Source organism: Thamnophis elegans, chromosome 8, assembly GCF_009769535.1.
Source record: "Thamnophis elegans isolate rThaEle1 chromosome 8, rThaEle1.pri, whole genome shotgun sequence".
Taxonomy (NCBI): Eukaryota; Metazoa; Chordata; class Lepidosauria; order Squamata; family Colubridae; genus Thamnophis; species Thamnophis elegans.
In genome coordinates, this window is record NC_045548.1 from 3,004,113 (window position 1) to 3,076,201 (window position 72,089).

At 40.7% G+C, this 72,089-nt stretch overlaps 2 protein-coding genes and 1 pseudogene across 2 annotated transcripts; 2 read left to right on the forward strand and 1 right to left on the reverse strand.

Moving 5' to 3' along the window:
- Positions 1 to 28,643: 28,643 nt before the first annotated feature.
- On the reverse strand, positions 28,644 to 34,412 carry LOC116512378 (serpin B3-like). The gene is given in 12 exon segments (XM_032222844.1): positions 28,644 to 28,828; positions 28,831 to 28,974; positions 28,977 to 29,071; positions 31,787 to 31,950; positions 32,179 to 32,237; positions 32,240 to 32,278; positions 32,961 to 33,027; positions 33,029 to 33,079; positions 33,547 to 33,604; positions 33,606 to 33,679; positions 34,211 to 34,261; positions 34,398 to 34,412. Coding segments are annotated over 12 exon segments (1,002 nt in total).
- Positions 34,413 to 48,611: 14,199 nt separating this feature from the next.
- On the forward strand, positions 48,612 to 57,227 carry LOC116512103 (leukocyte elastase inhibitor-like). Its single transcript, XM_032222377.1, has 7 exons — positions 48,612 to 48,779; positions 50,432 to 50,545; positions 51,415 to 51,549; positions 51,664 to 51,781; positions 52,726 to 52,868; positions 53,897 to 54,064; positions 56,572 to 57,227. The coding sequence occupies exons 1-7, from the start codon at positions 48,612 to 48,614 to the stop codon at positions 56,974 to 56,976; spliced, it is 1,251 nt and encodes a 416-aa protein (XP_032078268.1). The 3' UTR covers positions 56,977 to 57,227.
- A 5,686-nt stretch (positions 57,228 to 62,913) lies between these two features.
- LOC116512515 overlaps positions 62,914 to 72,089 on the forward strand; it is a 48,594-nt pseudogene continuing 39,418 nt past the window's right edge.

Sequence of the window (72,089 nt, forward strand, 5' to 3'; positions counted from 1 at the left end):
GTGGTAAACCTGGAGGATTTCACGAGTTGTTCAAAAAATACTTCTCATACCTCAACCTGCATTCCAACAATAGTTGGCAGATGATGGCCAGCCGGATATTTGGATCAACTTCTATCAATTTCCTGGAGGTAAGAAAGAACACTTTTTCTCCCTTCCCTTATTAATCCAATATTGATATTCAAGCAATGTGGATGTTCATAATAATCAACAGCTCGTAGCAGCCACATAACTTTCTGACTATGAATTTCAGAGGTAGAATTAATTAGAACTGACTTCAAAGAAAAACAGGAGCAGTAGCTCTAGATGTAACAATTATGATAAACCATGCCTTTGTAAATGTAGAATTGATGATGATCCACTTAGTAAATATGGTGGTTTATGAGAAATTCTACAGGTATCATGTTTTGTGAAGTAGGGATTTAGGTTAGGTCAGGTATAACAGTGGTCTCCAACCTTGGCAACTTTAAGACCTGTGGACTTCAACTCCCAGAGTTCCTCAGTCAGGCTGGCTGAGGAACTCTGGGAGTTGAAGTCCACAGCTCTTAAAGTTGCCAAGGTTGGAGACCACTGAGGTACAAGACTTCTGGCAAACTGCAATATACATGCGGGGAAAAGTTTGGTTTACATATTAGATTTAATGCATGTGGAAATGTTCCTTCACCTAGGGCCGATAACATGCATCACTCCATTATTAGAAGTAATTTCCAAATTTAGGTCCATGTTTGTTTCCCATGAAAATTCCTTTCTGCAAAACAGCAAACAAAAAATGAAACAGTAAAATAGTAGATGATAAACGAGGTAACACCTTGGCAAATGAGGTTTCGTTTTGTTTGAGCTGAGATCAGCTTCTGGCAAGTAAGTGTGTGTGTGTGTGTGTGTGTGTGTGTGTGTGTGTGTGTGTGTGTGTGTGTGTTTTCCAGGCAATGATGCCATGCAAACTCTAGGAATTCAATTCTTCTAGGACAAAGTTTCTTAACCTGAAAAGCAATTTTCAGACATGAGGACTACAACTCCCAGAATTCCCCAGGTCTAGGATTATTTTCAAATTTCTAGTCTAGCCTATTAACTCAGCAACAGCAAACCAGGTGCTGCCATCTAGGTTGCCCAGTAACCAGTCCCAGCTAGATTTATTTGCTTAAGTACATGTGATAATAGGTGAACGAATACATTGATATATCTTCTTTCATTTGGTGCAGGGATTCCAATATTGCATCAACGATCTATGCGGTGCGCAATCTGAAAGGCTTGATTTTAGGAATGCACCTGAGGAAGCTAGACAGAGAATTAATGACTGGGTTTCCAGGGCAACACATGGTAAGATATCATACACTGTTCATTGGATTTCCCACACTGAATATCAAGAAGCAGAACGTTGAGTCATTGTGAACTAATGGGAGAGTACAGGCAATGGGCTTTCTGCTGCAAGAAATATCAGTGATGTGCAGTGGACTTTTAGGCACTGATGTGCTGTGGAGTGAGATGAAGTTGCCTCTCTGAGCATGAGGCCAGATCCTGTATCCTTTAACCTGCTACTCTAAATGCCAAAATGGTCATTTGTGAATTTTAAATTCATGAGTGTACATACAAATGCAAATACAAAAGGATTTGTAGGGTAGGGAAGGGTCAATGAATATGCCCTGCCAAGATGCTGAAGAAGAGAAAATTAACTTATGGTCTGGGGTAGGCCAGGACCTGAAAGTATCATCAATCTGCAATATATCAGAGGCTCATAATTTCAGACCTTCAGTCCAATGAACCTTTGAGACTCTCATCTATGACTTTGGATAATTGTATACTTCCCAGAGTGAGATGATTGGCTCCATAAATGTGATGAGTGAATGAAATCAGGTCATTTCAGGATTACCTTTTCACTCCTTCACTTATTTTGGATTTTGATGTTTTGTGTATTCTTTTCTATTCTCGGACTGAAAAAGTGTTGTGCAGAAAGAAGTGATTCATTGACAGTATGCCACCAATTGCAGATATGTTTATTCAATTTCTTTCCCTAAAGGTCAAATCAAAGAGTTCTTTTCTACTAACGCCCTTGACCCATCAACTCAACTGGTCCTAGTAAATGCTATGGGTTTCAAAGCAACGTGGAAGTCTCCGTTTAATCCAAGAGAAACAGTACAGGGAGTCTTTTGGACTTGCAAGGTACAGTATATAAAATACCAGGGAAAGTCACAATTCTGTCAAACAATTAAAAGTAACAGTGGGAACACAAAAACTATATACAGGGTGGTATCCGGAATTATCAGAGTCTGAGGTGAAAAATTGGTATCGCAGTTGGCCTACTATAGCCAACATTTCATCTTGAAATTCCTGATATTGTTATTGTTTTACTTTTAAGCATTGCTTTCCTTCTTATAGGATCAGAGCATGCCGATGGAAATGATGACTCAAAGGGGCAGATTTGACAGAGCTAGGATCTCGTATCCACCAATGGATGTCTTGGTGGTTCCTTTAAAGGATGAGGCATTTTGCATACACTTTTTTCGGCCAGATAATTGTGCATCTCCACATGAGGTAATTTAAGTTTTGAGTCTGTATTTTTATAATATGCTTGGTAAAATATCTGAGCAGACGTCCCTGACTTTACAGCTACAACTTTTAAAAAATCATAGGATGACAGGAAATGGTGTTTCTAGTCTAAAATAATTCTCAAATCTCAGCTTGGGCATATTGTTTCTCATACTGTTTATCAGCATAATAACTAACTTTAGGATTCTAAATGTGTCAGTATACCGAACATATTCCTCAGTTTGTGGGCAATAATATACCAGCTTTTGTGCAATATTTTTCTTTCTCCAGTAGTGTGTGTGTGTGTGTGTGTGTGTCTGTGTCTGTGTCTGTGTGTGTGTGTCTGTGTGTGTGTGTGTACGTACTATTGAGAGTCAATTTTTATTAGTATGGTTCTCTTACTCCAAAAGCCACCCACTCTTAAGCCATTCCAGTAACAATGGCCACCAAAAATGAAAATATGATACCTGCCAGCATTAGGAGGATCTTGGCTCTAGGCTGAACTTTTGGGAAAAGCTGCATTTTGACAGCTGAACTTCTGCCCTTAATTCCTGTATATTGAATTAATGTGATTTAGGAAAGACATTGCTCTGTTGGGTGACATGAATGGATGAGGGGTAAAAAAATAATAATAACCTAGATATAAAATAAAACCCCTACAGCACATTAATAAATGTATGTATGTCCAACATTTTAATTTCACTATTTGTCTAGGAACAAAAAAAAACAGAATGCACGCAGTAATTTTCTCTCTTTCCTGACAATCTCTGTTAGGTAAACTGGGTTGAGAGAAATCTTGGCAATGCTAGTTTTTGCCCTTTATCTCTACACATCTCTCCCCTTCCCTGGGATTCCTGATTTCAATCCGAGGTTGGTGGGAATTGGGAATTGGTGGAAACCCCAGCCATCACTTCTCTCCAAATTCTGCCTTTTAAAAGGGCTCGCTGTTTCTCCCCTCAGCAAGGAGTTCTGGATTATTTCCCTTTCTTCCCATGTCAGAGAAATCTCCCTTACAGGGAATGCATAAACTGTGCACGCCTGGCAGCCTATGAGCGTGTGAATATCTGGTGCAAGCGTGTGAATATCTGGTGCAACATTCACAAGTCTGGAGCAAGATACATTCTTGCTAGCTGCACTGCCAAGCATCTTGGAAAGAAGTAGCATTTCAGCAGACAAATTTATTAGATTATGTAGAAATGATAATGCGGTTATTTTGAAGATGTTTGGCATTTTGGAAAACCATTTGTCTGTTTTGTTCTCACACCACCACCCCCAATATTTTTTCACTCTTTGATTGGTTTCTATTTTACTTGACAGGCTATATTGAATCTCACTCCGGAACAATGGAAGCACTGTATCAACCTAGAACATAGGACAAGCGTGGACACTACATTTCAGCTTCCAAAGCTTGATATGAAAGATCATAATTCACTGAACAGTGCATTTATGAAAATGGGGATCAAGAGTGTCTTTGATCCAAAAACAGCCGATTTATCTAAGATGATTGGGGGTGAGGGTATTTTTGTAAATAAAATCGATCAATTCACTTCGATGTCTATGAACGAAGAGGGTGCGGAAGGAACTGGAGCCTCTCGTACAGAGATAGCACATGGGACTCGTTCTGATTTTAGATTGAATTGCGCTTTCTGGTTTATTATCCTACATAAAGCATCCAGCTTGATAATGTTTATAGGGGTGGTTTGTAAGCCAAAGTGACTGCCATAATAACCAATGTCTTGCCATGTGTTGTGAACAGTGGAGCCTTCTATATTCTTAATTCTATTTCAACTTGCCTAGTGCCTTGTCTAAATTTATAAGCCCAAAATCAGTTTCCTATTTGCCTAGCTGGATAAAAAAAGCTTTTACTTTGTGAGTTTACCTGCAATTCCTCTCCTGTGCAAAAATGATGTATCCATAGCGAACCATTCTTATGCTGTGCATTAAATGCCTTTTCAACAGAAAAATATGCATATTTGAGATTTCACGCATGGAATAGGGGACAATTGGGGAGAATCAATAGAGCTGCTTTGAATCCTCCTTAGAGAATAAACCTAGAGTAAACCAATGTCCAGTCTGATTTTTTTGCAAAAATGGGGGCATTTTCCCCTTCTCCCAGCCCTGCTGAAGCCTGTAGAGTGTTCCTGGGGGCCAGGAAGGACGATTTCTTTTTATTACTGTGTAGTTTGAAGGCACTTCCTTAGTTCTGGCGAGGCTGGAGGCCCCCACCCCTGTCCACCATTTTGGTTGGCAGGGCTTGGTGAGGGAGTCATGTGACTGAGTTTGTGTGAGTGACATCAAGTTGGCCACGCCCACTCAGTCACATGCCCGACCCCCATTTAGCCACCCCCACTACTGACCCAGTAGTAAAACAAATTTGAAACCTATCCCCGGAGCATACAATCTCCAAATTTTTCTTTCGGCTGAATATTACAGAAGGATGGAATAGGAATACAGAAAGAGGGGGAAATCCCTCTTTTTCTTTTTCTCCTCATTCCTCTCTCCCACCCTCCCCCCTCTCCCTCTTCCTCTCTCTCTCTCTCTCTCTCCATCTAATTTGATTTAGTTTCTAATTGGGTGATGAAGACTTTTGGAAAACTCAACAGCATGCATACCACCTGTGAAAGAAATTGCCCTATTTTTCTGTTGGTATGTCTTTGATCAGATTTTTATCAGATACATCACAATAATGAAACCATGCTAAATCATAAGTCACTTTTGCTTTTAAAAACATCAGTAGTATTTACATTGTACTGAGGAATTATGTCAATCAGATAATTGATCAGAATCTAAGCACTGGATTGATTTAAATCTTGGTTTGGAAGAGGTCTAAAGGCGGGAATTACAAATTGTAACTGATGCAAGCAGAACATACATGATTCTCTAAATTGGTCTGATGATGTTAATGACGTAGCCTAATATGTACTAGGTTTTCTGATCAGCAACCAGATTGATTTATTTTGGTGGAGCTGCAGTTCTTTCAGTTCATTCTGTGTGGTTGGTTCTTCCTTTAATGGACTAGCCACATAGTGAGTGGGTCCAAAGAGATGAAAGCTAAGATTTTGCCAGGAAGTTTCTGAATCAAACTCTGTCTATATATATAAGCCTAATAAAATTCTATCATGCAAGTACTTTTCAGTGTCAGTATGAATTTATGGTTCCCTGAAAAACTAATATCTGTTCACTGTATGGACTAAGCCAGGCCGCTCCAAACTTGGCAACTTCCTTGAATTCTGGTGTTGAAGTCTACAAGTCTTAAAGTTGCCAAATATGGAGACCCCTGGACTAAGCTATCCAACTCACTGCATAAGACAAACAGAGTACAAAATGCTCAGCAGATCCAAACAAGCAAGGTATGAAATGCATACAGTTGTGTTCTGACCCCCCTCGTCCTACACCAAAGCACACCGAGACAAAGATACTTCAAGGATTTATTAACACAGAGACAAGACATTGGCAGCAATCCAGCACAGACCAGTCCTTCGCAGCAATCCAGCACAGACTAACCTTGGCAGCAATCCAGCCTGCCAAGCTAGCCACGAGACTTCTCCAACGTTAGAGAATACGTTGACTCCTACAAAGGGGCATGTGCACAATCATTCCTTTTATAGTCTTGAGAGGAGCCTAATTACCACCAGCTGAGTGCAATTATCTCCTGTAACTGCGTAACTGTTCCTTACGCCTTTTAGCCCTCTGTTGCCGGGCATCCAGGACCAACCCCCTTGTCTCCTCCCCACTGCTCCAATGCATGACATCACGATCACACTCCCTTGTCTCCTCACCACTGGTCCAAGGCTCAGGCGCCTCCTGGTGGCCAACCAGCCTCTCTGTGCCCTGCTTGGAGTCGGAACCCTGTCCAGGGTCCTCCACATCCTCCAGAGCCGACTCATAGGGCCGCTCACTCTCGGAGTCTGGTGGCAGCTTCAACGGCTCCTGCTGGGCCACAACACAGTAGTGTACAGGTTTCCTATCTGCTAGTTTCCTGGTGACAATAGAATACACATTGTCCTTGTGAAAATCTGGCTCTTGTCACGTATTAGAAATAGAAGTTTAATTGGAGTGATATTTAAGGATTTTACGCAGAGCTTCAAAATTAAAGTGCACACACCAGGGGTGGGTTGCTGCTGGCGCTGCTGCTGGTTCACTTCGCATGTGCTCTGCTCAGATCTCAGATACTTTTCTGCCAATCATTAACAATCAAATCTAGATAACAATGTGCATGGGACTTCACAAATGTCTTAGCGTGGTCTACCCAAGGTAAATGGGCATGCATAGACTCCTCCTTATTTTAAATTAGAAAAAAGGTGCTAGGTCAAACTCTTCAGGGGTGGGTTCTAGCAGGCACTACTACTGGTTTGCTCTTGTAAGCACGCTTGCTGCGTGCTGTGCGTGCATGCAATGTACAATTAAAATTGTTCTGCGCATGCTCAGAAGCAAAAAAACACGATGACGGTGCCTATGGTGGCGCAGTGGTTAGGGTGCAGTACTACAGGCCACTTCAGCTGACTGTTATCTGCAGTTCAGCGGTTCTAATCTCACCGGCTCAAGGTTGACTCAGCCTTCCATCCTTCCGAGGTGGGTAAAATGAGGACCCGGATTGTTGTTGGGGGCGATATGCTGACTCTGTAAACCGCTTAGAGAGGGCTGAAAGCCCTAGGAAGCGGTATATAAGTCTAACTGCTATTGCTATTGCTATGGTGCCGCATGGAGAACCGGTAGGGGGCGTGGCAGGCCTGGGTTGCTGCTGGTTCCAGCGGCCCAGGCTGCTAAACCACTACCGGTTCAGCCGAACCTGTCTGAACCAGTAGAAACCCACCACTGAAATTCTTTTTTCAAGTGAAATGTGAGATGGCAAATATCATTCTTCCATTTCAGGATTCCACAATTCTATATATGCAAAGGATATAAGTAAGAGATAAAGGTTAAACCCTACCATTTTAATTAAACAGATGAGCATTGATGTTGCATGTGGTTTCAACAAGCAAGCCTGCATTATTTCTAAGATCATTCCCTGCCTCTAAAAATGAAGTTTTTTGTGCTTCATGTCCAACTCCATCAACTTCATAGCTTAATATGATTGTGATGTTTCTGTACAGCATTTCTTTAAATTATTGGCTACTGCAGTTGAAAGGAATGAAACATAAGAAACAGCTTACTGTGGTTTTTTTGGAGTATAAGACTCACCTTCCCCCCCAAAAGAGAATGAAAATTTGGGTGCGTCTTATACACTGAATGTAGCCCCACCCACCCACTGGCCGCCTCCGCCTCCTAGCAATTTACCTACTTGCAGCAAATGGGGAGAATGGGGCAGATTTTTTTTTGGTGCTAATCAGGCTGTTTGCTGCAAAGAGGTAAGTCAATAAATATAAATGCCTATAGAATGTTCAAATTATTAGACTTATTTTTAAAAAATTGCTTTATTAATGTTCTAGATATCTTAACAGAATGAAGAAGCTTTTTAGAATAAATGCTTGTTCTGAAGAGGCCCAGTGCTATTGTGTCCTCTTTTAAATAGCAGAGAATAACTATACTTCAGAAAGAACATCAATTTTAACAGCATCTGTACAAGTTTAGTCTGAAATGCTACACTACAGTGTATATTGTCCACAGTGTATATTGTTTGCTGCTTGTTGCAAGGAGGCAAATTGCTGGGGGGGGGCAGATATTTTCCCCTTATTTTCCTCCCCAAAACCTAGGTGTGTCTTATACTTCGGAGCATCTTATACTCTGAAAAATACAGTAGGTGGAGCGAGAGGGAGCAGGCAGAACTACTGCTTTTAATAATGAATTGGGGGAAAGGGACGTAATAATGATCACCAGCGGTAACCTAAACAAAATTTAGGGGGGTCGCCAGCCGGGGGAGAGCCTTCTCTGTTGCTGCTCCGGCCCTTTGGAACGATCTCCCCGTTGAGATCCGGACCCTTACTACCCTCCCGGCCTTCCGTAAAGCTACTAAGTCCTGGCTTTCCGGCAGGCTGGGGGTTGTTGAAGTATCCAGCCCCACTTCAATTGTGAATGTTGTTGTATTTTAAATTGTTGTATCGTCTTATTTATCCCCTTTCCCTGTTTTATTGTAAGCCGCCCGGAGTCCTTCGGGAGTGGGCGGCATACAAAACTAATAAAACCAAACCAAAACCAAACCAAACAATCATATTAAGCTATGAAGTTGATTGAGTTGGACATGAAGCACAAAAAACTTCATTTTTAGAGGCAGGGAATGAAGTTAGAAATAATGCAGGCTTGCTTGTTGAAACCACATGCAACATCAATGCTCATCTGTTTAATTAAAATGGTTGGGTTTAACCTTCATCTCTTACTTATATCCTTTGCATACATAGAATTGTGGAATCCTGAAATGGAAGAATGATATTTGCCATCTCAGATTTCACTTGAAAAAAGAATTTCAGTGGTGGGTTTCTACTGGTTCAGACAGGTTCGGCTGAACCGGTAGTGGTTTAGCAGCCTGGGCCGCTGGAACCAGCAGCAACCCAGGCCTGCCACACCCCCTACCGGTTCTCCATGCGGCACCATAGCAATAGCAATAGCAGTTAGACTTATATACCGCTTCCTAGGGCTTTCAGCCCTCTCTAAGCGGTTTACAGAGTCAGCATATCGCCCCCACAATCTGGGTCCTCATTTCACCCACCTCGGAAGGATGGAAGGCTGAGTCAACCTTGAGCCGGTGAGATTAGAACCGCTGAACTGCAGATAACAGTCAGCTGAAGTGGCCTGTAGTACTGCACCCTAACCACTGCGCCACCATAGGCACCGTCATCGTGTTTTTTTGCTTCTGAGCATGCGCAGAACAATTTTAATTGTACATTGCATGCACGCACAGCACACAACAAGCGTGCTTACAAGAGCAAACCAGTAGTAGTGCCTGCTAGAACCCACCCCTGAAGAGTTTGACCTAGCACCTTTTTTCTAATTTAAAATAAGGAGGAGTCTATGCATGCCCATTTACCTTGGGTAGACCACGCTAAGACATTTGTGAAGTCCCATGCACATTGTTATCTAGATTTGATTGTTAATGATTGGCAGAAAAGTATCTGAGATCTGAGCAGAGCACATGCGAAGTGAACCAGCAGCAGCGCCAGCAGCAACCCACCCCTGGTGTGTGCACTTTAATTTTGAAGCTCTGCGTAAAATCCTTAAATATCATTCCGATTAAACTTCTATTTCTAATACGTGACAAGAGCCAGATTTTCACAAGGACAATGTGTATTCTATTGTCACCAGGAAACTAGCAGATAGGAAACCTGTATACTACTGTGTTGTGGCCCAGCAGGAGCCGTTGGAGCTGCCACCAGACTCCGAGAGTGAGCGGCCCTATGAGTCGGCTCTGGAGGATGTGGAGGACCCTGGACAGGGTTCCGACTCCAAGCAGGGCACAGAGAGGCTGGTTGGCCACCAGGAGGCGCCTGAGCCTTGGAGCAGTGGGGAGGAGACAAGGGAGTGTGATTGTGATGTCATGCATTGGAGCAGTGGGGAGGAGACAAGGGAGTTGGTCCTGGATGCCCGGCAACGGAGGGCTAATAGGCATAAAGAACAGTTACGCAGTTACAGGAGATAATTGCACTCAGCTGGTGGTAATTAGGCTCCTCTCAAGACTATAAAAGGAATGATTGTGCACACGCTCATTGCAGGAGTCAACGTCTTCACTAGAGCTGGAGAAGTCTCGTGGCTAGCTTGGCAGGCTGGATTGCTGCCAAGGTTAGTCTGTGCTGGATTGCTGCCAATGTCTTGTCTGTGTGTTAATAAATCCTTGAAGTATCTTTGTCTCGGTGTGCTTTGGTGTAAGACGAGGGGGGGTCAGAACACAACTGTATGCATTTCATACCTTGCTTGTTTGGATCTGCTGAGCATTTTTCATCTGTTTCTCTTATGCAGTGAGTTGGATAGCTTAGTCCAGGGGTCTCCATATTTGGCAACTTTAAGACTTGTGGACTTCAACACCAGAATTCAAGGAAGTTGCCAAGTTTGGAGAGGCCTGGCTTAGTCTATACAGTGAATAGATATTAGTTTTTCAGGGAATCATAAATTCATACTGACACTGAAAAGTACTTGCATGATAGAATTTTATTAGGCTTATATATATAGACAGAGTTTGATTCAGAAACTTCCTGGCAAAATCTTAGCTTTCATCTCTTTGAACCCACTCACTATGTGGCTAGTCCATTCAATCAATCTGCAGGGACTTCGACATTGCTCTTGTTGCTGTTAGATGCCTACCATTTGGGGAAATGAATGGAAATTCCATTCTGACAACGTTTAGAAGCTTTGCAAAACTTTAAAAAAACAAAAACCAAATATTTCAGCAGAGCCCATGGCTTGATTTCAGCAGGAAGCTATTTGTGAAGAGAAAAAATTGTACCTAGCCCTCCTTCTTTCAACTATGCTGAAAGTTCTTCTGCTAACTCACACCTGACACCTGTTCTTTTCTCTGGCCTCCCTTTACACATAAACATTGGGTTGTCCACCTCTGTCTCCAGTCCTAACATATGCAGTGAACATCTGGAGAAATCAGCCCCTTGAGGTAGGCCAGGTCAGGAAATAGCCATCACAAGGACTGCCAAAACTCTATTGTTGCAAATTCTATTGTTGTTTCCCAATTTAGCCCGCCTTATAGGACTGAGAGTCTCAGGGAAATATATAGATATATAGAATATATCGATCACTTAGATTGATTCACTGATTTCCTCTGTCTGTCTAGTTATCATCTCTCTATCTCCATTTATATCTATTATCTGCTGCCAACGATTCCCCTGATTAAAAGTTAAGAGTGGTGCACAGAGATATGCCACCACATTTGAATCTCTCAAGGAGGGGAAAAAGCCCACGAGGCATTTGAAGCTGCTGACAGGCAGGATTTCTTGACCAGCAAGAAGGAGCTCCTTCCTCAGTCCCAGGAGGTCAGCTATTTTAAAGGAAGAACCCACCACACAGAATGAACTGAAAGAACTGCAGCTCCACCAAAATAAATCAATCTGGTTACTGATCAGAAAACCTAGTACATATTAGGCTACGTCATTAACATCATCAGACCAATTTAGAGAATCATGTATGTTCCGCTTGCATCAGTTACAATTTGTAACTCCCACCTTTAGACCTCTTCCAAACCAAGATTTAAATCAATCCAGTGCTTAGATTCTGATCAATTATCTGATTAACATAATTCCTCAGTACAATATAAATACTACTGATGTTTTTAAAAGCAAAAGTGACTTATGATTTAGCATGGTTTTATTATTGTGATGTATCTGATAAAAATCTGATCAAAGACATACCAACAGAAAAATAGGGCAATTTCTTTCAGAGGTGGTATGCATGCTGTTGAGTTTTCCAAAAGTCTTCATCACCCAATTAGAAACTAAATCAAATTAGATGGAGAGAGAGAGAGAGGAAGGGGGAGAGAGAGAGAGAGAGAGAGAGAGAGAGAGAGAGAGAGAGAGAAAGGGAGGAAGAGGGAGAGAGAGAGAGAGAGAGAGAGAGAAAGGGAGGAAGAGGGAGAGAGAGAGAGAGAGAGAGAGAGAGAGAGAGAGGAGAAAGGGAGGAAGAGGGGGGGAGAGAGAGAGAGAGAGAGGGAGGGAGGAATGAGGAGAAAAAGAAAAAGGGGTTTTCCCCTCTTTCTGTATTCCTATTCCATCCTTCTGTAATATTCAGCCGAAAGAAAAATTTGGAGATTGTATGCTCCGGGGATAGGTTTCAAATTTGTTTTACTACTGGGTCAGTAGTGGGGGTGGCTAAATGGGGGTCGGGCATGTGACTGAGTGGGCGTGGCCAACTTGACGTCACTCACACACACTCAGTCACATGACTCCCTCACCAAGCCCTGCCAACCAAAATGGTGGACAGGGGTGGGGGCCTCCAGCCTCGCCAGAACTAAGGAAGTGCCTTCAAACTACCCAGTAATAAAAAGAAATTGTCCTTCCTGGCCCCCAGGAACACTCTACAGGCTTCAGCAGGGCTGGGAGAAGGGGAAAATGCCCCCATTTTTGCAAAAAAATCAGACTGGACATTGGTTTACTCTAGGTTTATTCTCTAAGGAGGATTCAAAGCAGCTCTATTGATTCTCCCCAATTGTCCCCTATTCCATGCGTGAAATCCCAAATATGCATATTTTTCTGTTGAAAAGGCATTTAATGCACAGCATAAGAAAGGTTCGCTATGGATACATCATTTTTGCACAGGAGAGGAATTGCAGGTAAACTCACAAAGTAAAAGCTTTTTTTATCCAGCTAGGCAAATAGGAAACTGATTTTGGGCTTATAAATTTAGACAAGGCACTAGGCAAGTTAAAATAGAATTAAGAATATAGAAGGCTCCACTGTTCACAATACATGGCAAGACATTTGTTATTATGGCAGTCACTTTGGCTTACAAACCACCCCTGTAAAAATTATCAAGCTAGATGCTTTATGTAGGATAATAAACCAGAAAGCACAATTCAATCTAAAATCAGAACGAGTCCCATGTGCTATCTCTGTACGAGAGGCTCCAGTTCCCTCCGCACCCTCTTCGTTCATAGACATCGAAGTGAATTGATCGATTTTAGACACAGACACTTCATTACCCCCAATCATGTCGGATAAATCGGCTTTGCCTAGAATAAAGAGATCCCTGATCCCCATTTGGCTAAATGCATTGTTCAGTGAATTATGATCTTTCATATTGAACTTTGGAAGGTAAAGTGTAGTTTCCACGCTTGCCCTATTTTTTAGACTGATACATTGCTGCCATTGTTCCAGAGTGAGATTCTCTACAATCTGTCAAGCAAAATAGAAACCAATCAAAGAGTGAAAAAAATATTGGGGGGGTTGGGAGAGAACAAAACAGACAAATGGTTTTCCAAAATGCCAAACATCTTCAAAATAACCGCATTATCATTTCTACATAATCTAATAAATTTGTCTGCTGAAATGCTACTACTTTCCAAGATGCTGGGCAGTGCAGCTAGGAAGAATGTATCATGCTGCAGACTTGTGAATGTTGCACCAGATATTCACATGCTTGCACCAGATATTCACACGCTCATAGGCTGCCAGGCGTGCAGAGTTTATGCATTCCCTGTAAGGGAGATTTCTCTGACATGGGAAGAAAGGGAAATAATCCAGAACTACTTGCTGAGGGGAGAAACAGCGAGCCCTTTTAAAAGGCAGAATTTGGAGAGAAGTGATGGCTGGGGTTTCCACCAATTCCCAATTCCCACCAACCTCGGATTGAAATCAGGAATCCCAGGGAAGGGGAGAGATGTGTAGAGATAAAGGGCAAAAACTAGCATTGCCAAGATTTCTCTCAACCCAGTTTACCTAACAGAGATAGTCAGGAAAGAGAGAAAATTACTGCGTGCATACTGTTTTTTTGTTCCTAGACAAATAGTGAAGTAAAAATGTTGGACATACATACATTTATTAATGTGCTTTAGGGGTTTTATTTTATATCTAGGTTTTTATAATTTTTTTACCCCTCATCCACTCATGTCACCCAACAGAGCAATGTCTTTCCTAAATCACATTAATTCAATATACAGGAATTAAGGGCAGAAGTTCAGCTGTCAAAATGCAGCTTTTCCCAAAAGTTCAGCCTAGAGTCAAGACCCTCCTAGTGCTGGCAGGTATCATATTTTCATAAATGGTGGCCATTGTTACTGGAATGGCTTAAGAGTGGGTGGCAGTTGGAGTAAGAGAACCACACTAATAAAAATTGACTCTCAATAGTACACACACAGACACAAACACACACACACACACACACGCTACTGGAGAAAGAAAAATATTGCACAAAAGCATACACAACCGTTTGCTCCCTCTCTTTTGCAAGCTTTGCATAAGTTTGCCTAACAACATTGCCAAATATTTCATATGCTGGTTGTTGTAGGAGAGATAGGAATATCTCTTGTACATAAAGTAGTATTCTCAGTACATCACTGAACGTGAGACCAGACAATGGTCTTGGGGGAGACTGTTCGACACAGAAGATAGATAAGGAGAATATTTGTAGCTCACAGTTGAATGGGAGGGGGGGGGTCCTTGGTGCTCTCTGAGCTAGGCTGTTTTCATAGACGTGTTTCATTATCCAAACTCGGTAATACTGTATTATTAGTCTTAGTACTAGAAGTGATGATATTAACTAGTTCAGGTAATGAACTAGAAAGTAACCAAGCTCAGGGAGCACCAAGGAACGAACACACACACACAAACACACACACACACACACACACACACAAAAGTAGGGGAGGGGTGGGAGAATAGATTTGTTCAAAGGTGTCCAATGCCTCCATGTGGGGATTCGATATATGTGACAAATCACAAATGCCAGTGTATGTAGAGAGAGCCACCCACTGCTAAAGATCAATTGACACCTGCCTTCCCACTTAGGATGAGAGAAGGCAGAAATCTGGGGAACCCTCCAATCAGTGGCTTTAAGGAGAGATTGTCTGAAAAAGTATGTTTGCTGATGCCGGATAATAGGCTGTATTCTAGATAGTGGGATTTTCTCTTCCCCCACCCCATTGAGAATGAGAGATCCTCGAGACAGTAATAGTCAGCAAAGTTTGGCAAGTGTGTCACTAGAATAATTCCTGCTACTGTATGACAGCTAGCAACATTGATCTCTAGATTAATATTGCAAGCTGGTATATTATTGCCCACAAACTGAGGAATATGTTCGGTATACTGATACATTTAGAATCCTAAAGTTAGTTATGTTGCTGATAAACAATGTGAGAAACAGTATGCCCAAGCTGAGATTTGAGAATTATTTAAGACTAGAAACACCATTTCCTGTCATCCTATGATTTTTAAAAAGTTGTAGCTGTAAAGTCAGGGATGTCTGCTCAGATATTTTACCAAGCATATTATAAAAATACAGATTCAAAACTTAAATCACCTCATGTGGAGTTTCATGATTATCTGGCCGAAAAAAGTGTATGCAAAATGTCTCATCCTTTAAAGGAACCACCAACGCATCCATTGGTGGATACGAGATCTTAGCTCTGTCAAATCTGCCCCTTTGAGTCATCATTTCCACAGGCATGCTCTGATCCTATAAGAAGGAAAGCAATGCTTAAAAGTAAAACGATAACAATATCAGGAATTTCAAGATGAAATGTTGACTATAGTAGGCCAACTGCGATACCAATTTTTCACCTCAGACTCTGATAATTCCGGATACCACCTTATATAAAGACTTTGTGTTCCCACTGTTACTTTTAATTCTTTGACAGAATTGTGACTTTCCCTGGTATTTTATATACTGTACCTTGCAAGTCCAAAAGACTCCCTGTACTGTTTCTCTTGGATTAAACGGAGACTTCCATATTCCTCTGAAAGCCATAGTATTTACTAGGATCATGCGAGTTGATGGGTCAATGGATTTATTAGGAAAGAACTCTTTGACTTGACCTTGAGGGAAAGAAATTGAATAAACATATCTGCAATTGGTGGCATACTGTCAATGAATCACTTCTTTCTGCACAACAATTTTTCAGTCCAAGAACAGAAAAGAATACACAAAACATCAAAATCCAAAATAAGTGAAGTAGTGAAAAGGTAATCCTGAAATGACCTGATTTCATTCACTCATCACATTTATGGAGCCAATCATCTCACTCTGGGAAGTATACAATTATCCAAAGTCATAGATGAGAGTCTCAAAGGTTCATTGGACTGAAGGCCTGAAATTATGAGCCTCTGATATATTGCAGATTGATGATACTTTCAGATCCTGGCCTACCCCAGACCATAAGTTAATTTTCTCTTCTTCAGCATCTTGGCAGGGCATATTCATTGACTCTTCCCTGCCCTACAAATCCTTTTGTATTTGCATTTCTATGTACATTCATGAATTTAAAATTCACGAATGACCTTTTTGGCATTTAGAGTAGCAGGTTAAAGGATACAGGATCTGGCCTCATGCTCAGAGAGGCAATTTCATCTCACTCCACAGCACATCAGTGCCTAAAAGTCCACTGCACATCACTGATATTTCTTGCAGCAGAAAGCCCATTGCCTGTCCTCTCCCATTAGTTCACAATGACTCAACGTTCTGCTTCTTGATATTCAGTGTGGGAAATCCAATCAACAGCGTATGATATCTTACCATGTGTTGCCCTGGAAACCCAGTCATTAATTCTCTGTCTAGCTTCCTCAGGTGCATTCCTAAAATCAAGTCCTTCCACGTGCGCATTGCATAGATCTTTGATGCAATATTGGTATCCCTGCACCAAATGAAAGAAGATATATCAATGTATTCGTTCACCTATTATCACATGTACTTAAGCAAATAAATCTAGCTGGGACTGGTTACTGGGCAACCTAGATGGCAGCACCTGGTTTGCTGTGGCTGAGTTAACAGGCTAGACTAGAAATTTGAAAATAATCCTAGACCTGGGGAATTCTGGGAGTTGTAGTCCTCATGTCTGAAAATTGCTTTTCAGGTTAAGAAACTTTGTCCTAGAAGAATTGAATTCCTAGAGTTTGCATGGCATCATTGCCTGGAAAACACACACACACACACACACACACACACACACACACACACACACACACTCTTACTTGCCAGAAGCTGATCTCAGCTCAAACAAAACGAAACCTCATTTGCCAAAGTGTTACCTCGTTTATCATCTACTATTTTACTGTTTCATTTTTTGTTTGCTGTTTTGCAGAAAGGAATTTTCATGGGAAACAAACATGGACTTAAATTTGGAAATTACTTCTAATAATGGAGTGATGCATGTTATCGGCCCTAGGTGAAGGAACATTTCCACATGCATTAAATCTAATATGTAACCCAAACTTTTCCCCGCATGTATATTGCAGTTTGCCAGAAGTCTTATACCTCAGTGGTCTCCAACCTTGGCAACTTTAAGACCTGTGGACTTCAACTCCCAGAGTTCCTCAGCCAGCTCTGGGAGTTGAAGTCCACAGGTCTTAAAGTTGCCAAGGTTGGAGACCACTGTTATACCTGACCTAACCTAAATCCCTACTTCACAAAACATGATACCTGTAGAATTTCTAATAAACCACCATATTTACTAAGTGGATCATCATCAATTCTACATTTACAAAGGCATGGCTTATCATAATTGTTACATCTAGAGCTACTGCTCCTGTTTTTCTTTGAAGTCAGTTCTAATTAATTCTACCTCTGAAATTCATAGTCAGAAAGTTATGTGGCTGCTACGAGCTGTTGATTATTATGAACATCCACATTGCTTGAATATCAATATTGGATTAATAAGGGAAGGGAGAAAAAGTGTTTTTTCTTACCTCCAAGAAATTGACAGAAGTTGATCCAAATATCCGGCTGGCCATTCTCTGCGAATTATTGTTAGAATGCTGGTTGAGGAGTGATATGAATCCCTTTAACTTGTTGTGAAATTCTCCAGGTTTACCACACTGAGTCCCAGAAAGTGTCAAGCACCAAAGGATATCAAATTTACAATCATATAAATATATTTGCCAACATCCTCCAAAATATCCTGCAAAGACTGTATTACTATTATTCCTCATATCCTTACTATTACCTATTTCCTCCTTCTTATGACTATAATACTCTTCCCTCTGTATTCCAATGACTCAAACGATCCATCTGTTAAACTACTGAAGTTTGCAGATGATACAATAGTGATTGGTCCCATTCGAGGCAACAATGAAACCACATACAGATGGGACGTTGAACAACTAGCCTCGTGGTGTGACTGGAACAGTCTGGAACTGAACACACTCAAAACCATAGAAATGGTGGTAGACTTTAGGAGAAACCCTCCCACACTGCCACCTCTTACACTACTACGCAACACAGTATAAATAGTAGAGACCTTCAAATTTCTAGGTTCTATCATATCTCAAGGCATAAAATGGATACCTAACATCAGAAACATCATCAAAAAAGCACAACAAAGAATGTTCTTTCTGCACCAACTCAGGAAGCTCAAACTTTCCAAGGAGCTGCTGATCCAGTTCTACAGAGGAATTGTTGATTCTATCATCTGCACCTCTATAACTGTCTGGTTTGGTTCTGCAACCCAACAAGACAGACACAGACTTCAGAGGACAATCAGAACTGCAGAAAAAACAATTACTGCCAACCTGCCTTCCATTCTGGACACAAATTGTTTCAACTACTACCCTCAAAATAGGGCTATAGACCACTGCACGCCAAGACAACTACACACAAGGACAGTTTTTCCCTGAAGGCCATCCTTCTGCTAAACAAATAATTCCCTCCTCACTATCAAACTACTCACTAAGCCTCTATTACTATTAGTCTTCTCATCGTTCCTATCACCCATGACTGCAGGAATGTAACTTTGTTGCTTGTATCCTTACTATTTATATTGATATTGATTACTTCCTGAATGCTTATTTGTACCCTTTGACTATCATTAAGTGTTGTACCTTATGATTCTTTATGAATGTATCTTGTCTTTTTATGTACACTGAGCATATCCACCAAAGAGAAATTCCTTGTGTGTCCAATCACACTTGGCAATAAAGAATTCTATCGATTCTATAACCATGTTGCTAATTTATATTATTCTGTTTGTTTCCTAGTACGATTTGATTGCTTATTAGTAACCTATGACTATCACTAAGTGTTGTATCTTATAATTCTTGATGAATGTATTTTTCTTTTTTTCCCTTTTATGTACACTGACAGCAAATGCACCAAAGACAAATTCCTTGTGTGTCCAATAAAATTTGGCCAATAAATAATTCTGTTCTACATGGGGCTGCCCCTGAAGAGTTTTCCAAGACTACAGTTGGTCCAGAATGCAGCCGCACGAGCGATATGGGGCGTACCTAGATACACCCATGTTACACCCATCCTCCGCGAGCTGCACTGGCTCCCCATTGGTCTCCGGATGCGCTTCAAGGTGCTAGTCGTTACTTTTAAAGCCCTACATGGTTTAGGACCTGGCTACCTGAGAGACCGCCTCCTGCCACTCACCTCCCAACGACCAACAAAATCGCACAGGTTGGGCCTCCTCCGGGTGCCGTCAGCCGGACAATGCTGGCTGGTGGCCCCCCAGGGGAGGGCCTTCTCTGTTGCTGCGCCGGCCCTGTGGAATGATCTGCCCGTAGAGATCCGGACCCTTCCCACTCTCCCAGCCTTCTGTAAAGCCATCAACACCTGGCTGTTCCGGCAGGCCTGGGGCTGTTGATTGATATCCAGCCCCACTTAGATGGAATGGATGGTGTGGAATTTTAATATTTTTATTTTAAATTTAAATATTTCTTTTGTCTTGCTTGTGAGCCGCCCAGAGTCCCAAGGGAGTGGGCGGCATACAAATTTTATTAAATTCAAACTCAAACTATTCTATTCTAATACTTACATTTAACATAACCCATAACAAAGTAACTCATGGCAATAGCACTTAGACTTTTACAAAGCTTTACAGCCCTGTGTAAGTGGTTTACAGAGTCAGCATATTGCCCCCAACAAGCTGGATCATCATTTTACTGACCTCGGAAGGATGGAAAGCTGAGTCAACTTTGAGCCTGGTGAGATTCTAACTGCAAAACTGCTTTGCCTGCAGTACTGTATTCTAACCATGGCTCCACCATGGCTCATAACAACTCAGATATATTGCAATTCTTAGCTAAACGGTTTCAGGATGTGTGAATATGTGTTTTATTTTTACAGCAGAAGTCCTCTTAGGGGTGATTGTCTGGATCCTTGAGATATTCTCCTTTCAGATGTGAGTCTAGGAAGTCAGTAATTATTCTTACCCATTACTTTGTGGACAAGACAGGTTGGGCCCAATCACTTAAACATCATGACAGATTTGGCTTAGGATATACAATTCCAATCACTGATATTTCATATTTCTTTACTAAGAGAGAAACTATTTCCTATTTTTCAAATGCTTAGAATGCCTTATACCAAATAGTTCATTTAGTAGAATTAGTAAAATGAAATTCAACTGAGAATTCTCTTACAGGCCCATCTGTACTTGTCCCACCGTGTTCATAGTCGTGCCAGTGAAGAGCCTGCAAAACAAAATATATGAGTTGTGTTCCAATTTTCTTTTGTTGGGTATAAGATCAGGCCGAAGCTGACATTCTTCAAGATGAAGCAAGCATGGAAACAGGATGGCCAAGAAAAGCTCCTTTAGGGAAAATAGTTAAGATGGAACAAAGTTGCTAAAGAAACAAAGGGAAAAATGTCACCTGAACCAGACAAAAGAAGTTGAACTTGAGCACATAGGAAACCCCTTCACAAATCCTATGTGCAGCTATCAGACTTCTAAGTCAACAATGCAATGACTTTTGGAGATAGTTGGGTCCCATAGACGGCCTACTCTGGGAGTCATCTTTCAATCTGGACTTAGCGGCTTCCATCTCTCTGACTAGTGTCTGTGAGCCTAGGACATGGGCAAGTGTGGGTGTGGGTGTGGCTGGATGGGTTGGTGTGCCCCATCCCAACAACCTGGCCAATGATGATGGGTGATACAATGGAATTCTCAGAGCTTGGGAAAGTGGATGGATGATTCCAAAATTTTGAAGAGCATGAAGAGATGGGACATTCCTTTCATAGCTATAAACAGATAGGGCCACCTTGCCCACAAAGCTACCAAGATTGTGTAACCTGCCTCTTTTTTTCCCTCGCAATACACCTGATTAATTAACTTGTCACAATCAAGCTTTTTGATCGGGAGCTGCTTCTTGAGGCTTACAAGGGGGAAGAAATGGAAAAAAACAGCAACTAATGAGTGTGTCATTTTTTTAAAGTTATTTAAAACATAGTGGGGTTTGTATTTTTAGTATTATTCTTGCAATATGACAAGCAAAACTGCAGGAAGTGGGGACATGTCCATTTTGGGAACTCTTCCTTCTCTAAGAGAATCCTCTTTGTCTTGGAATATTTGTCAATAAACCATAAATTAATAGATCTTCCTGTCCCAGTAGCTTAATTGAGGTCGAGCATACCAAGGCACAAATGTAGAGCCATATTTGGTTATCACGACTCTTCTTGATTCTGATCATCTTGTCTCCTGAGGTTCTTCCATCACCTTGGCTACTTGTTAGGGTTATGATAATTTTCCAAAAAGAGGTTTGAAAACCATTGCTCTGTGTCATTTTTGCTGAGCTGGAGGGAATAAATATTCTAGCTGCTCATCCTCTCCCCTGCTTTACGTAAACACAGTCACTATACAAAGCTTTATATAATAATAATAACAGTAGACTTATATACCGCTTCATAGGGCTTTCAGCCCTCTCTAAGCGGTTTACAGAGTCAGCATATTGCCCCCAACAACAATCCGGGTCCTCATTTTACCCACCTCGGAAGGATGGAAGGCTGAGTCAACCCTGAGCCGGTGAGATTTGAACCGCTGAACTGCTGATCTAGCAGTCAGCCTGCAGTGCTGCATTTAACCACCGCGCCACCTTGGCTCATATAAAACTCAGGAAGATAGAAAAGACAGGCGTCTTCTATGGAGCATTGAATTATCAAGTCATTGCCGTTACTGGATGCCAAGAGGTTTTGTGTATGTGTGTCTGTTAATTACATATTAATTTTACTAGTTTTGGTGTAAATATTCTAATCCACCAGGAGTTTTGTTGGAATGTGTCTGTCAGTAAGAATGAAGATTAAGTAAGGAGGTACTGTACATAAGTACATGGTGACATGGTTATTGCAAAAATGCATAGCTTTCTTTACATTTGTTATATCCTTTCCTCACTGAAGATCCTTTCTAAAGGTTCCTTTCCAAAGAATTTTGGAAAGTCCAGCTGGGAAGAAAGGCTGCTAATAAGGAGAGATTTCCCCATGGTTCCATGCAGATATTCATGTGACAAGATACCAGGAAGAAACATTTTCTAGCAATAACATAGATGGAATTATATCTGTGACCTATAGTTAATAATTAAATAAAACTTAAAATAACAATTTTTAAGGAACGCAAGTCCTTGAGGACACCTACCGCTTTTATTTCATCAGCAGTTTTTCCTTTACAGCCAAGCAAGAGCAAGACTAATTCTATTTGTGCACCGAGTGTAGATATAAGACAATTTCCCCCAGGTTTCTCGTGAAGTAGCCTTTTGAAAAGTTCCAGACCAAATTTCTGATTAGCGACAACAAACGGTTTCATGGTGGAGCTATTAGTACCTGCAACAATAAAGAAATGAGATCAATAGTTTGACATTTGTTGTTTTTTTCCCTTTGTACAAGAGAGCAATGGAAAAATGAAAAATACATTTTCATAGCTTAGTCCTTCCCCTTTCTTTGTCCATATTCACACCAGTGGTGGGTTTCAAAAATTTCTGGAACCTCTTCTGTAGGTGTGGCCTGCTTTCCGGGTCCACTGGTGGAACCTCTTCTAACCGGTTCGGTAGATTTGACGACCAGGTTCTACTGAATAGGTGCAAGCCAGTAGGAACCCACCTCTGATTCACACTAATGTGAAAGGAGGAGGAGGAGGAGGAACCAAAGAGAGGCTTTTACCGGGCCTGCGCCCAACAGCCAGGACCGTCCTTGCGCCTCAAGCCACGTTTCTTCCTGCAATGTCCTTTGGGCAACTCGAGAGTTCTGCCTGACGCCCAAAGGAAGGCAACCTTTGTAGGAAGAAACGCAGCTTGAGGCTCTCTTCAGTTCCCTCCTCCTTCTCCTCCTTCCACAGCCTGTGCGACGCTGCTGCCGTAGGCCGAGAGCTGCCGCCGATGCTGCTGCACAGCTGAGGGAGGGAGAGTGAAAGCAGAGACAGGGCGCCAAGCTTTAGTTAAGGCAGGCAAGGGAAACTGCGAGCCGAAGGGAAGTCTTGCTGGGAAGACGCGGCAGCAGAGATTTAAAGGGCTCCCCCCTCCCCAGCCAGCCAGCCCAGCCAGCCCATTCCTCCCACCACCACCACTGTGTCCAACAGGCCAAGTTGCTGGGAGGAGAAAGTTTGGGCTGCAGAGCAGAGTTTGAACTGCTGAGTGATGTGCGGTGAGCTTCATGGCTGGTGAGGGTCCCGCTCTATGGCGGACGCGATGCCGGGGCTTCGGAGGGGCTTTTGCGCTTGCCTCACTGGCCATGAAGCTCACCGCACTTCACTGACTAAAACATATGAAGAACGGTTGCAGGAACTGGGTAGGTGTAGTTTAATAGAAAGAAGGACTAGAGGAGACATGATAGCAGGGTTCCAATATCTCAGGGGTTGCCACAAAGAAGAGGGAGTCAAGCTATTCTCCAAGGCACCTGAGAGTAGAACAAGAAGCAGTGGGTGGAAACAAATCAAGGAGAGAAGCAACTTAGAACTGAGGAGAAATTTCCTGACAGTTAGAACAATTAATCAGTGGAACAGAAGTTGCCTCCAGAAGTTGTGAATGCCCCAACACTGGAAGTCTTTAAGAAGATGTTGGATAGCCATTTCTCTGAAACGGTACAGGATTTCCTGCCTAGGCAGGGGGTTGGACTAGAAGACCTCCAAGGTCCCTTCCAACTCTGCTATAATAATAATAATCCTGATCCCCAGTGAAGCAATACAAAGCCCCTCTCTCCATTACTGTTATTCTGGCAAACAACAATTTGTTGACCACAAAAGAAAAGAGGATTTAAAAACACAGGTTCATGAGTCAGGAAAAAGATACCTTGATGTTCCCGCAGAGACCTGTCCTCGCGTCTTACCTCTTTCCTGTATTCAGCCTTGATGCAAAAGGGAAGGTTCCCCAAAGCTTCCTCACTTCAGATGTGATGCCGCGATCTGAGGCTGCCAGTGAGCGAGATGCCTTCAACAGTGAAGTGCAGGTATTTATAATGAACTCCTTCAACGCCCACCTCTGTTTACACAACGTTTGCATTTCTAATCTGCAGCAATTAGACTAAATCAAAATGCATGAGGAAAAGAGCATGCTGTGCAAGCTGGACATTTGTAATTATATAAACTAATTAGCATAGATTCCTACTTACGCTGCATATTTAATATGGGTATTATGAAGTTTACTTACATATTCAGTAGATGCCATGGAGAGCAGAACTTCAAAAGCTGGTACTTTTTTTAATAAAAAAAATTGAAAATGCTTGGGTAATGCCAGGCCCTCCTGAGACGGTAACTATCTTGTTTACTTGTTTGTTTGTTCAATTCCTAAGGCCTCTTATCTCTGTCAGTGATTCTGGGTGGCTTACAATTCAGAAAATATATTATGATTAAAAATTTTATATATATATATATGTATGTATGTATGTATGTATGTATGTATGTATGTATGTATGTATATATATATATAAAATTACAGGCTCAATTCCCAGTAAGGGTATGGCTAGCTGATGAGAGCTAAATAGCTTGAAATAGATCTATACTAGTCTCCCTTTATTTATTTATCAGCACAAATACAACACACACACACACACACACACACACACATATATATATATATTTAGTGTCACAACCCCTGGTAAGCCCCAATTATGGGAGGAAGCTAACTGCTTCCATCATCTGTCAATCGGCTCATCACAAGAGTCCATCATGACAGAAACCCAATATTTTTACTGTTGCCTTTGTTATATATGTGTTTTTTTTAATTTGTGCTGATAAATAAATAAAGGGAGACTAGTATAGATCTATTTCAAGCTATTTAGCTCTCATCAGCTAGCCGTACCCTTACTGGGATTCGAACCTGTGCTGTATTGCATCTTAGGCAAACGTCTTAGCCATTAAGCCACAGGTCTCCTCCTTATCAGCTGAAGCCAGGGAAGAAGGTATATATTTAGTGTCACAACCCCTGCTAGGCCCAATTATGGGAGGAAGCTAACTGCTTCCATCATCTGTCAATCGGCTCGTCACAAGAGTCCATCACGACAGAAACCCAATATTTTTATTGTTGCCTTTGTTATATTTGTGTTTTATTTATGCTGATAAATAAATTTTGTGCCTCCTCCCTTAATTAACCCAACACTGGGTTAAGGTTTCATGGGCCAAGGTTGTATATGGAGGAAAGTATGAGTGAAAGAGGCATTAAGGTTATGGGAGAGTAGTGACTCTTATGGTTCTATAGGAGCATTTAGAATTGAGGAAGGAAATTAATGGTAAGCCCATACAGATGTTACTAGAGTGATATCATTGACCACAACATCCATTTCCTTCCCATGCTGCACCACGCTATACTTCTACAGCTTCAACTGATATCTAATTAGCGGAAGGGAGTAGTACTTTGTGGAATTGTTGGTATATTTACTATGGTTTTTTTTAAAAAAATTAAAAACTTCTACATTACCAGATCATCCAAACTTCTCTTTATTCAACTACCTCAATTTAGTGCATTTGACTCTTGATGGTGTATACCTTTTGAGGGAGAGGGCTGAGACTTTGCTTCAGACATTAAGTGGCACTGACTTTCCTTTCTGAAAGCCGGGGGAACATTTTTCAAGCGTATAAAGCCCTCCACAGTTCTGCATAGGTCCTGGCTTCTAAATCCTAAGCTCCATTTTCAGACAACCAAGGGGTAACCCAGGGGGAATGTTAACATTCGTTTTGTGGATGTACTCATTCACGGAGGCTTCTTTTCTTTTGTGTCCAGGGTAAGTAAGAATAGCCCCAGAGCTGCGGTGCACCAAGAGGCCCGAGTCACCAAGGTTTCTTTCCCTGGTCTCTCTCCCTGCAGCACTCCCAGAACTCATACCTGGTCTGTGCTGGGTTTCCCCCACCTGCTATGGTAATCCTGTGCTCCTTATGTGGGATTCCTTCTGCTTCCCATTACATGACATAGCATCTTACAACAGCAACTGTTGTGGCCCAGCAGGAGCCGTTGGAGCTGCCACCAGACTCCGACAGTGAGGGGTTCTATGAGTCGGCTCTGGAGGATGTGGAGGACCCTGGGCAGGGTTCCGACTCCGAGCAGGGCGGAGAGAGGCTGGTTGGCCACCAGGAGGCACCTGAGCCTTGGACCAGTGGGGAAGAGACAAGGGAGTGTGATCCTGACGTCATGCAGTGGAGCAGTTGGGACGAGACAAGGGAGTTGGTCCTGGATGCCCGGCAACGGAGAGCTAATAGGCGTAAAGAACAGTTACGCAGTTACAGGAGATAATTGCACTCAGCTGGTAGTAATTAGGCTCCTCTCAAGACTATAAAAGGAATGATTGTGCACACGCCCCTTTTGCAGGAATCAACGTATTTACTAGAGCCGGAGAACTCTCGTGGCTAGCTTGGCAGGCTGGATTGCTGCCAAGGTTAGTCTGTGTCTTAATAAATCCTTGAAGTATCTTTGTCTCGGCGTGTGTGAAAAGGGGGGGGGTCAGAACAAGCCACCATACATGCCATAATTGTGGTCACTGAGTCATATGGTCACGTAAGGTCACGCTTTACAACTGCATTGAAATCCCAATCCCAACTGCAGTCATAAATCAAGGACTACTTGCACAGCCAATGCAAAGGACAGTAGGAATTATGATTCAGCAATATCTGGAAGTTCTTTGGTTCATTGTCCTCTGTCTGTTACGGTTCTGGTCAGATTGTGGATATTGGAGCCTACAGTGAATATTTGGAGCAACTCAAATGGGAAGTGGGAGGGTGAGATAACCAAATAGGCAGGACCTAGATATGGGGACAAAGGTTGCTTCTTTAGAAGAGTTTTGGAAGTGCAGAATTAAATATGAATAACAAATAAATCTGAGACCATTTGATGTACTGTATATGTTTATTCAGATATTATTGTAGTTTTATTCTCAAGAGATCACAAAGTATCTTTAGCCTAGACAGAGACAGGATCAGAATAAAACTAACTTGAAACATCAGTAGTCATCCTAAGCGATAGGCAAGCCAAAATGTCTCTGTACTGATTTTTAGTTATGAATGGAAGACAAAAGCAGTTTACTATGTACTCAAGTTTAAATTTTATAATCAGAAAACGGAAAGCAAGTCATCCATTGAAGCTTATACATTCAGAAACAACAGCAAGTTTAGTAGTGGGTTTTACCGCACTCTTCAATTGAAACCATTGGTTTCTTCTGTTTTAATTTAACAGAATGCATATCTCACACTTCTTCCATCACAGGTCTATTGTGTATATATATCAATATTAGCTAATTAATTATTGGGACATTGATGAGATCCAGGCCTGCTTTATGAGATTTCAAACTTTGTACGGGATATTTCTATTGTAAAAAAAAAAAAAAAAAAACCACATTATCAACCCCAAAGAGGTTGTAAGCAGGGGTTACTGCCGATTTGTAACCTGCGTGCAGCAATTCACAGAACAATTTACAGTGAACTGCGCACGTGCAGTCACTAAAATCCAAAATGGTGGCGATCAAGCGGCAGCAAGGGAACTGATTCGGGTGTGTGGCAGGCGTGGGTCGCTGTCGGTTCTGAGATCCAGGCCTGAATTCCACCACCGGTTCGGCCGAACCGGCAGCAACCCAAAACTCTGGTTGTAAGGTTCTCTGCTTGAGGCTTAATTTGTGGAAGTTGGTTCTAGGAGTCACTAACCCCCCCCCTCCATTTCCTTTATTTCTTTATGTCATCTCTCTATAGTTAAGGGCCCTGTGCCACAAGGACACAGAGATTTGTATACTTTGGATTCACACACACACATCAATGTGAAGGGGAGCTTCATTTCATTTATTGAATTTCTATGCTGCCCAATCCCGAAGGACTCCGGGCGGCTTACAGAAATGAAAAAATTAAAAGAATTTTAAAAACAATGGGACACAACAAAGTTAAAAAAGGAACACAACAAACACCCAATCAGGAGGGGGATGGACCTCAATCAAGGGTCAACAGCCCCCAGGCCTGCCGGAAAAAAGCCAGGTTTTAATAGCTTTACCGTAAGGCCATGAGAGTGGGTAGGGCCCGGATCTCTGGGGCAGCTCGTTCCATAGGGCCAGAGCGGCAACAGAGAAGGCCCTACCCCTAGGCGTCGCCAGCCGGCATTGTCCCGCTGAAGGCACCCGGAAGAAGGCCCATCCTGTGCGATCTTATTGGTCTAAAGGGAGAAGACGGTCTCGCAGGTATCCGGTCCTAGGCCGTGTAGGGCTTTAAAGCTGATAACCTTGAGCTTCAAGGCTCAATAAGCAAATAAAAACTGTAACCTCACAATTTGCTCTTTCTTAAGAGAGGAAATAACTTGTTAGCCAAGTTGAGAAGAGAATTTGGAATTCAGAAGTCTTGGTCACTTACAACAGAGAGAAATATGCATTTTAATATCTCAGCCCCTGGTATTTACGGTGAGAAAAATTTGCCAGCAAAAAAGAATGCTGTTGGTGGCATTATGTCTTATAAAGAACAAAAAAGGGTGATTCGCATTAAACTCGGGAATGATTTGTGCACTTACAGGAATTACAACTACACCAGTAGCAGCAGCTACTTCGGTACCTTCTTCATTCACTTCATATAAGCTTTATGATAAACCTGAGATATAACCAGATCCCTACTCCCAGCTATGCCAGATAAATCAGCTTTGTCTGACTTAAACACATCCTCCATTCCCATTTTACTTAAAGTAGAACCGAGCGAATATCTTTCTTCCACCTTGAATTTGGCAGGGAAACCCTGATCGATGTGTTCGGCATGCCTGTCGAACTGGTCCACTCTTGAAATTTTTCATAAGTGAGTTGCCATCGCAATCTGTCGGGTAAAGGGGAGCCAAGGTGGCGCAGTGGTTAAATGCAGCACTGCAGGCTACTGCTAGATCAGCAGTTCAGCGGTTCAAATCTCACCGGCTCAGGGTTGACTCAGCCTTCCATCCTTCCGAGGTGGGTAAAATGAGGACCCAGATTGTTGGGGGCAATATGCTGACTCTCTGTAAACCGCTTAGAGAGGCCTGAAAGGCCTATGAAGCGGTATATAAGTCTACTGCTATTGCTATTGCGTGTACATGGATGAAAAAGATATTTGGAAAAAGGGAATTAAGAAAGACTAAAATATGACTTCCTGTTTACTTCCCGTTATAGCATTATTCCTTCATAATAAGTAAACAGCAAATATATCTGCAAAAATATTTCTTTCTTTAAAAAAACCAAAAACAATTTGCAGGATGGTTTTAAAGAAGGGAGCTTCAAGACACCTAGCAGCACAAGCCAAATCTAAAATGAATATTTCGGTTCTGGAATCCTTATTGTAATGCCTGGGGGATGGAAAATCTGTCTCCAAAACTATGGACAAACATCTATCAGAGCAAGCCAAGCTCCAAAAACTGAAAAATCCCTGCCCTAATTGCTTTCTTTCTCACTGAAGTTTGGGAGCCAAGAATTGCCTACATCTGTTGGGAAGCGTGGCTTTTTAAAAACTTTGTTCTTAAACTGCATTCAAAATATGGACTGTTTTGTGTGTGTGTGTATGTGTGTGTGTGTACGTGCGTGCGTGTGTGTATGAAATATATATAACTATATTTCCTGTGGAGAAAGAGAAAAAGAAAACGTGAAGTGTCAGAAGCCATAGGCTCACAGCAGGGGTGGGTTTCTCGCCCCGTTCCAACCGGTTCGGTTGGAACGGGGCCAGTGGCGGTCCTCACGCACACGTGCACGCGCGCGGCGCATGCATGCGTACTAGTGTCTGTGCGATGCTCCAGCTGCTCCTGGAGGATCGCGCAGGCGCTGTATGTGTCCTGCGCATGTGTGGAAGTGCAGAACTCGTCAAAACCGGGTAAGGAGCGCAGGCGCGCGGGGTGGGGCCCTTCGCCGTTCCCGGTTTGCAGGGACCACCGCAAAGCGGTTGAAACCACCCCTGGCTCATAGCCTTCTGCCTGGGTCAAAGCTGAAGTTTGAAAATGTATGCTTTTGAGTTTTGCTTGGAAATTGTTTGGATGGTATGTGAACAGGCAAACAGTTTCTGAAGATTAATGCTGTTGGCCTTCAGAAAAGTCTTCTCTGAGCACTGTCCCTGAAGAGCTTTCTTTAAGCCAATGAAATAGGATTAACTTCTAGATTTGGATGACAAACTCCAGCTAGTCAAAGGCAGAAGGAAAAAAAAAAAATTGTCAAAAATCCTCATTCGGAGGCAGGCGGAAGGGACATGAAGAAGACGATGGAGGGCTGTTGCATGATAAGCAAAAATAGCTACTAAACAACTGAATTTTTAAACACTGGTCGAAATACTTGCAAAGCTTTTCTGCAATATTCAATTCTATCCTCAGAAAATGATCCAGGAATGAAAATTGGTCATAAATAAGCCTGCTTCTGCTCCCTAGCTCCAAAATTGTGCCAATATTAATGGCTAGTTTGCCTGATATGGAAAAGCAGTGGAAAAATAGTCGACTGGAATTGGAGAGACCTGAGTTCAATGGTCACATTCACCCCAGTGTACCTCAGTGGGAGTCTGTCTGTCTGTCTGCCTGTCCTCTGTATGAAAGTATGAAAGTATGAAAGTATGTATGTATGTATGTATGTATGTATGTATGTATGTATGTATGTATGTATCAGTGGTGGGATTCAGCAGTTCGCACTATCGGTAGAACCGGTTCGTCAAATCTACCGAACCGGTTAGAAGAGGTTCCACCAGTGGACCCGGAAAGCAGGCCACACCTACAGAAGAGGTTCCAAAAAATTTTGAAACCCACCACTGGTCCTTGGATATGATTATTCTACGCTATCATGCTCCTAGTTATAAACCTCAGTGCCTCTGTGAAAGGTAAGGATGACGACTGCGTTTGTGGGTGCAATCAGAACATTGCGTGTGTTGAAGTTGTTTTAACGCAAACCAAAGATGCCTTTTAAAAAACAGGTTTACATCCTATTCTTATGGATGCCAGTGCTGTGTGTGAGGTAATTTAAGGTGGTTCTGACAAGTGTCGTCGGCATCTTCATATCCGGACACATGGGCAGCAAGCCACTCCCATCTGGTCACATGGGCGGCAAGCCACTCCAACAAGGAGGCCACACCCACAGAGTAGGTTCGAACAATGTTTGAAACCCACCACTGGTATGTATGTATGTATGTATGTATGTATGTATGTATGTATGTATGTATGTATGTATGTATCATGGTGGGATTCAGCCAGTTCGCACCACTTCGGGAGAACCGGTTGTTAACTTTCTAGGCAGTTTGGTGAAATGGTTGTTGGAAGAAATCATCAGGGCAGAGAAGCGGTTGTTAAATTATTTGAATCCCACCACTGGTGTGTGTGTGTGTGTGTGTGGTGTGTGTTTGTGTTTGTCAAAATAAGAAATGAATGAGAAAAAAAATAGGGAATGAGAAAATGAATGAGAAAAAAATCATAATTAACATTTGGGAACCACTTAAGAATATGTAATCCGAGGCCTTTCTTAGCAATAAAATTATTCCAACGATGCATAGCAAGTTCATTTGAATCTCTTTCTGAATGATTTCAGAACTCAGATTACCTCTTTTGTGGTTCCATTCTCGTCCGGTAGAAGGATGACCATACCTAGCTCTTTCTTGTCATAGGGAATCTCAGGACTTCCATTGGTGGGTTTGTTATTTTTAGCATAATTAAATCTGCCCATTGAAACCATCATTGCACTTTTTTGCGGGCTCCTATAACGAATAAAGTAATGCTTACATAAAGCAATATAACGTGAGAAATCATAACATGAATACTGATTGCAATTGCAGCTATAATAACAGATTCCCATTTCAGATCCTATTGGTGCAGGACAAAGCTCATTGTATAAACAAGGATTTTATGGTTCCCAAATGTTCACAAAATGGTTATTTTTAGTTGTTTAATTCATTGTGCAGCAACTGATACATTTTCATTCTCATGGGTTTTTCAGGAACTATACCTTACTGGTCCAAAAGTCTGCTTCTTGTGTGTGCTTGGGATTAAATTCCGTCTTCCACTTCCTTTGAAATATATAGCATTACCAAGACTAATTGCAGTAGCTTTGGAAGTGAGTCATCAGGAAGCAGATCCTTAATTTACCTTTTAAAAAAGTAATAACATTAAAAATGTTTCGGTAAGAGACAGATGTTTATCAACAATACATGCCTTTCTACAACACATTTTTTTGAGTAAGAATACCGAAAAAAGAATTAAAAAAGGATTAAAACAAGCTGAAATCTTTTCTACCTTTATAAATTTTAAAGTTTGATGGGTACAAAAACTTTCTCCTAAAGTTAGAGGATCAGTGAAAGGGTGAAATGGTATCTGTTCGGGCTGGTTCGCCCAAACCCGTAGTAAAAAATGCTTTAAAAAAGTAGAAACTCAGCTGTGCACAATGAACTGTGTGACAATCAGCTGTGCTTTTAAAAAAAAACTTATTTAAAGCATTTTTACGACCTATTCGCCCAAACCCGTAGTAAAAAATGCTTTAAAAAAGTAAAAAAAAAAAAGTTCTGATGATCAAGTGTGTGACCATCAGACTGTGCCTGATTGTCTGTGAGGTTCCTGCTTGGTGCAGGGGGCATTTTGTATGAAGTCCAGCTGCTTGTACATTGTGTGTGAGTGAGTTGTGCAGCCATTCCCCGCACGGTCACATGACACCAAGCCACGCCCACCAAGCGATGCCCACAGAACCGGTAGGGAAATTTTTTGAATTCACCACTGAAACCTATGGTTTCTTACCATTTGGTTGACTTTCAACCCAGGAGTTAATTTTCTTTCTAACTTCCTCCGTGGCATTCACAATGTCAAACAGTTTCCAATTCTGCATGATAAAGCTCCTTAATGCACTCCATGTATTGCTGCACAGAATGAAAAAAAAAAAGTATCCGCATATTATTCCCTTATTATTATCATATATACTCAGTAGTTGGTACTGGTTATTTGCCAAATTGGACCTAACCAACTCTGAATGATGCTCAAAATGTTAATTAGGATCCAAATCAATATGGCATGCTGAGAAGTTGAAAATAATCTGAGAAAACTACATTGTGTTTACAAAACTGCATTGATGTCTTGCGTGCAGCTCCAAGAAACATCAGTGCTAATGTGATCCCTCTTTCGACCACTCATTATTTTAAATATTTAATAATAGAACATGGAAATTCTCAGTGAAAAGGAAGGGGGGACAAGATTTTGTCCCAGTAACCCCAAACATCTAATTTGGCTATCTACACTTACTTCTAAGGATGGAGAATAAAGTTTACTTGTACCCTGAATAGATCAGAATTTCACATAGAGTGAAAAGGATGGGAAGTTTTTTGCTCACCTGGAGAAATTCGTGAGTGTTCGATCCATACAGCCGATTGGCTGTGCTCATGTATAACTTTAGCAGGTTGGTTAATGGCTGATAGGAGTTCCTTGAACTGTTTGTGCGGTCCCCCAGGTTTGTCACACTGAGCCTTCAAAAACCAAAGACAGGACATTACATTCATAGGCACACATTTGGCCACTATTCCAAGACATTTACAACCAAATGCTGATGCACATACCACACCCCTACATGTGTGGGTTTCTGTACTGCATATGTGTATATTAGTGGTGGGATTCAAAAGTTTTCATACTGGTTCTGTGGGGCATGGCTGGGTGAGTGTGGCATGGCTTGGAGTGGGCCTGGCTTGGTGGGTGTGGCATGGCTTGGTGGGCAGGGCGTGGCTTGGTGGGCATGGCTTGGTGGGCGTGGCTGGGGAAGGATACTGTAAAATCCCCAATTCCCACTCGATCAGCTGGACTTGGGAGGGCAGAGAATAGATGGGGCGTGGCCATCCAGAGGTGGTTTTCACCTGTTTTCCAAACTACCAAAAATTTCCGCTACACGCGTCTCCAGAACTGGTCAGAACCTCTGAATACCACCTCTGGTGTATTGCGCATATACACATGTGTGCTTGTGTGTAAATTTGTGATAAAATGAAATTTAATGAACATTTTCTTACAGGCAAGTTTGTCAATGTCCTGGACTGCTGTGATTTATCAAAATGAAGGACCTGCAAACAAACAGATTGGAGGTTGTGAACTATGTCGCTATTTCTTCTGTCATGATTCAATTCCTTGGAAACTCCTAGAAAAATGCATCCTTTTTTTTCCAGTGCCCAGGAGAACATGGAAGAGTGATTCTAATACCACATAGGCCAACATTCTTTCACCAGATATTGTCCAATTGTTTGAGTCGTAATCTCTACCACCCCAATTCATCTGACTTATCAGCAATATCAATATCAATAGCATTTACAGGTTGGGGAGAGAAGCCTAGTGTAAGGGAGTCTGAGAAAAATTAAAATAAAATAAACAGAATAAAATTTATGACTTATTTTTCTGAATTTCTTTTTAGAAATGTCACTTTAGCGAATCAATTACAGTTATGAGTTCTTGGATTTGCCTTCACTTTACGTACTCCTTGATTTCCTTATGCTAACTCTCAACCTTCTCTGAATGGAGAGTGGACAGCTTTCTCAAAAGGAGAGTCATAAGTAGAAAATACTTCTGATTATCAGGAAGATTCCTACTTTTCCCATTTCAGCAGCAGTTTTAACCTCTGGCAACCATAATAGACCATAGCTAAAGCCACTGAGATACTCAACGGAGAGAAAAAAGATGTTTTTGTTGGGATTGGATTTTCCTTCCATCATTTTTAAGAAGTCCAAATGAAGTTGGTGTTTGCTTCAGCAAGACTGGCCCATGGTAGAATGAGTACCTAGAAAAATTTGCAATCATTGTAGATGGTTTCTCTAACTTTATTTAGTACTATATAGTACTTAATGTGATTAAATCTTGTGAAATGATTGAAGGAGGAAAGAAAGAACAACTACCCATAATTAACCAGTAATGCTGTTCTCCCACTGCATAAATACAGCAACTGTGATTTCAAAGAATTTTTGTATGGCTTAGCATGGTGAATGATCTCAACCAATTGAGAATTAACCATATTTTTTTGGAGTATAAGGCACACACCTTTCCCCCCCCCACCCAAAGAGGGTGAAAATCTGGGTGCATCTTATACCGAAGGTAGTCCCACCCACTCTCTGGCCCCCACCTGCAAGTGGCCCAGATCGCAGTGCAGAATTGCAGCACAAAAAACACTTTCCTCCCCGATTTCGGTGGAGGCCAAAAAAGTGGCTAACTGCCTGAAAAACACCATTTCAGGAGACGGGGATTGCCAAGCATCCCTCCCTCATGCTGTGGAGGCAGCAGCGGTGAGGGTGCTGCTTGGAACCTGCCGAAACTGCCTGCCCCCCCACATTTTCATGAGTTTAGTTAGTTTAGGTTTAGTTTTATTGATCTTGTATGCCGCCCACATCCCGAAGGACCTCCGGGCGGCTTACAATAAAACAGGGAGGGGGATAATACACAAAACAACATATTAAAATATACAACAGTCACAATTTCCGAGGGGCTGGATATTTCGAGAGCCCCCGGCCTGCTGAAGCAGCCAGGACTTAACGGCTTTGCGGAAGGCCGGGAAGGTAGTAAGGGTCCGGATCTCCATGGGGAGTCATTCCAGAGGGCTGGAGCTGCGACAAAGAAGGCTCTCCCCCGGGGAGTCCGCCAGCTGACATTGGTTGGCAGATGGAATCCGGAGGAGACCTAACCTGTGTGATCGAATCGGTCTATGTGAGGTGATCGCAGGAGGCGGTCTCTCAGGTACCCAGGTCCGATGCCATGAGGGTAATTTTATCAGGGAATCCGGCCAATGGGCGGTGGCTGGAAAGCGGGGATGTTTGCTTTTGGAACTCTTGCTCAGCTCCCGGGCATGGAGAGGGCTTAGACGGTTTGTTTTAAAACGGATAAAAAGATCTGTGCTGCTCGTATCAAAATCCGAGTGGAAGTGAGGACGCTGCTCCCCCTGATGCGGTAGGCAGAGGCAGAATTCTTTTTTTCTTGTCTCTCCCCCTCCCCCACCCCAAATTAATGCATCTTATATTCCGGTGCGTCGTATACTCCAAAAATATGGTATGTTCATCTGTTGTCACACTAAGTTGTAAATGTGAAATAAGGTTACAGGGATGAATCTTTAAAGTTGAGCAACATGTTCCTGTATTTGGGGTCATTAATAGAAAGGAGACATTGAAGAGTCAGTTCTAAACACAGTTTGCATCTGAAGAATTGAGCACTGTTGTCCACAATCACAATTTGGTCATTGGGTTTGAACTAGCAAGTTACCCTTGTTTAAATCCTTTTTAACTTTAAAAAAGATACACGATTTCCTTTCAATTTTAGTAGCAATCATTGTTGATGCTATAAGTATTCTTCCAGAACTTAGAAAGGTTTTTTTTTAAATAAAAAAATAAAAAAAATGGAAAATGAAATCATTGACCTTGCTCATTGTAGGAATCCTGTGGAAATGGAAGATGCAACTTGTGTCTTACTATAACATGAATTTAGGAAGAATCACATTGCCTATTGCCGAGTGCTCCATAATTCATGGATGTACAATCACATCATCTCCCCAAGGGAGCAGTTTACACTCAAGTAACATTCAAGTCAAGTCAACCAATCAATCAATTATGCTGTGTATTTTCGTCACTTACTTCAATCTCATCACAACCATTACCATGATATATATAAAGGTAAAGGTTCCCCTTGCACATATGTGCTAGTTGTTCCCGACTCTAGGAGGTAGTGCTCATCTCCATTTCAAAGTCCGAAGGAGCCAGCGCTGTCTGAAGACATCTCCATGGTCATGTAGCCATGGTGGAGGGCACACGGAACGCTGTTACCTTCCCACCAAAGGTGGCCCCTATTTTTCTACTTGCATTTTTATGTGCTTTCAAACTGCCAGTGTTGGCAGAAGCTGGAACAAGTAACGGGAGCTCCCTCCGTTACGTGAAGCTAGGGATTTGAACTGCTGAACTGCCGACCTTTCTGATTGATAAGCTCAGTGTCTTAGCCACTGAGCCACCATGTCCCTCCCTCCATATGCATGCATGCATGCATACATACATACATACACATACACATCAATAAAATATAAATATAAATGTAAATGTAAATGTAAATAGAAATAGAAATGTAAATAGACAATAGAAATAGAAATAGAAATAGAAAATAATTATAGGATAAGTATAAGTATAAAGTACAAGTACAAGTACAAGTACAAGTACAAGTACAAGTAGAAATAGAAATAGAAATAGAAATAGAAATAGAAATAGAAATACACATCATATACACATACACATACACATACATATACATACATACACACACACACACACACACAAACGGTTACCTATACAATTGAAAGATGGATGAAAAGCGGGTCTCACCTCACTTATTTTGGTCCAAGGGAACAGCAAATCTGTTACCAGATCTGGAATGGAAACAAAAAGAATTCTGTCCCTCTTTTTATTTTACTATATAGTCACCACCCTTCCCTCTACTTTCCTGGCACTTGGTTGAGAATAGATGTAGAAATAATAGGCTTTTGAAAGTCCTTCTGATTATTATTTTTTTAAGTTCTTCATTTCACAATAAATCTTGGCTGAATAATCCCGATATTGCTTATAAGATGTTCAACTTTGTCTTGGGACACGATTAGCTAATTCCCAAACTGGAATCCCTCATGTTATTTTGGCTTTGAAACTGCCTTTGGTGACCACAACCTGATTTATAATGGAAGGGCAAATCAGCATGCTCGCTTGCCTTGCTGAGGAACCCAAAGGACAAATGATTTGGTTTTATCATCATTTTTTTTTCTTATACATTGATTGGTACAAAAAAAAAAAAAAGAAATGAATGGAAAAACACTACTTCGAAATGCCAATGGAAATGGGCCTGGAAATCATAATGGAATATGCTATCAAGAGGGCAAGATAGTGAGATATTGGAACATTTTCATTTTAATGTTTAAATACTTTACATCATGCAGTCAGTTTACAACCATCTGAAAGTAAAAGGTAAAGATTCCCCTCGCACATATGTGCTAGTTGTTCCCGACTCTAGGGGGCGGTGCTCATCTCCGTTTCAAAGCCGAAGAGCCAGTGCTGTCTCCGTGGTCATGTGGATGGCATGGCTAAATGCCGAGAGGCGCACGGAACGCTGTTACCTTCCCACCAAAGTGGTCCCCTATTTTTCTACTTGCATTTTTAACGGGCTTTCAAAGTGCTAGGTTGGCAGAAGCTGGGACAAGTATAATGGGAGCTCACTCCATTATGTGGCACTAGGGGATTCAAACCACTGAACTGCCGACCTTTTGATTGACAAGATCAGCATCTTAGCCACTGAGCCACATCATCCCCATTATCTAACTAGCTAGATAAGGGGGAAAAACTCCACAAAAAACCCTTTAATGTTGTGATGTTTAATAAATTTATGGCAACCCAATCCCGAAGGACTCCGGGCGGCTTACACAACACATTTAAGAAATAGAAGTTAAAGCACAAAAACATAGATTAAAAAGACCACAACATACACCCAGTCTGATCGGGCTGGAACTCAATCGTGAGTTCAACAGCCCAGGGCCTGCCGGAATAGCCAGGGTCTTAAGAGCCTTTCGGAAGGCCATGAGAGTGGGTAGGGTCCAGATCTCTGGGGGTAGCTCATTCCATAGGGTTGGAGCGGCTACAGAGAAGGCCTCCCCCGGGTAGTTGCCAGCCGACATTGTCTGGCTGACGGCACCCGGAGAAGGCCCTCCCTGTGCGATTTTATCGGTTCGTTGGGAAGTATGTGGCAGAAGACGGTCTCTGCAGATATCCGGGTCCTAGGCCATGTAGGGCTTTAAAGGTGATTAATTTCCCATTTTGTCTAAACTAGGAAACAAGATAGTCTGCCAAAACCAGGATTAGTTTCAACCATTTTCAAGTCAGAATTTATATTCTGCATTACTACAAAGCTGGAAATTCTGTTTTTGCAGTTGCAATGAAGTGAAGTTTCCTAGAGAGCCAATATTACTGGAACTGGAAGTTGGAAGTTGTTGAACAGATTTATCCATTCAGAAAGCAAACCAAGAGAAGAGACCTGGACTCTTAATTTTGCTGTCTAGTGATATCTAAGAACATGTTTGTAACTGGTTTTGTTTTTCGGCTAAAATACTACTGATATGTTTCACTTATGAGATGGTACTAACTGCTTAATCTGTCATTTTTATTATCTTTAAAAAAACTCATATGGATTATATGTTGACAAGCATTACTGGGTGGAAGATGTTAAAACTTTTGGAAAATAAATGCAGAAATTGTACTTAGAAACCTGGAACTAATCACTTAATATTCTTTTTAGAACTTATTCCGTGAGAAATGAAGAATGCGTTATTTTACAGTGGAAAAAATAGCAAGCCGGGAAAAACTAAACAGAACTGGTTCTAAATTTTGGGCTTAATTGAAGTTGCAAAGGTGTGATCTCACTCCTAAAGTGGATGAGAGGCAAAATAGCCAATTGGGAAGCATACAGGTAGAGCTCAATGTTGTTGTTGTTAGTTGCGAAGTTGTATCCAAACCATCACGATCCCATGGACAACTTCCTCCAGGCCTTCCTGTCCTCTACCATCCTCTGGAGTCCATTTAAGCTCACACCTACTGCTTTGGTGACTCCATCCAGCCCCCACATTTTCTGTCGTCCCCTTCTTCTTTTGCCCTCAATCTTTCCCAGCATTAGGCTCTTCTCCAGTGAGTCCTTCCTTTCATTAGGTGGCCAAAGTAACTGAGTTTCATCTTCAGGATCTGGCCTTCTAAAGAGCAGTCAGGGTTGATCTCCTCTAGGACTGACCGGTTTGATCGCCTTGCAGTCCAAGGGACTCGCAGGAGTCTTCTCCAGCGCCATAGTTCAAAGGCCTCCATTCTTTGGCACTCAGCCTTTCTTATGGTCCAACTTTCACAGCCATACGTTGCAACTGGGAAAATCATAGCCTTGACTATAAGCACTTTTGTTGGCAGGGTGATGTCTCTGCTTTTTTTAGTATGCTGTCTAGATTTGCCTTAGCTTTCCTCCCCTCTTTTAATTTCTTGGCTACAGTCCCCATCTGCGGTGACCTTGGACCCCAGGAAAATAAAATTTGTCACAACCTACATTTCTTCCCCATCAATTTGCCAGGAATTGAGAGGGCTGATGCCACGATCTTAGCTTTCTTAATGTTGAGTTTCAAGCCAACTTTTGCACTCTCCTTCTTCACCCGCATCAAAATTTCCTACCCTTGACAAGATAAAGTTATGAAAGGACAGAGATTTGTTTATTTATATTATTATAAAAGAATCCCATGAGTATGATCAGCTCCTGCAGTGAATAACAATGATAGCTTTGAAGACATTTTTTCAACCATCATTAGAGAAGAGGAAGGGAGGAAGCCACTTAAGATTGCCCCAACTTGATTCTTGATTCTATTTTGTATAAAAGGGGGAAGAGAAAGAAACTCTAGCGGGCTTTCTGTTATTATAGTTTGCAACAGTAGAGTTTTAGTAGTCCTTGTGATGGCTATTTCCTGACCTGGTCTACCTGATTTTTCCAGGTGTTCATGCCTTATGTTGGTATTGGAGGTAGAGTTGGGCAACCCAACTTTTATGTATAAAGGGAAGCCAGAGAAATAAAAGTTTGAGGTGTGAGTTAGCAGAAAAACTGTCAACATTGTTGAAAGAAGGAGGGCTATGTACAAATTTCTCTCCTGAGAAATAGCTTCCGGCTGAAATCAAACCAGCTTCCCATGGGCTCTGTTGAAATATATATTTTTAAGTTTTGCAAAGCTTCTAATGTTGTCATACAGGAACTCGTATTCATTTCTTCAAATGGTAGGTATTTAACAGCAACAATATAGATCCAATTCCCTGCAGACTGATGGGATGGATCAGCCACATAGCGAATGGGTTTGAAGAGATAAAAAATAAGTTTTTGCCAAGAGCTTCCTGAATCAGCAAAAGGCAGCTCCTATAAAACTCTGTTTATTATACTATTATTTTAAAAAACCCTCAATATAAATAGTTTGACTTTGACTTATGACCACAACCGAGCCCAAAATTTCTGTTGCTAAGTGAGTTTTGCCCCATTTTATGACCTTTCTTGCCACAGTTGTTAAGTGAATCACTGAAGTTGTTAAGTTAGTACACTGTAGTTAAGAGAATCTTGCTTCTCCATTGACTTTGATTGTCCGAAGGCCACAAAAGGTGATCACCTGACCCAGGAACACTGCCACTGTTATAAATATGAATCAATTCACTGAAATTGAAATGTAATAAATTTGTATGCCGCCCAATCCCATAGTACTCTGGGCGGCTTACAGAGACAAGATAAAAAAGTTAAAATTAAGAATAAAAACAATTTTTAAAATAACACACCCATCCATTCAGTCTAGGTGGGGCTGGACATTGATCAACAGCCCCAGGCCTGCCGGAACAGCCAGGTTTTGGTGGCTTTTCGGAAGGCCATGAGTGGAAAGGGTCCGGATCTCTACAGGTAGATCGTTCCACAGGGCCGGAGCAGCTACAGAGAAGGCCCTCCCCCGGGGGGCCGCCAGCTGGCATTGTCCGGTCGACGGCACCCGGAGGAGGCCCAACCTGTGAGATCTTGTTGGTTGTTGGGAGGTATGTGGCAGGAGGCAGTCTCTCAGATAGCCAGGTCCTAAACCATGTAGGGCTTTAAAAGTAATGACTAGCACCTTGAAGTGCGTTCGGAGACCAATAGGGAGCCAGTGCAGCTCGCGGAGGATGGGTGTAACATGGGTGTATCTAGGTACACCTAATATCGCTCGCGCGGCTGCATTCTGGACCAACTGTAGTCTCCGAACACTCTTCAGGGACAGCCCCATGTAGAGCTCATCAATAAAGTCTGGATTTTGATCATATGTCACGCGCTCATTTATGCCATAAGTGTGAAAAATGGTCATGTCACTTTTTCCAGTTCCGTTGTAACGTTGAACAGTCACTAAACAAACTGTTGTAAGCTTTATCAAAGCAACAACTTCTCAGTCTCTGTACGAATTGAAGGTTTCCTTGAAAAGTTAGTAGGAACTCACTGTTTCGACTAAGCCAGGATTCTACAAACTTGGCAACATTAAGATTTATGGATTTCAAATCTTAATGTTGAAGTTGAAGCTCACAGGTCTTAAAGCTGCCAAATTTGGAGATCCCCGCACTAAGTTATTCAAAGAGCAGGAGACAAAAGAGTTGAAAAAGCAGTTCCAAACAAGCAGGTATGAAACATATACTGTGGAATGTGGGTTTCATACCTGCTGTTTCCTAGTGACGAGAGAATACATACTGGTTCACGTCACAATATAGAAAATCATAATAGAAATAGAGGTTTTAATAGAAATAATATTTTAGGATCTTATGCAAAGCTTCAATACTCAAGTGTAGACACATCAAATTAAGCATAGATGTTTCTAACTGCAATAAAGTAATGGTTTGGTCTTAGGGTTGCCAAAGAACAAGCATAGTGACATTGTCGGCTGGCGGCTCCCCGAGGAAGGGCCTTCTCTGTAGCTGCACCGGCCTTGTGGAACGAGCTACCTGCAGAGATCTGGATCCTTACCACTCTCCCGGCCTTCTGTAAAGCAACCAAGACCTGGCTGTTCCGGCAGGCCTGGGGCTGTTGATTAATATCCAGCCCCACTTGATTGAATGGATGATAGATTAATTTTAATAATTGTATTTTTTAAATTTTTATATGTTTTTACTTTTGTTGTGAGCCGCCCAGAGTCCCAAGGGAGTGGGCAGCATACAAATCTTATTAAAGTTAAAGTCACCAAGATTTTATCACAATGGGAAAATAATAGCCTTCCTTATAAAGCAAAGGGACAAGACTGCTATTCTGACCTTGAGCATCCATACTTTTTTTAAAAATGTTCAAACACATTTTAAAGTATTTTCTAATGCTTTTAAGGCATGCCTCATTATTACTATCACTATTAATATTATACACAGGAGTTTCACATTTGAGAAAAACAACTGATGCATATTTTATGAACTACCATCAGAGTTCCTGGAACTAAAAAAAAAAAAGGTTTTTTCATGCTGGTTACTTTTGATCTTCTTCCCAGATAACAGTAGATCAGAAAAGATGACGAACCCTTATGCTCTAATAGCTTTGAGATTGAACTTCTCAACTTGGACAAATCAGAGCAAAGGTGGCATGTTTAACTCAGAAACCTCTTAACATTTTGCTCTAATTTAGGGGACATTTGGATTTTGCAGTTCAGAGACAAAGGGTCTGAAATTATTTCTTTCTTTCTTCAGTTGTTTTACACTGCTTTTACAACACTCACTTTGGTTAAGCGTCTGACCGATACAGGCAAAAATGAAAGCAACAAAATCTTCATCTATAGAAGTATGATCTTTTCTCAATTTATCTGCAAGCGCTCTATGAGACGTTCCTTTAGTTGATGGAGGTAAAGGTGAAGGTTCCCCCGCACACCGTGCTACTCATTTCGGGCTCCAGGGGGCGGTGCTCATCTCTGTTTCTAAGTTGACAAGCCAGCACTATCCAAAGACGTCTCTGTGGTGGGCATGGCGTGACTAAACGCTAAAGGCGCACGGGGCGCTGTTACCATCCCACCAAAGTGGTCCCTATTTTTCTACTTGCATTTTTTACATGCTTTTGAACTGCTAGGTTGGCAGAAGCTGGGACGAGTAACAGGAGCTCACTCCATTACGCGGCGCTAGGGATTCGAACAACTGAACTGCCGACCTTCTGATCAACTATCTCAGCATCTTAGCCACTGAGCCACTGTGTCCCTCGAAGCTATACATCTGTACGTAAATGCAGGTTTAATATTTGATGATTGAATCTCCCACACCCTCTTCTTCTTTTCACAGCAAGATACTCATGCCTGTGCTGTTAGTGATTCATTCTCCAACTATTCAATTACAGTCACCTATTTCCATTGTTATTATGTTCATTGTTGCCATCTAGTTTAAGTCATATTCTTGTTACATTCCAGATGTTCCATAGGGACAGTTCATTGGCAAAAAATATATTACATCAGATAAATGTTGAGAAACTGGTTTCTAAGGGAGTGGTAAAAAGTCCTATATAATCAGAATGATTTCCTCATGAGCTTATAGTGAAGAGACTGCCTGTTCTATTTAGTTGATTTTAAAAAAAGGTATGTAAAATTTCAGATTGCCAATTTTGCTTTTGTTGTTTCTAGTTACGCCAATATACTAAGGGTATTTTATTTTTCATTATGGGGATGATGACAACAGAAGATATGCTTTAGAGATGCTTATAACCTACATTCATAACCATGTCTCCAAATTAACCCTGTGTATGTTTATTTAGAAATCTAAACTGGGTCAATCGGACTCATTTCCAAGGAAGTTTCTTATTAGGCTGCCATGAAAATCCCATCACAAATTGTGCACTTGTAACTGGGGTTTAATTATTTTATTGTTATTATTTATTAATAATAATGTCCCAATAAGATGACTCTGGATGGCTTACAGATCATAAAAATAAATAAAATAGCAGGTAATTTCTTTTTTAAAAAACTATGCAAATCAAAACTTTAAAATAGTACTGCAGGCCACTTTAGCTGACTGTTATCTGCAGTTCAGCGGTTCTAATCTCACCAGATCAAGGTTGACTCAGCCTTCCATCCTTCCGAGGTGGGTGAAATGAGGACCCAGACTGTGGGGGCGATATGCTGACTCTGTAAACCGCTTAGAGAGGGCTGAAAGCCCTATGAAGCGGTATATAAGTCTAACTGCTATTGCTAAAAATTAAACAAAAAATAGGAACCAAGAGATGGACAGCATAATGACAATTTTTTCTTACCCATGAACCATCTTCAGCAGTGAGTGCTCTCCTTTCAGGGCTTCAACCCAGCCAGCAAAATTAGGTTTTAATGCCCTTCTGGAAGGCCAAAAGGGTGGGAGCAGTTCTCACCTCCAGTGGTGGAATGTTTCACAGGTTCGGGGCCACAGTGGAAAAGGCTCTTCTCCTTGACTCCTACTGGATGGGGTCCATAGGAGGCCTCTTTTGGTGACACAAATGGGCTAGAGCTATTTAGGAGAGATGGCTTCTCTTTAGTGGTTAGCTTATGAAGGTCTGTGTATCAGCCAACTTAAAGGTACTTTATGAAAAGTTGAAAAGTGTATATAATAGGCATTTAGTTGGCATAGCAGGGTTGAAGAGCCAAGGTGGCACAGTGGTTAAATGCAGCACTGCAGGCTACTTCAGCTGACTGCAGTTCTGCAGTTCAGCGGTTCAAATCTCACCGGCTCAAGGTTGACTCAGCCTTCCAGCCTTCCGAGGTGGGTAAAATGAGGACCCGGATTGTTGTTGGGGGCGATATGCTGACTCTGTAAACCGCTTAGAGAGGGCTGAAAGCCCTATGAAGCAGTATATAAGTCTAACTGCTATTGCTATTGAACTAAACTATGAATTAGTGAAATTAATTAGTAAAGACTATGGTGCAGATGAAAGGCAAGACTGGACTTGACAGTTTCTTGAGAATTAGAGAGAATTAAATCATAGCAGAAGGAATCAGCCAAAGGAGAAAGCATGCTAACCAATCCAGAAGCGCAATTCTCATGAATCAACGTCACAAAGAATGACTCATTTGAAACCTAGGGGCAAGTTTCTATTGTCTCAGTAAATATTTGACGTTTTGAGGAATGTTATCATAATTATAATCAGTAAGCTGAAAGGGACAAATGTTTAAAGGTATACGTGACTGGCTGTATAAATATTTTTTTTTTTTTATTAAATCATCAATCACTGTTTGGGGTGGCTTCAGAGGGTATTATGTTAAGCTTACTGGAAATTAAGCAATAAGCAATTGTTCTCTTGTCCATTAAGAGCTAACATACTAGAGAAATTCTACAGTCACCTCCCAGTATTACATGACATATATAGGGGAACAATAATGGCCAGACAGTGCTACCATTAAATTAGACCAAGGGTGTCAAATTTGATTTCATTGAGAGCCACATTAAGTTTGTGTTTGACCTCAGGGGGAGTGGGCTGGGGATATGTGGCTAGTGTGAGCATGGCCAACTTGACATCACTTGTGTTAGAATTGGAAGCAGTGGTGGGATTCAGCCAGTTCGCACCTCTCCGGGAGAACCGGTTGGTAACTTTCTAAGTAGTTCAGAGAACCGGTTGTTGGAAGAAATCTCCTTTTGTTTTTTCCCCCTTTGCAGGGCTAATCCTGTAAGGAAACATTCTGGTGGTGTTTCTAGCCTCATCTTTATTGACCTGCTTACAGAAACTGCCTCTTCCGTTAACCCTTATTACATTGTAACAGCTAAGGCGAAGAGCCCATCGATGTGAGTGATGTTGAGTAGGTCACGCCCACTTGGTCACATAACCACTGAGCCCCACCTACCCAGATGGTCATTAGGGCAGAGAACCAGTTGTTAAATTATTTGAATCCCACCACTGATTGGAAGGGATCTTGGAGGTCTTCTAGTCCAACCCCCTGCCTAGGCAGGAAACCCTATATCATTTCAGACAAATGGCTTCCCAACATCTTCTTAAAAACTTCCAGTGTTGGAGCATTTACTTCTGGAGGCCAGTTGTTCCACTCAATAATTATTCGAACTGTCAGGAAATGTCTCCTTAGTTCTAAGTTGCTTTTCTCCTTGATTAGTTTCCACTCAATTGCTTTGGAGAATAGCTTGACTTCCTCTTCTTTGTGGCAGCCCCTGAGATATTGGAAGACTGCTATCATGTCTCCCCTAGTCCTTCTTTTCATCAAACTAGACATACCCAGTTCCTGCTACTGTTCTTTATATGTTTTAGCCTCCAGTCCCCTAATCATCTTTGTTACTCTTCTTTGCACTCTTTCTAGAGAAGTGATGGCTAACCTTTTTCTAAAGCTGTGCCAAAATTGTGTGCACGCTATTGTGCACACACCTGCGCACCTTCCCCAGGCTTCGGAGGCTTTCCTGAAACCTGGGGAGGGTGAAAATGGCCTTCCCTGGCCCCTCGGTGAGATTAGAACCGCTGAACTGCAGAAAGCAGTCAGCTGAAGTGGCCTGCAGTACTGCACCCTAACCACTGCGCCACCTCGGCTCCCCACCTCTCCTGACAACCATTTGTGAGGGCCCGCTTTAAAAATATGAAATTTGTTCAGGTTTTTTCCAAATAATTTTTATTTAGGACTATACATGGAAAGAATAAAAGTTCTGTCTTTTTCCTTCCTATGGTCTTTTCTCTGTTCCTTGGATCTGTTTGTCTTGTTCTAGTCTAGTGTTTAATTGGACTTATCTATCCATCCATCCACCTCTAGCATCTTATTTTTCCATAACCATTGAACTTGCAACCTTCCCCCAGAGTTCCTCCAGCCAGTCGATGGTTCTTTTTCCTCTTGATTTTACCAACCTGCAGTTTGCAAATAATTCCGGCAGCTAATTAAAACCAGTTGGGAGACAGGAGGGATTGTTGCCCAAGTTCGCCTGGTGCACCAGTTGCGCCCCTCCCTGAACCGGGAGGCTCTCACAACAGTCACTCGTGCCCTTGTGACCTCTAGGCTGGAGTACTGCAATGTGCTTTACATGGGGCTGCCCTTGAGGAGTATTCGGCGACTTCAGCTAGTCCAGAACGCGGCCGCGTGAGCGATTGTGGGTGCACCTCGCTTCACCCACATAACACCTATCCTCCGCGAGCTGCACTGGCTACCTGTCGATCTCCGGATACGCTTCCAGGTGCTACTTGTCACCCATAAAGCCCTCCATGGTAGTGGACCTGGTACTTGAGAGACCGCCTACTGCCAATTACCTCCACACGACCTATTAGATCTCATCGATTAGGCCTCCTCCGACCCTATGGAACGATCTCCCCATGGAGATTCGTACCCTCGCCACCCTCCAGACCTTCCGCACAGCCCTCAGAATCTGGCTATCCCGTCAGGCCTGGGGCTAAGATTGTAACCCGCCCGAATGGTATGAATGTTGTGTTTTAATTATGTATTGTCTTATAAGTAAAAAGTCTGTTTTCCCCCTTTCCCTTTTTAGATTGTGAGCTGCCCTGAGTCCCCCCAGGGAAAAGGGCGGCATATAAATAAACTTTCTAAATCTAAATCTAAATCTAATCCATCAACCGAGGATACACACATTTCCTATCCTTACCAGTGCAGAAGATGAAGAAGGGAGGGGGAAAAACCCCTTGCTTCCCAAGGCTGCAGAAGGTTTCGGCTACTTGCCAAGTGCCATCTAAATACTTATCACCCATTTGCACATCGGAGGCTTCTCCAGCAATTAATGTAAAGAATAATTCTTTAGTGGCAGAGTTTAATCAATGGCCCCAAACCATGCAGCTGTAGAGATAAATTTGTGGGCCAAATATATATTTTCCATGAATTTCCATGCCTATTTATCAGACGTTTCCAGTGTTTCCTCATAGGGCTTAAGTGGTCCTATATATAGACCTGAATGCATTTTCCTTGTTTATATATGCTAGGTTTACAGGGCGATGGAAGCGCTAACGGCAGCGAACACTAGCTTTGCTGTTGATTTTTTCAAACACTTGTGCAAGGCTCAAACTGACACAAATGTACTGTTTTCACCATGGAGTATTTCATCAATTATGGCCACTCTATACCTTGGGGCTAAAGGCCACACTGCGCAGCAGATAGCAAAGGTAAGTTTGGACTTAATCATAACTGGAAGGTTTGAAAAAGAAGACTGATTTGGCCGTGTAATCTGTTGTCTCCCAAAGTGATACTCTGCAGATTGTGGTTGTGTTTGCCAATAATTATCATTTCCAGTCAGCATATTGATTGGTAAGTCTAGGTTTATGGACCCAATGCATCTGGAAACCACCAGATTGGGGAAGACAGATGCATGTAGGGGTCTCATTATTCATTGTAGGAAGGAGAGTTCAGATGAGGCGGATAATAGCAATAGCAATAGCAATAGCAGTTAGACTTATATACTGCTTCATGGGGCTTTGAGCCTCTCTAAGCGGTTTACAGAGTCAGCATATTGCCCCCACAGTCTGGGTCCTCATTTCACCCACCTCGGAAGGATGGAAGGCTGAATCAACCTTGAGCCGGTGAGATTAGAACCGCTGAACTGCAGATAACAGTCAGCTGTAGTGGCCTTCAGTACTGCACCCTAACCACTGCGCCACCTCGGCTCTGGATAACTCTCATCCAGGGTTAGAAGTCTGTTCTTTTGTGCCAATTTAATCCAAGAGTAATTTTTTTCTGCCCGGTATCTTTTGCAAAACTGAGTTATATTGGATTGATGAAATTGTAACAGCAGGTTTGAACCTTTTGAGCACCAGGCACCGGTTCTGTGGAGAGACGGTTTTTCTGCAGACCGGAGGGTGCATGGTTTTACATGCTGCCTGCATCCTGCAGATGAGGCTTCCCTTGTTTGTGCAGCCCGGTTTATGCTGCGGCCAGGTGCTGGTCCATGGACTGGGGGCCGGGGACCCCTGATCTATAGTAATAATCACTGAGGTCTTTTGGACTCCTACCTTGGTATGGTTCCAAGAAGAACTAAATAGGTTGCCTCTCCACAGTAGGGACAGAATCAAACAGGGTGTGTGGGAACCGGCAAGATATCTAAATGACCTGATCTCCCCAAAACAAAGAATAGCTTTCTTCAGAGCCAGATTTAACATTCTTCCTTCAGCACTCCTCCAGGGCAGGTATAAGAGAACACCTATAGCAGAACTCCTTTGTATATGTGGTAAAGGAGAAGTGGAAGATAATTCACATGTTCTATTACACTGTGAGCTACACAGAGCTTGTAGGTCTGCACATATTCTCCCCTTATTAGAGAGGTTGCCAGGGAGGGCAGACAATTTTTATCTAGGCTTCCTCCTCCAGGACACTAACCCGGTTACCACGTATGCAGTGGCAAAGTTCTGTGCTGCTGCAATGTCCATAAGAAAAAAATTGGCTACAGAAGTATAGTACCATCTTGTACCAATTATCTGGACATACCTTTAACAATCTTTGGACCATAATGTTATTATCCACTTTTAATGTAAATACTTTTAATTATATTTTAATGTTAGTATTTTTTAATATAGTGTAATAACAAATGTATATTGCTGGTCTTTGACCGTAATAAAGATCTTACTTACTTACCTACCTTGGTATGAATAGCATCTCCTTTTTATATGGGAAGGATAACAGAAGACATATCCAAATTCAGGAATATGACCTAATATGACCATTGTTTTAAACTGGTTTACAAGTTGTGGATTTGAGATTAATTGAGATAATTTTATACAGTTAATATAATGGTGTCATGTGTTCATAATGACTTTCATTGTAGGTGTTTCATTTTAATAAAACTGTGGGAACTGAGACCGCCTATCCTCTGAGGCACCCACGGGTATATTCCAAGATGGAAGAGCTTTTGAAAAACCCATGCATCTCACTTACAAAGGTGATTTCTTAAAATAATTCCTAACTGAGTTTGGGATTGAATGAGCATTTATTCGAAGGTAGGCTAAAAAAATACTCCACAACCAGTTTGCCTTATTTTCATTAAATTTACATTTGCTTTTATTGGTTTGTCAAACATGTACAAGATAGCAGATATAAATACAAACATGGATATAAACAAAGGAAATGAACACAAATAGATGAGGACAGTAGGACAGGGACATTAGGCACACTGGTGCGCTTATGCGCGCCCCCTTTAAGGGACCTCTTAGGAATGGGGCGAGGTCTACGGTAGACGGTTGAAGGTTGAAGCTGTGAAGGTTTGAGGATGTAACGACGGAGTCAGGTAGAGCATTCCAGGCGTTGACCACTCTGTTGCTGAAGTCATATTTTCTGCAATCAAGTTTGGAGTGGTTTACCTTGAGTTTGTATCAATTGTTTGCCCATGTGTTATTGAGGTTGAAGCTGAAGAAGTCATTGACAGGTCTTTGATAAATGCTCACTTTATAATAATTGAAAAGCATGAGGTATTGTATATACCATTTGCACTGACTTCTTAAAACAATCAGTAATTGCTCCAAGTGCTCCAACTGGAAACCATGGAATTAAAAAATTTACAAGTCACAAAGATTTAGAAATAAATTTACAATAGCATGCAGGATATAAATACCCTACAACAGTGGTCCCCAAACTTGGCAACTTTAAGACTTGTGGACTTCAACTCCCAGAATTCTCCAGAGCTGGCTGGAGAATTCTGGGAGTTGAAGTCCACAAGTCTTAAAGTTGCCAAGTTTGGGAACCACTGCCCTACAATAAAATGCCTCCTTCCCCCCTGTTAATAAATTTCTTTGTTTTTTTCCTTTCTTTTAGCCTTCCCCTGAAATACATAGTAACATCCATTCAAGATTCCAAGCCTTAAATCAAGAAATCAACAAACCCACAAAAAATGCTTTGCTAAGTAGTGTCAATCAATTATATGGGGATAAATCGGTGTCTTTTCAAAGAGTGAGTGTCACCCTTAGTTTTAGTAGTGAGAATGTATTATGGTAATAATTATGTATTGTTAAATTTGAGGTAAACCTATTGCTATCTTCTATTAAACCAAATTTTACCTATAAGGACTTCTCAGAATCAATGAAGAAATATTATAAAGTTGAGCCACAAAGAGTAAACTTTCAAGAAACTACAGACAACGCAAGAAAGGAGATCAACGCGTGGATTGAACAGCAGACAGCAGGTAAAGACCAAATAATTAGCCAGGCATTTATAAAGAAGTTGGCTTCCCTTATCCCTTTTTCCTGCATTTTACAATATCTAATTTGATAGATTTATACGGAATATAGTATGTTTACAACAGTGGTGGGATTCAAATAATTTAACAACTGGTTCTCTGCCCTAATGACCATCTGGGTAGGTGGGGCTCGGTGGTCATGTGACTGGGTGGGCGTGGCCAACTCAACGTCACTCAGATCGATGGGCGCTTCGCCTTAGTTGTTACAATGGTAATAAGGGTTAACCGGAGAGGCAGTTTTGTAAGCAGGGGAATAAAGATTAGGCTAGAAACAACACCAGAATGTTTCCTTCCTGCCTTCCTTACAGGATTAGCCCTGTAAAGTGGGAAAAAAACAAAATAAGATTTCTTCCAACAATCAGTTCTCTGAACTACTTAGAAAGTTACCAACCGGTTCTCCCAGATAGGTGCAAACTGGCTGAATCCCACCACTGGTTTACAATGTGAAGAAGCAAGAAGCAAGTGTGAAGTGGAACTGGTATAAGAGCTGTATTAGGCTATAATTTGCTTGGGGACAGAGGGAATATACAAAATGCTTCCTGGAAAATAAAGATTGTGAGAAAGGATTATGATAATACTAATTTGCTTCCATCCTGAATGCCACTCAAAGGAGCTACTGGTTTTAAGCATAAAAGTGCCACATGAGAAAACTAAGTGAAGTTGTTTTAAAGCAGGATTTTAGTCGGCAATAAGCACCACAACTTGAACAACGAAAGTCTTTATGTGAAGAAATAAGCTCATAAAAATATCATGCAGACAAGCACAGACACACTTAAAATATAAAATGGCATTTCTTAAGTGATTATTTTAGTTTATATTTCCACCTGTATATTTTGTCCTGTGAATAAAGATGCAGAAACATTATTTTTCTCATTCAATTCCGTGATAAGGTAAAATCCTCAACCTGTTGAATGAGGGCTCCATAAATCCCCTCACCCGGCTGATCCTGGTGAATGTACTATACTTCAAAGGCAACTGGTTAAACACTTTTAAGAAAGAGGACACCACAGAACAACCTTTCAGGCTGAACAAGGTAAATTATTATTTAATTTTGTATGAAACAAAATAAGGCTTTGAAAATCACAGTAGTCGCTATCTTCTCCAAGTGAATGATCAGCGCACTATTCAGTGGTGGGTTTCAAAAATTGTTCGAACCTACTCTGTGGGTGTGGCCTCCTTTGTGGGAGTGGCTTGCCACCCATGTGACCGGATGGGAGTGGCTTGCCGCCCATGTGACCGGATATGAAGATGCTGACGACACTTGTCAGAACCACCTTAAATTGCATCACACACAGCACTGGCATGCATAAGAATAGGATGTCAACTTGTTTTTTAAAAGGCATCTTTGGTTTGCGTTGAAACAACTTCAACACACGCAATGTTCTGATTGCACCACAAACGCAGTAGTCATCCTTACCTTTCACAGAGGCACTGAGTTTTATCAGTATGAGCATGATAGTGTAGAATAATCATATCCAAGGACCAGTGGTGGGTTTCAAAACATTTTGGGACCTCTTCTGTAGGTGTGGCCTGCTTTCTGGGTCCACTGGTCGAACCTCTTCTAACCGGTTCGGTAGATTTGACGAACCGGTTCTACCGAATAGGTGCGAACTGGTAGGAACCCACCTCTGGCACTATTGCTACCCATCAGCTTAAAAGCATTAGGAGGCATTGTGTGACACATCAAAAGTAAGTGGGACCAATAGATATTTAGGCAACATCCCAAACATTGCCAAAAAAAACACTATGCGCCATGGTGGCACAGTGGTTGGAATGCAATACTGCAGGCTAACTGTGCATTCCACTGCCAGGAGTTCGATCCTGATTGGCTCAAGGTTGACTCAGCCGTTCATCCTTCTGAGGTCTTGGAAATGAGGATCCACAGTGTTGCAGGCAATATGCTGACTCTGTAAACCACTCAGAGTGTTCTGAAAACCACTACGGAGCAGTATATAAGTCTAAGTGCTATTGCTAAATGCTTTGGCCCCATTCACTCTGAAAATTTTTTGGAGGTCAGCATGCAAATCTCATTCATAACAAAATATCTCTACCTCTTTCCAGAGCACAAGTAGGCCAATACAGATGATGTTCCAGCATGACAAATTTAACTGGAAGTATATAGATGAATTACAGACCCAGATCCTTGAACTCCAGTATATCGGGAATGATTTCAGCATGTTTATACTGCTTCCTGATGACATCAATGATGACAGCACTGGCTTGGAAATGGTAAACGGCTTACATTAAAGGAAAAAATATGTTTTGGGATTTTTATCCCAGATGTTTACTGAGTTGTCTTTAATGCTTCCCCTTTGACCTGTTTTGTATCAGAAATCACTGAATTATTTAACATTTATGACACTTGTTTAGTTAGATATTAGATTTGTATTTAAACAGAAAATGACCCTTAATCATTTGGAGGAAGAAATTATTGTCGTTTAGTTATTTTACATATGAAATCATACAGTACAAAAAAGAAAAGGAAAAATATATATAATCCATCAAAAGTCCAAGATCCTTAGTTGAAAAATGAAGTGTTCTGTCTATTGAGCATTTTGAGTACATTTCACTGAAAAAACAGTATATTTCTCCTATCTAAATGTAATAAATCGATGGTTTATTATATGGACGCTACACAAAGGCCTTCAATAAATGTCATATAATTGGTTTCAGAATCCATATGGTATCAAAGAATGGGATAAAGAGACTACAATCCCTATTCTCTCTTCTAAGTAATCTGGGTGACCTTGTACAGTTTACACTGTAGAGCTTTTATAAGTGAGAAACTTGTTACAGGATAGCACATATAAATAAATAAATAATATAAATAAATAAATACATACATACATACATACATACATAGCATGAGTCCTGTTAATATTAGTCTGCTGCTAGCAAATTTGCTACTGATTTCTTTGGGGAAAGCATTTGTAATTAACTTCCATCCTCCTTGTTTGATTATTTGACTAATACCCCAAATGTCCATTACATTAAATTCATTATTTTAGTAATGAATATGGCAAGTTGGATAAAAAGGCTGGTGGGTGTAGCTTCCCCTCTCTCTCCATCGCAGCATGGAATATCCCACTGATCCATCTATCAAATCTTCTAAGTACCTAAACTTCATAAAAACCACATTAGAAATTGTGAATGCATGAATTTTGTAATACAGCCAAAGAGAAACCAATAAGCACTATACATCCCCTTAAGAGAATAAAATCTCGTAGAAGAACCAGCAGTGTAAAAGTAATGGGACCCAGTAAGGTATTAGCACTGTGAGAGATGGATTATGACGTTTGCTGGTTACATTATCTGCTGCCATATTCACCGTCCCACAAAACCTTTCTCTCTTCTAAGCGGTAGCAGGCAATCTGTCCCATGTAAAAGGAATGAGGAGGTATTCACTGAGGTGACTTGGAAATTTTGCATAATACCCTAAACATTCACAATGTAGCAGGGCACACTTTATTAATAGTAATTGAAACATGAACTATTATCTAGTAGTAAAACTATAGAATAATTAGGCGTCTTAATCTCACACTTTGCCAGAGACAAAAATCTGCCTCCATTTGAACCAAGGCATTTTAGCATAGTTGCAGCCTTATACTTTAGAAATAGATTCCACCATATTTGAAACAAACTTCACTGAATCGGGACAACTTAAGGACAGATTCCAGCTCACTTCCTACAAAATAACATTTTTACGTGTAATATGTCTTTGTTCTTTTTTTTATCACGTAGAATTTCTTCAAGAAAAAACATAGATTTGGATGAGAAAGTACAGGTACTTACATCCTGGATTTAAATAGGCTACAATTGAAATAGTACTTATTAATATTTATGATATTCTGAAACATCTGTTGTATTTAATGACCGTTTGCCCCTTCAAATAATCTTGAGAAACTAGTAAGCTAGTCAACAAGCTATTCTTGAATTATATATAATTGAAATTGTGGCTTAAATTCAATGGTCTGTAACCTGCATTAGTCTTCCTCATTTGATTTATAGATACGCTGGGTATTTATAAATCAAGTTTCATTTTTTTAAGCCCCATTTTTTTTCCTGCTAACGCAGTAACTTTGCTGATAACATTTGAAAAGCTTATATTTTACACTACATACTAACAGGATTTATTCTGCATAGCTTAAGGCAGGACTATCAAACTCACATCGGGACTTTTTTCCTCTTCGCTAAACCGGGCATGGATGTGGCCAGAATGTGATGCATCTGGCCCATGGGTTAAGGCAGTGGTTCCCAAACTTGGCAACTTTAAGACTTGTGGACTTCAAGTCCCAGAATTCTCTGCTGGCTGGAGAATTCTGGGAGTTGAAGTCCACAAGTCTTAAAGTTGCCAAGTTTGGGAACCACTGGGTTAAGGCATCTGTACTTCATCATAAACAGAAAGCTTTCACTATTTAGCATGAGCCGAGGTGGCGCAGTGGTTAGAGTGCTGTACTGCAGCCACTTCAGCTAACTGTTATCTGCAGTTCGGCGGTTCAAATCTCACCGGCTCAGGGTTGACTCAGCCTTCATCCTTCCGAGGTGGGTAAAATGAGGACCCAGACTGTGGGGGCGATATGCTGACTCTGTAAACTGCTTAGAGAGGGCCGAAAGCCCTATGAAGCGGTATATAAGTCTAACTGCTATTGCTAACTGCATGCAACTACGGAGTGAGGCCTTTTCCAAAGTGATAACTGCCTGATTTTCTTTGTGTATCTTTCTCAAAATTATTCTAGTTGGAAAACAAATTAACTTATGAGGCCGTCTCCAAGTGGACGAGTCCCAACGGAATGGAAGAAGTTGAAGCAAATGTTCATCTGCCTAAGACGCAATTAAATATCCACTATGAACTGAAATCATTGCTGACCAACATGGGAATAACAGATGCCTTCAACGCAGAAACGGCTGATTTCACTGGGATGTCTGCGGAAAGCCACCTGGGTGTATCCCAGATTTTTCATAAGTGCTTTGTTGACATCAATGAAGAAGGAACAGAAGCAGCTGCTTCAGCTGCTGGTACCATAGATGGCCGAAGTGACCAAGGGGCAATTTTATTTGCAGCTGATCACCCGTTCCTGTTTTTCATCAGGCACAACAAAACTAAAAACATCCTCTTTTGGGGAAGATTCTGCTCCCCTTGAAAAATTTCAACCCAATGTTAGCAAATAGAAAGGAAGTTACAGCATAGGGTTTTTTTATTGATATTTCAGAAAAAAGTCAAGTCATGTTTATTGCTCCAGGAAACAGGAAACCGCAAGCAACAGTTGGTTTTTATTTTGTCATTTTGAAAAAAAGTTTTTTAATGTAAACAAAAGATCTAATTTGATGCCATTATTTCCTCTAATGGACTTTTTTTTTGTAGAGATGTATGGAAATATGATGAGAAAAATAATAAAATTAATTTCACACAATCCTGCATACAAAAAAGAATTATCTTTCATAGTCACCAAAGTGAAAACAACAGCTTGCAACCTGTCAAATAAATACAAGTACATTTAGTGATCATTCAAAGTTACAATAACACTAGTGACTTATGGGTTTTTTTCATGCTTACAATGTTACAGCACTGAGACATAGAGAGGGTTTAGACAGAGTGTCTTTTGTCTTGCCCTGGTTAGGATTTCTTAAGCAAATCCACTGCACTTTCAACATGAAGCCAGAAAAACGGGACTTTTTAAAAATGCCCCGGGACACGGGACAAATTGTTAAAAATCGTGACTGTCCCGCCAAAATCAGGACGTCTGGTCACCTTAGCTATAGGGCACTGCATACCAGAACAACTAGACACAAGGACAGTTTTTTCCCCCGAATGCCATCACTCTGCTAAACAACTAATTCCCACAACACTGTCAAATCATTTATTAAGACTGTATTAGTATTATTCTTCTCATGCTTCCTAGTATTTATCTCTTTCCACTTATGGCTATAACCATGTTGCTTGTATCTTTACACATTGTTTTATGGTTTCCTAGTATGATTTGATTGCTTATTAGTATCCTATCACTACCATATTTTTCAGAGTATAAGACACATCTTTTTACCCCCTAAAAGAGGGTGAAACCTTGGGTGCGTCTTATACACTGAATGTAGCCCCATCCACCCATCGGCCCCAACCCTTTGGCCTCTGCTTCCCAGCATTTATTTCCGTGCAGCAAACGGGGGCTTGGTAGGCTGCAATAGGCGATAGCAATCCCTGCAGCCTCAAATAGCTGATGATCGGGAGAAACTGAAAGTGAAACCTGCTATCTATCTATCTATCTATCTATCTATCTATCTATCTATCTATCTATCATCTATCTATCTATCTATCATCTATCTATCTATCTATCTATCTATCTATCTATCTATCTATCTATCTATCTATCTATCTATCTACCTACCTACCTACCTACCTACCTACCTACCTACCTAGCTAGCTATCTAGCTATCTAGCTATCTAGCTATCTAGCTATCTAGCTATCTAGCTATCTATATCTATCTGTCTGTCTGTCTATCATCTATCTATCTATCTCTATCTATCTATCTATCTATCTATCTATCTATCTATCTGGCATCAGGTTTTCAGATTTGTCTTATTAATGATTGGAATTAATTTTGCATCATAAACTTTAATTGTATCTCCCTGAACCTGAAGTAAATTTGAACTCAGTTTTGAAACTTGAACTTACACATCTAAAAAGCAACTGAAGACAATTAGGAAAAGAAAACTTTCACAACATCAAAGCATACAACAACAACAACAACAACACCCATTTCCCAATGCCAGCAGATATTGTGTCATTGTAGAGGAAATTGTCAACAAGCATTTTTAATGAAAACAGAATGGCAGTCATACAAAAAGAATCCTACATGGGTGAGGTGTGATGTGATCTGAACTTTAGAATAGCAAGGATCTGGGGAAGAATGGTAACAATAATATATAATATATATATCTACAACTTTTATAGAGAGGGAGAAACCATTGCAAGACCATCTTGCCCCTGATCTTAGCATGTTGATCTTATGCCCAACCTGACAGTTATCTTGAAGAGTTGTTTGGCAGAGTGAGATTGATGGCATATACATTTAATTAATTAATTAATTAATCTGCTCTACTATTTTTATAAGTGGGCGGGGGCATGTGTGGGGTGGGGCACATGCTCGTGAAGTTGGAAGGTCTGAATGAACTTTTTTTAAACTGGGAGTCACATGGTCTTCTTTAGTTAGTTGCTCTGGAATAGGGTGGAAGTGAGGAATTTGCATTATCATGCAAAATGCTCCCTTTCACCCCATTCCAGAGCAAAGATAATGCAAAATGCTCCCTTCCACCCCATTCCAGAGCAAAGATAATGCAAAATGCTCCCTTCCACCCAATTCCAGAGCAAAGATAATGCAAAATGCTCCCTTCCACCCCATTCCAGAGCAAAGATAATGCAAAATGCTCCCTTCCACCCAATTCCAGAGCAAAGATAATGCAAAATGCCCACTTTCACCCCATTCCAGAGCAACCAATATTCCCTCACTAACCCACTTTTCAGCTCTGTTCTCCCGTGTGCAGGGCAACAAAAGTAGACCACGTGGCAACCGTTTTTAAAAATGTTCAGTCACACCTTCCAACTTCTTCGGGGGGGGGGGAGATCTTCCGAGTTGGAAGGTGTAACTGAACTGACTGATCAGCCTCCCAGCTGATTGGGGCAGCCAGTCCATTGCCGCTTCCCAGCTGATCAACATGGGCCTCAGTCAGGCCCCTCAAGCCTCCCCATCGTGAATGGCTGGATGGGCTGGGTGGGGCCAGCCAATGGTGGGAACAACTGGTTCGCCAGACTACGCCAAAAATTAACAACAGGTTCAGTCAAAACAGTACGAACCAGCTGAATCCCACCACTGGTTATGGAGCATGTATGCTCCATTAGAAATATGTCAAATGTTATTAACCAGTGAAAGAACTCACCCCAAACCCAATATGTTTGAATTGTTGTATATAAAGTGATTCTCTATCTTCCCTTGTAAATGTGTTTTTATTTTCCATTTTCATTTTCGTACAGTCACATATTACTGTGCAGAACCGGAGCCATATAACATTAAACAATAAACACAGCCATTCCTCTTGTCAATAATACCCCCAAAAATAGAAACCCAATGTGCCTCTTCGACCCTCCATACACCCTTTCTTTCGCCCCCCTCCAACTTTCCATCTTCCCTGCATCATTCCCCTCTACCCTACTTCCCTCCCCCTCTACCACTCCTCTCTCCCCATACACTCCCTCCCTTCCTTCTCACCCTGATTCTCTATCTTCCTAAGCTGCTCCTCTCTTGGATGAGTTGCCCTCTTTGCTTGTGTATAGAAATATAGTCTCCCATTCTGGCTTAGGTTCTGTTTGTGCCAGGCATACCATGCTAATGGACTTACTGACACCCATGGCTAATACTGTATCTGCATGTGCTGTTACGTGTGTACATGCTGATGAGCATGAACAAAATATTCATTCAAATTTAACTAAGGGTGTAAAGACTAACACCGTCTCTGTACAAAGGAGTCGAACTTTAGCCAAAATGAAATCTTCTGCGTTCCAGGAACATATCTCTGAAATCAATCAATCCCAAAGCACTTACTTGCTATTCCATCTTTTGAATGCTGATCTAATTGATTGGGGTACACCTATATTCATTGAACAACCTACTTCATATAAGTATTGTATTTTTAAATTCAGCTTCTGCATCACTCAATCTGGTGACCAGTTGTCTCTTACATTAGTTGCCTCCAAAATGTTCAAGCAAATAGTGGGTTCATTTAGTTGATGAGATCTAGTGAAACTAAAAATCTAAAACCCATAGGGTTATCAGTGCACGTAACATGGATGTTTGCGCGGGTAAGATTGAAGATAGCTCTACTGGATTGGAAAAGGTGAGTTTTTCTTTCATGAAACAGAATTTAAGCCCTTGTCTATCTGAAAACATCTCTGACACTAACTATATGCTGTCCTTTTTAATACGGAAGCTTGGCTTTCTGCAATTATAATGTTATTGGATTGTCTTGTATTTTCCAAAGAACACCAGTGAATTCCTTTATATTTCAAAGTATTGTATACACAAATATCTAATATTTTTCTCTCCCACCTTTAGCAATGATATGATTGACATCCATTTTACCGTCACACATAGGTTATACTTTTAAAAAATGTTTATTATTCTTAACATGCAAACAACAATACGTTTTTAAAAGGTGAAATGTAAATAAGATCCAAACTCAGAGAAACATAGCTAGGAAATTGTAAGGGTTTTCAAGTTTCAGGATTAAAATAAAATTGGTTTCGACAGTAAGTGAGCAAACATTTTAAGCCAGATGTTACTTAAATTTGGATACCGTTTACATAATTTATATAAAATGTTATTTATTGCCATTAAGAAGAAAAGGCATTATGTTTATCTTTCCAGTAATTATTCTTACAATTCTGTTATCAGGTTCTTCATTTCAACCCAATAAAAAGGAACTAAATTTTTTTTCATAAATTCTGTAGCTAGGCAAAAAAAAGAAGAAGAAGAGAATAATTCTGCCATAAATACAGTATATAAATAAAATGTGCATGTACACAGCACATGACTATAATTCCTGTTTTGTTCTATTTTTCACAGTACTGTTCCTTATTTTTGATAATGTATCAGCATTTTTAACCATAGGAAGAACCAATCTATCCCAGTAATTGCTTCTTTAAAGTTATCATTTTCAATCAGTTTTGATAAATGATTTTATTCTAGAATTATTTTGTTGTACTGGACCTGAAAACTTTGTGTGTGATGGCAACAGCAGTGTGTGTCCCTGTGGATTTTGATTCATGTTTTCTGTCACTAGGAGTTTCTTTGATAAAACGTTTATAATTCTTTATTTTTTATTTTTTCCAGTATAAACATTCATATTTGGACAGTACATTGACTGGGTCAAGTTCTTTTTGAGCCACTTAAACTATAATAATACAAATAAATATATATATATATACTTCAAGTCTTCCAACTTCAACAATATTGGCCTCTTTCCATAATCCTTTATCATTTTTTCCCATAGTTCATTTGAACATAAATAACATTTTTTGCCCTATATTTATTATCCCTTACTAAGTAATATCATTTAATAGTTTTAAAAATAACTCATTATTCCACCATAACTTCAATGTCTCAAATGTGTAGGGTTGCTAATAATGCCAATTGTTAATAATATTTAATCAATCCTGTGAATATTTTCAAACTCCCCATAATTTCTATTCCTTACTATTTTAAATTCACAATATACTTTAATACATTATTAATGTTATTAATACAATTACATTATCTAATCCTAAATTCCCACTTACTAACCTTTACTTATTGGGGTTATAACAATATATATTGTCTATTAATATATAAACTACTATTCTATCTATCTATCTATCTATCTATCTATCTATCATCTATCTATCTATCTATCATCATCTATCTATCTATCTATCTATCTATCTATCTATCTATCTATCTATCTATCTATCTATCTATCTAGCCAGCCACCCACCCAGCCACCCACCCACCCACCTATCTATTTATCTATCTATCTATCTATCTATCTATCTATCTATCTATCTCTATCTATCTATCTATCTATCTATCTATTGCTATCTATCTATTGCTATCTATCTATTGCTATCTATCTATCTATCTATCTATCTATCTATTGCTATCTATCTATCTATCTATCTATCTATCTATCTATCTATCTATCTATCTATCTATCTATCTACCTACCTACCTACCTACCTACCTACCTACCTACCTACCTACCTATCAAAGCTTTGCTTTGCGACTATTCGTTTATAATTAGTAAAAGTACACTTAATTTCAAAGAAATGGAGTTGAGTGGTTTCTTTCCTGATTATTAAATGAAGTCACATCTGACACACTTGTTCTGTTATAATAATAAAGAGCTGTTGTTACCATTACCCTGTGTGGGTCTATCCATTACCCAATCTAACAATTAAGATAGCTAGAAATTGTGTGGCAATGGTCTACTTCTGCTTATACGGCCCCAAGGGAGACTGTGACTATTTAAAGGTCCCACCCATGAGGTTTAAAGAGATAGTCAAGAACATTCAGCTCTCCGCCTCCAGATTCCTCTCCTGCCCTTCCAGTCTCTTCCTTCTTCTCAAACCAGTGCTCTCCATCACTCACGGAGAGGTGTTGTGCCTTGAGGCTGTCGACTCAAACCATGGAGGACAGGACCCCCAAAATGTTTGTTTTGTTATTTCCAGGATTTCTTGCAGCTTTTTCAGTGTTTCTCTCCAGCCAGATGTCTCCAGTAACTGCCCTAGCAGTTGAGAACACTGCCTCTCCAAGGTACGACCATTGTATTTTTCTCTCTGTCTGGTTCTAATTCCTGCAGGTGCCACAGTGAGATTGACATAGCCCCATCTTAGGGCTGATTGACAATTTGTTGTGGCTCCCTTGGTTGGGAAGTTGTTGTGTAGATACTTAGATGTTCTGGTGACAGAGCTGATTGGTGGTTTTGACACCACGAAAACACCTAAATATAAGGTGATGTGCTGCCTAGTTGGGATTCTCAACTAGGCTCGAGTGAGATTATGCACTTTTATGGCGATTACTTAAAAGACATCTTTATCTTCTCTTTACTGAATTCTCTAAAAATATATTTTAATTGGCCCTTTTCCTTCATTTTGTAACACAATTTCAACTTTGCAACAGTGACATGCTGGTTTTATCAGCACTTTATTTTAAGTGTATGTAAAATATACATACTTTTATATCCTAATTACGTTCATTTTTCTCTTATTCATATAATATTCAACATAGAAAAATAAAAATATAGGAACTTTACATTATACAATATACTTATATCTGTTGTTTCCATAGCTCTAACATAGTTCTCTATATATTATCATACTATTATTTTAATTTACACGTTTGTACATTTTGGTAGTGATACTGCTTACAATATGCATTCTTCTGTATAACTTCATACCTGTATTTCTGGTTTAGTAATCATCTTTCATCATTCGTTTTTTATCTTTGCATTTATTATCTAACCAATTATACGATAGGTCCCATATTAAATAATACTCTGTTTCTCTTTTGCCTTTAATTTATATTGTTAACCTGTCCATTTCGGCCCATTCTAATATTTTGTTTATTACCATTTCCTCTGTAGGTATGCTTCCATTCGTGGCACGACATAACCGCAAACGTCAAAAGCGCGCCGACAAAACCGCGGCGCTAAAACCGCGATGTCAACAGCGCGCAACAACAGCGCGCCAACAACAGCGCGTCGACAGAAGCGCGATTTAAGTTAAGGTAAGGTTTAGGGTTAGATTTAGGGTTAGGTTTAGGGTTAGGTTTAGGTTAGGTTTAGGGTTAGGTTTAGGGTTAGGTTTAGGGTTAGGTTTAGGGTTAGGTTTAGGGTTAGGTTTAGGGTTAGGTTTAGGGTTAGGTTTAGGGTTAGGTTTAGGGTTAGGGTTAGGGTTATTTTTAGGGTTATGTTACGCGCGCTTCTGTCGGCATGCTGTTGTCGGCGCGCTTCAGCGCTCATTCCTCTCCGCGGTTTTGACGGCGCAGTTTTGTCACCGCGCTTTAGTCACACGCGCTTTTATCATACGCGCATTTATGGTGGACCCGCTTCCGTTTTGCCAATTTTGTGCATACATGATTCTAGCCACTGTTATTACGTGTAACATTAAATATTGAATTCTTTTATTATATTTACCTGTTAGTATTCCCAATAAAATAGTTCTGGTTTTAGGTCTATTTGTTATTTCACCATCTCCTCTAACCACTTTTGTTTTTTTGCCCAATATTTTTTGGCCAATGGACAGGTCCACCACATGTGATAATAAGATTTTTGGTGACATATTTGGAAGCATTTTTGCCAATCTTGCTGGCGGCAGATGCCATCTATAGAACATTCTGTACAGATTTTCTTTATCTGATGCTGACATTGTTAATCTATTATTTCTTTCCCACAATTTTTGTCAATTGTCTAGTTCGATAGCGTACCCAAAGTTTTTTACCCATGTTATCATAGTTTCCTTTACTAATTCTTCTTCCATTTTAAAGCTCAATAGGTAGTTATAAAACTTCTTTATCAATTTTTCACCTCTCCCCTGTAGTAGCTTATTCGATTCTTGTGGTTCACTATAAAATCCATATTTTTCTGGTGTTTCTTCCATCTACCTGGCTTATTTGCACATTCAAAAAAAAATGTTTCTCCATTTTGACTTAATTCTGCCATTTCATCTTCATCTGATTCAGTCTATCTTTTATTAAATCCCTTTGCTCTTTTATTTTGTTTTTTTCTTCCTGAATTTTTTAAAAATCCTCTGTTTGTTTTCTCTGTTACCCCGAATATTTATTTATTTGTCAACAAGTACAAGGAAACAAGTAGGAAAACACATGAAAAAAACGGCACAAATAAATGGGTATAAATAATCAAACCATAGCCATAAATTAAAAAAAAGAATACATATGAATGGGACAGGAATGGTAAGCACACTTATGCATACTCCCTTAAGGACCTCTTAAGTAATTGGTAAGGTCCACAGTAAACAGTTTAAGGGGTTTATAGGGATTATGTCTGTTTGTGTAGTACTTGAGTTAGCCTCTTTGCAGCAGGGTTGCTATGAAACAGGGATTTATCTGAGTTCACAGGTTCACAGGAAGGAGTTGCACTGTCTGATATATATATATATATATATATATATATATATATATATATAATATATATATATATATAATATATATATATATATTTATCAGCACAAATAAAAAAACAAAAAAACACACATATATATATATGTGTGTGTGTGTGTGTGTGTTGTATTTGTGCTGATAAATAAATAAAGGGAGACTACTATAGATCTATTTCAAGCTATTTAGCTCTCATCAGCTAGCTGGGATTCGAACCTGGGCTGTATTACATATTAGGCAGATGTGTTAACCACTAAGCCACAGGCTCTCCTCCTTTATCAGCTGAGCCAGGGAAATAGGTATGTAATTAGTGTCACAACCCCTGGTCACTAATTACATATACATATACATATCCATATCCATATACATATACATCATATACATACATCATATACATACATCATATACATATACATATACATATACATATACATATACATATACATATACATATACATATACATACATACATACATACATACATATATATATATATATATATATATATATATATAATCAAGATTGTCTATGTGAAAAAAGGGGAATGTTCTTAAATAGCATTTTATTATTCATTAGTCTTTATTCATAAATTATTTAATATTCACATTGATAGTTTTAAGTTAATTGCAGTTTCGCCTCAACTCAGATCACATTTTGTTCTGGGCCTACCCTCTTTTGTAGAGGTAAAATCCTTTTTCTTTACTACAGGTTCTGTGGGCGTGGCTTGGTGGGCATGGCAGGAGAAGGATACTGCAAAATCCCCATTCCTTCCCCACTCCGGCGGAAGGATATTGCAAAATCTTCATTCCCTCCCCACTCCTCTGGGGCCAGTCAGAGGAGTTATTTTCCGGTTCTCCAAACTGCTCAAAGTTTCTGCTACCGGTTCTCCAGAACCTATCAGAACCTGCTGAATTTCACTGGGGGGGGGGGCTAAACAAAGACCACTTTCATATGGGAATAAGCAAATCATATTTCCCTGCATACCTTCAACTTTTGTCTTTAGGAATCTGTAAATCCCATTCCTTAAAGGAAGTAGAAAAATTGTTCAAATGGAACAATCAAGTAGAACGTGGGTGGGAGGTTTTGGTCATCTCATTATCTAGGAGTTAATCTGTGGTTTATCCTATTATATTTGTTCTCCAGGGTCGAAAACGTGGACAGCCTTTCTGCAGCAAACACCTTTGCCCTCAAACTTTTCAAGATGATTAGTGCAAATGAGTCTTCCAACGTGTTTTTATCTCCTTCGAGTGTGTCCACTGCACTGCTAATGGTCTTGTTGGGTGCCAGAAATAACACAGCAGCTCAGATAGCCAAGGTATATCAAGATACAATTTATCAAAATGAAAAAAAAAGGAGGTTGGAGATGATCTGGTCAACACCCTTCCTAGCCAATTTTGAGAACATTTACATTATTTATTTACGCAGTACATTTTTCAATCATGCAATGGTGGGCAGCTAATTTATCAACTGCTCTGAAATGTTTTAAGTACACCCATCACCTCAACCTGGCCACAGTCTTAAGATGATGATGATGTTCGTGCAATTGCAAACTGGCTGATTAGCTTTTGGAATATTCAGCAAGGACAAGACATGCCACTGTTATCGCTATTCTTTAACTCTGCTCTCAATTCTCATCCAGATTTGGGATTCTGTTTGCATGAGGATGGGAGCAGCTCCTATTTGCTTGGAATGTAAACAGCAGGCATAGGAAGTCTAATAGGGGTCCAGCCCTCTGTGCCTGACTTCTTCAAGCCATTATGGCAATTGCAATAATTACCTCCCAAAGACCCATTAGATCACACAGGGTTGGCCTCCTCCGGGTTCCGTCTACCAACCAATGTCATCTGGCTACTACCCGGGGGAGGGCCTTCTCTGTGGCAGCACTGGCCCTTTGGAATGAACTCCCCACGGAGATCCGGACCCTCACCTCTCTCCAGGCCTTCCGAAAAGGCGTTAAAACCTGGCTGTGTCGGCAGGCCTGGGGTTGATGAGTTCCCTTCTCCTCTCGATTGTGTGTCTGTTGGTTATTTTAAATGCTTGTATTTGTAGTTCTTGTGTTTCCCTTCCCCTCTTGGGTTTGTCAGCCACCCTGAGTCCTGCCGGGAATAGGGCGGCATATAAATAAAACGAAACCGAAACCGAATTGCTAATTCTGGAAATAGCAATAGCACTAAGACTTATGTACTACTACATAGTACTTTACAGCCCTCTCTAAGCAGTTTATCGAGTCAGCAGATTTTCCCCAACATTATGGATCCTCATACCAACCTCAGAAGGCTGAGTCAACTTTGGGCCATTCAGAATCAAACTCCTGAAGTGAGCAGTGAGTTTGCCTGCAGTCCTGCACTTTGGACTATTCTGCCACCACGGCTATTAGAAAATGGCCTTCTCTGTGGCTGCTCCGACCCTCTGGAACGAGCTCCCCGTGGAGATTCGAACCCTCACCACCCTCCAGGCCTTCCGCAAAGCCCTTAAAACCTGGCTGTTCTGACAGGCCTGGGGCTAAAGAGCTTTTGCCCCCCCCCTCGAATGGTATGGTTGTTGTGTGTTTTAAATTGTGTATTGTTATGTTTGTCTTTTTATCCCCTGTCTGTATCCCCTTCCCTGACTTGAATTGTGAGCCGCCCTGAGTCCCCTTCGGGGAAAAGGGCAGCATATAAATGAAATAAATCCAAATCCAATCCAATTTCGGACAAAAGTCCTTAACTTGAAATCCCAGGATTTGAAAAACCATTTTTGTTGATTTTAGAGATATCCTTCACCACAATTACCCCCAAATCAGGACAATTTAGTGATATGCTGAGACTTCATTTTCTTTTAAATAAAAGAAACTCAGAAACTTGGGGAATGTAGAAGTTGACACAGAATTTTGGTTCTGGTACATGTTTGTTCTTAAATCCAGGATACCAAAAGCATTCATTTATTTCTCAAATATATAGATCACCCGGAGTCATTATGAATTAAAAAAGGTCTAAAATGATAAAAAAAGAAAAATAGAATAATACAGGCCTACCCAACAGAATCCACTTAGCTTTGCATGTAGGTAAAAAGCCAGTTCTTCAAGGCTCATTTGAAGGACGGCATGGTCAAGGGAACTTGAATCTCTGTGGCAAAATAGTTTCCGAGAGCAAATATTCTGAGAGGAGGCAAAACATGGCACTGTTTTAAAGTTTCCTCCTACAGCAGGTACAAGAACGTTTCTTCCGTGACCCGTCAAAAGTGCGAACGTCATAAGCGCGCCGACAACACCGCGGCGCTAAAACCGCAATTTCAAAAGCGCGCCGACAACAGCCCGCCGACAACAGCGTGCCGACAACAGCGTGCCGACAGAAGCGCGATTTCATTTAAGGTAAGTTTTACAGTTAGGTTTAGGTTTTAGGTTAGGTTTAGGTTTAGGTTAGGTTAGGGTTAGGTTTAGGGTTAGGTTTAGGGTTAGGTTTAGGGTTAGGTTTAGGGTTAGGTTTAGGGTTAGGTTTAGGGTTAGGTTTAGGGTTAGGTTTAGGGTTAGGTTTAGGGTTAGGTTTAGGGTTAGGTTTAGGATTCCGTTACAGCGCGCTTCTGTCGGCGCGCTTTTGTCGGCGCGCTTTAGGGCTAATTAGTCGCTAATTCGTCGCACGGTTTTGTCACCGCGCTTTAGACACCGCGGTTTAGTCAGGCGCGCTTTTGTTGTGCGCGCATTTGTGATGGAACCGTTTCTTCTGCTTCTTAAAAAATGTTTTATGCATTTTATTTTATGTGGAGTTGCTCTTTCTGATTCAGAAATCTATTTTTCCAGGAAAGGAACATTTCTGAAAATCCTCTATCTCTCTTGCTTGTCAGTCGAATTGATTTTCACCGGAGATCAATGACTAGGACTTTCAAACATGGAGAAGTCCAAAGATGTGCAGTCAAGTCAAGTCAAGCGTAACTTTTAGTGACTTTTTGGAAACCCATACGATATCAGTTTCCTTGGCAAGAGTAGGGAATCAGTTGCCTTTAAGAAAGGGTTTTTTTTAAAAAAAAAAATCCAGCCACCTCCGTAAGCTTGGGATTCAAGCACTACCAAAATATGAACTAGGCCCAACCCTATTTGGCTTTCATTAGCCATTAACTTCAAAGCTATACATCTGCGGGTAATCCTTCAAAAAAAGTAGCTCCAGAATATGTAGAGATGGTTTGAAATGTTTAAGATTATCCCAGGTCTGCTATTGTTGTATTACATTTTGAATTGATGTTAAACTTAATTTGATTAACCATATATCATCTTATAGGTCCTATCTATACCCAAAGATGGAGAGGTTCACCAAAGATTTGGGAAGCTTATTTCTGATATCAACAAACCGGGGGCCAATTTTAGCCTCAGCCAAGTCAACCAGCTCTTTGGAGAAACATCATATGATTTTCTTGCAGTAAGTTACATACATGTTGGCTAACTGGCTGGGGACGGTTTGTCTGTCTGTTCTAACGTTTGTCTATCTCATTGCAACTGCTCTAATAAAGTATCAAATATTCCTATGGTTTTACTTTGTCTTTTGATGCATCTAGAGCGGAAATAACACAGCCTACCTGCTTTTACTGAGAATGTTACAGAAACACACAATAGGATTTTCCTAAATATAGAACTTCCAAATAAAAGTCATAAATAGAACCATATGATCCATAATTGCTAGATATATCCTGGCATAAACTACGTTATTTTTAAAGTTAATTCCACACAAGTTCCTAATATCTGATATACCTTTTCTAGTCTGTATTAACTATCAAATGGCATTGGCTGGTTTAAGGTAATATTCAGTGTAATAAATAACGTTTTCAGATTGTTAGCTTGTAGGAAAATGAGACATAAACAATTCTCGTCCTTATATTTGCTTCTGTTATTGAGATATCGTTGTTTCTTAAGTCATATACAGAATCCATTCAGAGATTGTACCATGGAGGTCTGGAGAAAGTCAACTTCAAACAAGCTCCAGAAGATTCAAGAAGACATATAAATGCCTGGGTAGCAGAGAAAACATCAGGTGGAAATGATAATAGTGTTAATTAGTAGCTGCGTTATGTAAGGCGTGCAATATTGTGTGTGCATGTGAGAGAGACAGCCAAAGCAAGTAAACCCACCATAGTTAACCATTATTTGCTACGTAGAACCTCAAATGAAATTCTAGCCATGAATAGTTTATTGGTTTTATCAATTGACACAACCTCTGAGCAGATTTCCGTTATTTAACTTGCCTGTTGTTTAACTTGTGTGTGTGTGGTAACCTTACTAAATGATTACATGATATGGGCAACTATATAAATGTTAAGTGAAGGAGGATGGGTGGATGGAGGCCCTAAGGAAGCAAAGTCGATATTCCATCTCAGTCAGAGAAGCTCTCTGGATGATCCCCTTGAGCTTCTAAAGGAGAATCAAGATAGAAATCTAATAATTAAATTATAATGACTTAAGAGAGAAGGAGGGAGGGGTGGAAGGGAAAGAGGGAAAGAGATGTTAAGAAATAATAAATCTTATCTATCAATTAAAGCGATTTTTTTTTAAAAAATCTTTCAAAGGAAAAATTCAGAATCTGCTTGGCCCTGGAGTAGTTAATTCGCTTACAAAAGTGGTTTTGGTGAATACTATGTATTTCGCGGAGGATTGGGCAGATCTGTTTGACAAAAATCAAACACAGGAAAAGCCATTTTGGATTAACAAGGTATTCATTTATTATCACATTTATTAACAAGGTATTCATTTATTATCTTTGAATCACGAAGATCAGTCATCTTGAGTCCTTCAGGCTTTGTGTGTAGCAATTCAGACTTTTCCGTCAATAAAACTTTCTAATTCAGCACCACTCCCACTCATTCTATGTCAGTGTTTCTCAACCTTGGCAACTTGAAGATGTCCGGACTTCAACTCCCAGAATTCCCCAGCCAGCGAATGCTGGCTGGGGAATTCTGGGAGTTGAAGTCCGGACATCTTCAAGTAGCCAAGGTTGAGAAACACTGGTCTATAATTTTTGATCTCTGTCTTCTTTTGGTATTAGTGTAATGTATGCTTCTGTCCAGGATTTGGGTAATTTAATACGATCCCCTTAACAGCACATCGTTATAAACTTCCAACAATGAAGTGATCCTAATGATTCTCTTATGGTTCTATAGCAGTGTTTCTCAACCTTGACAACTTGAAGCTGGCTGGGGAATTCTGGGAGTTGAAGTCCAGACATTTTCAAGTTGCCAAGGTTGAGAAACACTGTTCTATGTGGTTAACCCCAATAACTGCGGAGTGATTAGTGAATCTATTTGCTGAGCTGATGGCTCTCTTATGTATCATCACCTGGAAGTATTCGATTGTTGCTCTCCACAAAGAGGCTAGTTTTGATACTATAAACATCTGTTCATTTGATTGCTGATTAAAACCACTCAGGTTTTCTAACATAACCTTTGTCTGTTTTTAAATCAGTCCTTAATATTCCAAAATTATTCAAATTCTATGAAAAGTAAATTTTCATAGAATGGGAGGCAGTGGCTCAGTGGCTAAGACACTGAGCTTGTCGACCATTCTGGTCGACAGTTCGGCAATTTGAATCCCTAGCGC

Coding starts and splice junctions, on each gene's coding strand:
- LOC116512103 (XM_032222377.1), top strand. CDS start 48,612: ATGGAAGCGCTAACGGCAGCGAACACTAGCTTTGCTGTTGATTTTTTC. Junction 50,546..51,414: donor CATGCATCTCACTTACAAAG/GTGATTTCTTAA, acceptor CCTTTCTTTTAG/CCTTCCCCTGAAATACATAG. Junction 51,782..52,725: donor GATTGAACAGCAGACAGCAG/GTAAAGACCAAA, acceptor TTCCGTGATAAG/GTAAAATCCTCAACCTGTTG.